This window comes from Rhamphochromis sp. 'chilingali' (genome assembly GCF_963969265.1).
Source record: "Rhamphochromis sp. 'chilingali' genome assembly, chromosome: 6".
Lineage (NCBI taxonomy): Eukaryota > Metazoa > Chordata > Actinopteri > Cichliformes > Cichlidae > Rhamphochromis > Rhamphochromis sp. 'chilingali'.
Genome location: NC_137933.1, coordinates 1,346,026 through 1,416,977, shown reverse-complemented (window position 1 = coordinate 1,416,977; position 70,952 = coordinate 1,346,026). Strand labels below are relative to the sequence as shown.

Genomic DNA, 70,952 nt, shown 5'->3' with positions numbered 1-70,952 from the left:
TTGCATGTTTTATCTGCTTTCTGACAATTCACAAGAGAAAACTTCAAAAAGTGTATTTTTGAAAAATATCACCATGTGGTCATTGTTCAGAATACGTTACTGCTTAGGTGAGGTCTCATTTTTACCCATGCTGCTCGTTTTTGAGCTAAGATTCCTTTTGTGTCACAACTATTTTCATTTACCTGCAATACCAGGTGGATTTATTTTGAACTGTAAGCAGTGTCCAGTTACTAAAGGTTAATCTATACCTTCATGTGGCCACCAAACATGTGGCCGAGACTGACCTCTAGGAAAACATCGGAAGCATCATGGATAAGCATAACCAGTGTTCCTACACGGATGTAGTTGGCACACCAGGAAAAGGATAAGAGGACCAGAGTGGCCAAGTGGTGGATGATTTGCTCCTTAAAGTCCTGATGGAGATAAGAAACACACAAAAACACACAAAGAAAACTCCAATCAACACAGGGAGTACTGTTTCATCACAAATCATGTTTGCATATTAAAAAAAGGTACATGTTGTTAAATGACAGAAGGACAAGAAAAGCAAAGAGAGAGAGAGAGAAATACAGAAAGTCATGACGCAGAAAACAGCGCTGACTCTGCCAAGTTAAAATAAATAAATAAATAAACATTTCTAACGTTATTTACACTTTTCATAATAGTGGAACAAGTTTCAGAATGCATCAATTATAATAATACCATTAAATATGTACATATATTTATTAGTTTCAGATGTAGCCATTCTTGTATTTTGCTTGTTTACATTATTGTATTTTGCACAACTCTGTTGCTTGTGAAGCTCGCACACAAGAATTTCACTCACATGTGCTGTACCAATGTACCTGCACATGTGATGTGACAATAAAAGTGATTTGATTTGATTTTGATTTGAAATATAAAAAATACCATAAAAGACAGGAAGAACTTTTTCCCCATTTCCTGCATTCTAATAGTTATCTTTGTACACTCCAACAGAATCTAATTAACAGGAGGCAAGGTTATTATCGTTAACGAAAACTAACGAAATAACAACTAGAACAAATCATTTTCGTTATCGGAAATAAAAATAAAAACAAGACTTTGCAAAAAAATGAAAACCAACTAAAACTGTAATGAGTGTTCACAAAACTAACTAAAATTAACTAAATTTATAGCGAAAATGTGTTTAGTTTTCATTGATGTGTGCGTGTCCTACAATAGTCAAGGGTGAAAATGAAGTGTAGTTTTCAGGGTTTTTTCTTGCTGTGTCACATTATGCCAGCAGGTGGCAGCACGTTAGTCGAATCCAATTTGGGATTACTTTGAATATGACTGTGTTTTGGATAAAGCAAGTGTCTTGTAGTGGAAAGAGACAAATTATGAGGGACATTTCTAAAGGGGAAAAAATCCCACAAACCTTAAAGTGCACTTGAAAAGCTCACACATATATACAATAAAAATTAATTAATTAATTAAAAAAAAAAAAAAAGCTTGCACAAGAAGGCTAACCTAGCTTACCTTGAGAAGGTAAGGGAGCACACTCAACCCTCATCCCCAGAAACAGAAGCTAACCCCGGGCAAGGCAACGTCATGCATCCCGAGACAACTCCACAAAAAACATTAATGCAGTGGTTGCAACAGCGAGCCGATGGCTGCTGGTTGGTCAATTTGCAGGAACATCACAAGCGAGAGGAAGCGTTGATGAATATGTTTATTGAGACGGGGACATCTACACAACTGTGTGAGTCAGTTGCCTTCAAAAAGTTTAGCAATTCACTTGAACCAAAATTACGAACACCTGGTGCTGCAAAAGTTAATAGTCTCATTGGGGCCAAGATTTATCTTTTATAGTTGCCTGCTATCAATGGTTGTTCATCTGGCCTTTTTTTTTTTTTAAGAACCCAGAGGTTCCCCATAGGTGGGAATGTGAGTTGTCTGTCTCTGCGTGTTAGCCCTGCGACCTGTCCAGGGTGCAGGGTATGGCAGCTGGAATAGCAACATACCCAAGGATGAGCAGAAGAGCATGACTGATATGATGAAACTGGGATTTTGTTACACTTAAATGTTGCAAACAACTAAAAAAAAACAAAAAAACAAAAACTAAACTAGCAAACAAATGGTAAAAACTAATTAAAACTGATATAAATTTGAAAATCTGAAGTCAAAACTAAATAAAAATAAAAACTAATGAAAATTGCAAAACTATTAAAACCCTGTCAGGAGGTTTCATGTATTAGAAAGAAAGGGAAACTTCTTCACATGCCTGATCACAATAGGTTAAACATGTTTTATTTTGTTTTGTTTTTTTATCTTTCTCTACAACAGGTAGCATTGATAAGACAACTCATATGTCTTCAGAAGGGCTATAGTGTGTACTGGAAAGAAAGGGACCAAGCACCGAGTCTTAAAGGTAATAAAATTAGATTGAATAGATGCTTGGACTGTTTTCTTTGCCATGTTGCTATGACTGATCAGTTAAAGTAGCTCTGCACCCAAAATGCCAAGATTATATCAGTCCATCAGTGTGGCTGGATATCTGTTCTCACCAAGCCTGCTGTTTCTATGAAGGATAGCATCTTATTTTCAGTTGAAGTGAACTCTTTAAAATGCAGACAGTAAGACACAGAAAGTAAGGTTTAATTGTTTGTTTAGCTTTCATGTATGCCCACTCTCTTCTGTAAGATTTTCCTTTCTCTCACGATCATTTCTTAGTACTACGTATGTTCATTTTGTACAGATAGCGATTCAAATAATTCCATCAGAATGTCAGTTAAACATCTGGAATATTGATTTGGTCAGTAAGGTAGTAAATGGGGTTGTTAATCAGTTTTAGCTTCTTCGGTTTCAAGAGGAGCAACAATGAGACAACCTCCAAAACAATTCAATTCAATAAAACTTTATTGATCCTGAAGGTTGACCCCGAAGGAAATGAGTAAGCAATGGTATTACAAGTGGAGGCTACTGACATTTTTCCCTCCACATCTGTTCGGATTGTTTTTTCACTGCTACTTCCTTTTGGCTAGGATAAGTATCACTACTGGTAGCATGATGCAATACCTGGACCCTACAGAGGTTGCACAGATATTTCAACTCATCCAGGATGGCTCATCAATATGTACCATTGGCAGAAGGTTTGCTGTATCTCCTAGCAAAGTCTCAAGAGAGGAGATACTAGGAGATAGGCTGTTACTCTAGGAGCCCTGGTAGAAGGTCTTCAACCATCAGGAGGTCCAGTATCTGCTCTTTTGTGCAGGGAGCATGAAGAGCATTGCCAGAGTCCAACAAAATGACCCCCAGCAGGCCACTTGTGTGTGTCTCTGACCAGACAATCAGAACCAAACTTCATGAGGGTGGCCTGAAGGCCCTGTGCTCACTGCCCAGCACCATGGTGCTCGATTGGCATTCACCATACAATACAAGAATTGGAAGGTCCTGCACTGGTGCCCAGTGTTTTTCACAGATTAGAGCAGGTTCATGTGACAGACATGAATGGGTCTGGAGAAGCAGTGGAGAACACTACCTGAGCTACCTGTAACATCGTTCAGTATGACTGGTTTGCTGGTGGATCAGCGATCGTGTGGGGAGGAATATCCATGGAGAGACAAACAGACCTCTACAGGCTAAACGGTAAATGGACTAGTTCTTATATAGCACTTTACTACTCTGTCTGAGCACACAAAATGTTTCATGCAACTTGCCTCATTTATCAATTGACACCTATTTATACAAGCACTTTTTTCTATGCTTTATTTCTCCACAGAAGTGCTTTCTATCTAACATTCACACACATTCATACTCATGTGGATGCATCGGAGAGCAACCTAGGGTTAGTATCTTGCCCAAGTATACTTGGCTTGGCAGACTGGAGCAGCCATCGATCAAACCACCAAACTTCCAAACCTCCCATACCTCCTGAACTAAGTCATGGTGCAGTAGGCCCTGGGTTCCTCCTTGTGCATGACAATGCCTGGCCTCAAATGGTGAGAGTATGCAGACAGTGCCTGAAGGATCGAGGAATTGATACCACTGACTGGCTCCCATGCTTGCCTGACCTAAGTCCAATAGAACACCTTTGAGGCATTATGTTTCAGTTTATCCAACACTGCCAGGTTGCACCTCATGGAGGAGCTGAGTGATACCCAGGTATGGGTGAGGTCTTCTGGTTAGGTCTGTCTTCTAGTGAAACAGGTGTTTGAAGAGGAGTGGGAAGAAATAACACTTATGTACTCCCACCCCCTTCAGATATTTATAGTTCAGTCATGTAGCTGAGCAGCTGCTTCCTGAGTATATGTAATACATTATATAACAATGATAATTTACCACACTAGAAATATCTATATTGAAAAGACCTCTTGTAGCTTAATGCTGCCCTCATCCCTGTACTGCATAAAAACCACATCTTTATACACTGATTTAAATTTGTGGACATTTGGACATTGCTTGTGCTTAACCTCACACACAGACACACAAAAACCTTTCCTAGTAGTTCTCACCACAACTCATAGCCCCACTGCAGAGAGAGAAGTGTAATATATAAAACTGTAACAATACAACTGAGCGTAAGGCAGACAAGACAAGAGATTATCAGAATAAAACAGGAAACAGAAAGTGAACTTGTGACACCAAGAAAAGATTGACTACAAAGGAGACGCTGATGGCAAGACACATGGATGAGATTAGGAATAACAAAAACCAGAAACTAGAAATAAACGCAGACCCAACAGAGAAAACTAAACTATACAGAGTTAGCACTTAAGTCATCTCTTAGATGCAGCAGAAAGAATCGCGAGTCCACAACAAACTCAAAGATCCAGAGACGCAGGAACACTGAGCACCACTTTGAGTTGCTGCAATTAAATGTTGGGAAATGGACGAGCCTGCCGCTGCCGCTTTTTCAATTTGATTCTCTGCTTTTGAATTCAGGTGTCTGTAGGCTAATCATTTTAATTTCAGTTTCAACAATATAGCATCCTTTCCAACAAATTACCCAGTCTATACGAGTACGAGTCTGCTGTCTTCATTTATTTTCTTGAGCAGTATGTATAATTGCATTTGTTGAGTATTGTATTGTTGAGATTCAAATATTAATATTAGCCTGAAGTTTCGAAAAAATAATATTACCTTTTTTAATACTAATACTCTTTCACATATTTAGAAATGGTTAAAATTATACATTACATATTATGTAAAGAAAAAAAGAAAGCAGATGAATGAACTGAATTGAAGTTTGTGGTCTCTAAGAACCACTACTTACCTTCCTCTTGACATCAAAAGCAACACTGAAGAGAAGACAGCCATAGAAACTCATTTCCAAGATATAATACCAGTACTGAGACTCTAGCATGGTCTGCAGACAGGGAGACAAAGAGACAGATTCAAGAAGACGGGACAAAATTATAATCAGTTATACAGACAAAAGGTTTGTCCCATAAGGTTCTGTTTTTTTCCCCTAGACCTTAAGGCTAAAAATAAGCTGCAGAGGAATCTATTGTTTACACCAATTTGCAGCTTTCCACGTAAATGCTAGTACAGGTTGATGCTTCTGTTAAACACTGAAAGAAAAGGAAATCTGAGTACTAGTAATTAAAGTCCCACATGGCAAGAAACATGGCAGGTTTACAATCCTTTCACAAAGTATAGCCCTGTTTTTTCAGTTTGTACTGATTGCAAAAATAAATAAATGTATCGTCTGCTTTGTCTGAATGTCTGCTGAACTTCACATCTGTAGTGGTGTACAGAAGAGAAATTACAAAAATGTGTGATGCCCAAAAATCTATGGACCTAACCGGATGTTAGATGGACATCTATAAGTAGCGTGGGATGGATGATTGGATAATTGGATCCATCATCCCATTGGATGATGGATCCAATTATCCATCATCCCATTGGATGATGGATAATTGTTAGAATTCTGAGTTCTTTTTTTCTGAGTTTGTTTTTTACTCTTTTTTTTTATTGCCCTTGCCTGTGTTTTCCGTATGTTTCCTCAGTGGTTTTGTGGTTTTCTGTGTTTTTGCTCTTGATGATTGATTGATGATTATGGCATGTGGTGTGGGAGAGTATGCAACAAACCTGCTTGGGAAAACCTGTCCATACTTCCCTAGTATCATAAAGCCATTCTTTCTGCAGAAAAAAAAGGTATTATATTTGTACAGGTAATGCAAAATAAAGAAGAGTGGTGAAATGTTAACTTATAAAGAGCTGTTCAGACAAAAGCCTAATGAGTAAAGAGACTTAATCATTTAACCATCACTGCCTTGAGTTGGAAAAATGTTGAAATGGTTATGTTACTTACATCATGCAGTGCTACCATTCCTCCAATAAATGCAGACAGGTAGAAAACAAATCGCCAGCTGTTGGGACACAATAAAGTTGCTGTTAATATCAGAATAATCACAAATACACACACTCACAAAAGCAGAGCGTAGTAACCTGGCCTCTGTGAATTTCTTCAGAACTCCAGGGCGGTCCTGTCTGCGTCTTCTTCTAAACCAGCGCTCCACTTGTCTCGTGGACAGACTGCTTTTCTTAGACAACCCATCAATGTCAACCTGGTATTAAATACACATGCAGACAGACACAAAAACACATGCATGTTTGTTTACATATGTGTATCGTGTAGGTGCTTAAATGTATATCTCTAGCCCGCTCGTTTCAGATACATAAATAATGTAGTTTTGTCAAAACTGCAGGAATCTCTCAGGCACATTTGCAAACAAACGCTGGAAAGTGTGGAGTCACACTTCAGGCTGTTGAAGGTAATTAAAGAGCAGAAATATATCCGCAAGCTTTGAGACATCCTTGACTTTCACTGCGAGAAACAGTAGCTTGCAGTCAGCAGAACTCCAGAAATGTATCGATGTAATTTGTCGTGATTTGGTAATCTGTTAATAATGTACATCACTTATGGAAAATGTGCATGTCCGCTGACTCAAACCAGTACAGTTTAAAACAAATATGTTATATTTGGACATTTGTTCATAATGAAGGTGGCACAGTGGTGGAGTGGTACACACTGCAGCAAGAAAGTCCATGGTTCAGATCCGGTCTGGTCTCATGTTCCCACTCTCTACAGGAACATGAGATTGCATCAAAAACATGCATCAAGAGGGAGGGGTGGTTGGTAGGTAGGTAGAGGGATACTTTATTGAACACAAACACATATACGGTCCCTCGCTATAACGCAGTTCACCTTTCACGGTCTCACTGTTTCGCATTGTGTTCTGCGTCCTGATCGGCTGTAGACAATTGTCAATCAATCTCGTGCCGTGTCTCCTGTGGCTGGATTTTGCACTGTCAGAGGCCCCTGTGGGTGCCTTTGGTTTCATTCTTTAATACTGGACTTATTTTTCTACTAAGGTTTGAACTTTGAGAGTTTAAACAAGAGAGAAAAGTGTGAAAATGTTCACGCCTGTCTGAGAAAAGTGTACAAAGTGTGTAGTGAGGGGTTTTACAGCCTTAAAACATCTATAATAGCTGTAGAAAATAAAGTTGGCTACTTTGCAGATTTTACCTATCGCGGAATATTTTTAGAACGTAACTCCTGCGATAAATGAGGGACGACTGTACCAAATACACTAACAGAAAGCAAACTGGCTACACCAAGTTACAAAAAAAAAAAGACAAGCATTTGTACAAGAGCTGTACAAACCTAGCCTCCTAACTAAAATACAGTAAATAGCTGTGGAGCAGTGATGAACTATCCCAAAATAAGTGAAATAAGTAAATAACTGTAGTGCAATGACAGTCTAACCACCAGAATTGTACGACCAGCAAAAATGAACAGTCCTTGAGTGTGTATGGGTGAGGTTGTGAAGGGGCCCATTAGTCCACCTTACCCCTGCGCCTGACTGCTTTGTTAGATGTATAGTCCTTGGAACAAAGGACTTCCTTAGCATGTCTGTAGAGTGACAAGAGTCTGCCAATGAACTAGCTTCTCTGCTTGTTGAAGATTAAGTGTTGGTCATTGTCCATGATGGACAGCAGCTTGTTCAGGGTCCTTTTCCCTGCCACCAATGTAAAGAGCCAGCTTTCTTCACAACTTGTCCAGCTTGTCTGTTGGCATCTCTCTTTCTCTTTTGGATGCTGCCTCACCAGGACACCAGCGCACAGAAGAGGACACTGGTGATGACTGACTGGTAAAATATAAACAAGAATTTGCTGCAGATGGTAAACAACCCCAATTTCCTCAGGAAGCTCAGCCAGCCCTTTTTTGTAGAGTATATCTATGTTCACTAACCAGTCCAGTGTGGTATCCAGACAGAGTCCCAGGTACCTGTAGGTACTGACAAATTCCAATTGATACAGGTAGTGCAGAATGCCTAGCCCTGCGGAAGTCTACCTTACGTCAGTTTACAAAGTCCAATCAAGCTCCTATACTCTCCCTCCTGTCCATCCATGATATGCCCAACTATAGCTGTGTTATTAGAAAACTTCTCCATGTGACATGTTGCAGAGTTGTAGCTGAAGTCAGCCATGTACAGGGCAAAAAGGACAGGAGAGAGCACTGAGAGAGCATTTTTAGGTCACCAATGCTGCTGACCACGGTCTCTGAGGTGCAGTCTCTCAGCCTCACAAACTGTGTGAGGTTCGCTATTGAGGACACCAGGAGTCCAGCCCCATCTGCAACAACTAGTCTCTCAGTAGTGGGGACTGTATAGTGTTAAATGTGCTGGAGAAAGGACTTCCAGGTCGCACAGTGGAGGTAGCTACGTAGAACTACTGCTTCTGGCTCGAAATACTAACAAGATAAAAAGCTAACTAGGATGGGGCTATGGTGAATGACAAACACGGCAAGGTGAAAACCAAGAGAAGGGTGATAACTATGACTGCAATGTATACTGAAGAAAGTGAAGCTAACGAAGATGGCGACATTTTGGCTAGTGCTGGGGCTAATGCTAGCAAAAAAGAATGAAATGGAGGAGAACGTCAATATTAACTCATCAATTTAAGGCGATACTTATGGAAATTAGGGAATCGGAAAAGAAAATGTGCAACAGTTTGAAGAAGTTAAGGCCAAAGTGTGCAAAACCAGCGCAAGACTCAAGGAAGCAGATAATCATATTTTGGACATGGAGGAGCAGATTCAAACAATGCAGGATGCTGTTACGGAGCTATTAAAACTACAATCCAAACTCAAGTGACAAATCACCGAAGGATAAAGTTGGGAATGAAGAGAAAAGCGCTCCCACTACTCGGTCCATTACTGCACGCTTTCTGAGTTATGAGACAAGACAAATGTGTAATATTTAGAACTATTGCCTTGGCTTAATCGAGATGCAAGGAGTAGTGGTTCATGTGCAGTGTGGAAGAATTGTGCGAGGAGGACTTCTAATCCTGGGCCCCACTCCGAAGTGTGTGGGTCAGCCCACACCTGACTTATTACATCAGGTCTTACAGACCTGAAAATCCTGTTTTATTTTCTTATTATCTGTTTGATTGTTATCTTGTTAACTGTGGTTCTGAGCAGTTTGGAGAAGCGGTATTGTTATGTTTATTTTGACAACAATGTTCCATCTTAAAAATGGCAAACACTGTTAATATCCTCTCCTTTAATGTAAATAGAATAGTCAGCCCACAAAAAGGTCCAACATACTGTTTAAGGTAAAGAAAGAAATGATTCGTGCAGCCCTCCTACAGCAGACGCGTTTGTCAGATAAAGAACACAAAAAACTAGAACAAGGTTTTTGTTACTATGCCTATTCATTATCACAGAGATCTGGGCACTGTAGAGATTTAGCAATTTTAATATCACAACAGATCTGTTTTGAATATTTATTTGATATAAGGGATAGGGAGATCCGATATGTATTGGTAAAATGGAAAACTGATGGTTTTCCACCCACTACCCCCAATATATACACAACTATAGGAATGACTGGGCTTTCGATAAGCTCATGTTTGAGCTGATCTGAAACTGAAGCAATGCTGATATGTGGAGGGGACATGAATATAAGGCTATCCAAATTAGAAATTTCTAAAGCACATATATAGTACAGCAAAAATGGAAAATAAGTTGCATTATTATAATATGTATTTATTGACATCTGGAGAGATGCTAATCCTTCTCGGCTCCCCACTCTACATACTCGAGAACTGATTAATTTACAATTATTACAATTATTTTTTCAGACCTAACAATACCAAAGGTAAACAACAACATTTTGATTGTCAGGACTAAAGGTGTGTGACTTGGTTTACCTGAGCAGGATTTCGACACTGAGTAGTGTAGTAGAACTCCAAGATAGAATTTTCCTCAGCTTTCAGACAGACTCTCTGCTTGATTCCAGCAGAAACTGCAAGTGGTGTTGCTATCCATCTGAAGTACCATAGACATAAGCAAAATGAAATTCAGCACATGATGGAAAATGACATTTTAAGGAGAACAGGTATATTGGGCCGTTACTTTGTCTGTAGCCATGGCTGCGCTTTGTTTGTTAGGCCTGTGGCTGCAACATTTGTTTGTTTGTTTTGTTCTTTTTGTTTTATGTGTGTGTGCAGTAGCGATTGTGCTGGATGGTTGTGCTGGGATCAAATCTATCAGAGCCACACTCCAAGTTAAAGCTGAATTTTTCCATAGCAACACAAAATGAACTATAGTAGCAATAACTATATCCAGCCACAGTATCACCTGTCACAACCAGGAAGACTGGTTACATTTGTGCTTACTCCCAGCAAACACTGTTGATGGTTCACGATGAACGATTAATGAAAAGCAAGTAAGTGAAGTGTTAACCCACCACCACCCACTCCTCTACTGGAGTAGGGTTAGGTGGTTTAGGTGCACAATTTGGAGCTTACCTTTCAAACAGGTATCTGATGAGTAAAAAGGCTAAGGCATAGGGGAGAGTCACATAAAGATTGGAGGCTTTGGCATAGACCCGGCCCTCTTTGTCTTCCAGGTCAGCCCATGTTAGGCCCACAGGCAACCATAGACTGTCTGACCAGAAGCATTCATACAGTGTGTCAAACATCCCTCCTCCCTAAGGGAGCCAAAAGGTTATACAAACAAAAGAGAGGCAAAGGTCATGATATTAGTAGTCATGTAGTACTATATACTATATATATATATATATATATATATATATATATATATATATATATATATATATACACACACACACACACACACACACACTTTCCTTTACCTTACATGGGCAGCAGTATGGTAAAATGTTACAGTTACTAAAGTCTACATACAGATCTGTTCAGAAAACAAATATTGACTTATTGATCCTTTCCCTGAGATTACTCCCACACTTTTTCAACAAGGCCTCTCTAAACACAGAAAGAAAGAGTGCTGAAACAGGCAAGGAGTGCCTCACTTGCAACTTGGCAACATATAATTACATTTGAAAGCACTTTTTTAATAAAGTCCAAATAAAGTGATGATAATCACATAATAAAATAATGTGAATTTCAAAGATAGTTCTGAAAAGGACTGTGTAATCTACTCTTCTCTACTGTAGAAGCTGAAAAGTTGATTTCAAGCCATCACCAAACGGTTTCATTTCATTCAACAGTGTTTCATAACATCTCCGTTTAGAGTTGGCTGCATTCACAGGGATCATTTTAAGAAAGCTTCAGTGCCAGCTTATTCTGATGCTGAAACTTTGTGCAACACAACCCTCTTTTAATGTTAGCCTGCACAAAACCTCTCAGCAGAAAGCCCAGCTTAACAGAGAGAGTTGATAACTAACATCATACCTGTTATATCCTACTGGGTTTTTCAGGTAAAGCAAATAAAGCTTGGCTATTGACCTTCCTTGGCAGGATACTCCTATGAAGATCAACCTTTCACAAAGAAAACGTTGTTGACTGTGTCAATGCCCACGAACCTACTGTAGATTCACTTGCATCACATTTATCTTTACAACAGTTCCCTGTAGCCATATTAGCACACTGTTAAGGAGGCTTCGCATTATAACCCCCAGTCAATAAGGGGACAATAGTTTTCATTACGGTTGTTACTTCCTCTATAAATACTTCAGCTGAAATCTACTGAGAATTGATTCGGTGTGCATGACATGTTCACCCTGCATGCTACAAACACATATCTCTAAATGTGCTGTTTTGTCATCAACGTAGAGTAGTTTTGAATACTTTAACACATTTATAAAGTTTATCTTTAATAAACACAGCACTAACAGAAAATGTAAGAATATGTATTAAATGTGCAGAAAAGTAAAAAGAGTATAATAATGTCAAAGTAAAACTAAATGAAACTTTTAAATCACCTGACTTTGTTCACCCATTAGCTCAGGCTTGGTCTGTTAGCTGTTTGTTTAGTGTTTCAAGTGACATTAGGGTTAGGAAATTTGCCTCTAGTCAAAGTATAATTTCACAGTCAAAGCCATTACCCTTCTTCATAGATGCTGGTTTTATAAATGTGATATGCTATACAGATCCTTTAAGTGACCTTAGACAAATATAGCTTCTTAAACAGCTTACCGCTATTTATTTTTTTTATTTCAAGGAGGCAAACCACATAACTCAGATTTACTGTGATCTTGCTGAGAACAGAGAATCGATTCGTTACAAACCACATCACTTACTGCAGAAAAGCCTGGATCAAATATCTCCTCCTGCCCACAGTTCTAGTTTAAACACAATAGATATCTAGCAAAAACTTGGAAATATTACTCATATTCAAAGGAAGACACGCAATTTGCTTGCTAGTCACATTTCAAGGTCACAGTAAAAGAAAAGCTTACCTTTTCACAGCCAGATAGAACAGGTAAGGGAACTTTTCCACATCAGCTGACTGCTTGTGTTTGCTGTGGAATATGAACACAGATAGGAAAGTCCTACGTTGCCCCCACCCCATCCCCAAACACACTCACACACCTTACCACCACCACCCCCACCATATGACAAGCAATCAGCCACTCTTGTCTTTGTTTGATATTCTTTAGGGTCACACCCACCCAGCGACAATTATCTGGGAAGGGCTTTCAGGAAGTGGAGGTAGGCTAGTGGATTGCCACAACACACAGGCTTTTTTTTTCTCTCTGCCCTCAAAGGATCTAATAACATTGTTTGTACTGTGCTCCTGATAAAATACAAAAGACAAGTTCTCTGACAGAACAAACCCTCCAGGAATAGAAACTGGAAAATGTAAAAATATCCCAGATACTGTATATAATAGACATATTTCTTTAAAAAGAAAGACTAAAGAAAGAAAGAATATTTGCTAAAGTTTACCTATGTTTTATTTTTAAACTTTAGGGTGTGTGTGTGTACAGACGGAACAAATAGCACCAGGACTCTGTACTAAGCTAAAACCAATAGAGAGCTTTGATAAGACTCTAAATTAATCATTAACATAACATAAAAATGAAAAGGTACCTAAAAGTTCCTATTAGGACCAAATACAATGAAACAAACACCTTTAAACATTAAGTTTGTGCAAAAACACCCAAATGTTCATGTTCTGTTAGGGAGGTCAGTACACACATACAGACATATTAACAGAGCAAGTTAGTCTTGTACAAGACTTCCACTGCAGCCTGAGGATGGTATATAAAACCTTTTTCCCAAACAAAGAGGTGTTTTGTAACCATAAGTTCTGGTTTTCAGCTACAGAGACATCACTGGTTTTTGAGGCAATTGTTGCTGAGATTTGGCGCTCTGTAAATAAAACTGAATTCAACTGACTTTATTCCAATTTACATATACAGAAGATAATATCCCCTGGCCATAAACCCACAGCTCATTTCCTGAGGATATTATTTGCTTTTTATTCATTTGTAGCCATCTCATGATCTCATTTTTCATTTTCCTACATAAACATTTAGGATAACAAAGGAAAATGTAAAAAAAAATTTTAACATTCAGATGACTCTTAAAAAACTGAGTCTCTTTTTACCCTAAGGATACACAATGCCACCAAAAATGTTATATAGTCAGGTTTTTCTACATGGTGGCCATTTAGAAGTCGGCCATCTTGGATACAACTTTTGTTTTTTCAATAGGAAGAGGGTCATGTGACACATCAAACTTATTGGTAATGTCACAAGAAAAACAATGGTGTGCTTGGTTTCAACATAACTTTATTCTTTCATGAGTTATTTACAAGTTTCTCTTTGTTCACAGCCATTAACTCATGAAAGAATAAAGTTACGTTGAAACCAAGCACACCATTGTTTTTCTTGTGACATTACCAATAAGTTTGATGTGTCACATGGTCCTCTTCCTATTGAAAAAACAAAAGTTGTATCCAAGATGGCCGACTTCTAAATGGCCACCGTGGTCACCACCCATCTTGAGGAGTTTGCCCCCTCACATATACTAATGTGCCACAAACAGGACTTTAATATCACCAACCATTCCCATGTTATTACGCTGTATCCATATAAATGGCCCACCCTGTATATTTATTTTCTTACTCTTCTTCTATTTATTGTTTGTTTACTTGCACTGCTGTAGCTGGAGCCTCGTCGTCTCGTCTCTCTATATACTGGACTGTATGTAGCGGAGATGACAATAAAGTTTACTTTGACTTCAGCAGCGAGCAGGCGCACCGAGGGCTCTCGCGCTCTCGCGCTCACTTTTCGTGTATAGAATTTCGAAAAAACATCGGTGCAAATTATAAGTCTGTATCATAATGTCTGGTGTTTTCGTGTTTGTTGTTTTGCCTTTATTTTGTTTTATTTTGCGAGTTGGTTATTAGATGCTGCTCCCCGCCGCCCCGCCCTCTCCTCCCTGTGCCGCAAGCAGCAGGCGCACCTCGCAAACGGAGGGCGCCCTTACTCCCAGCAAATGGGCAATAGAAAGCCGATCGGTGCCTGTACCATTCCCAATATGCGCCGGCTGATGTCGGGGCAGCATGAGTACGAGCAATTTTTTTTTTTTTTGCCGATGCCCGTGATGCCGCCCCCCACCACGATGCCGCCCCGGGCAACCGCCCGTGTCGCCCGTATCAAAAACCGCTACTGATCAGGGACAAACAGAGACTGCAGCGCGTTGTGCGCTCTGCTGAGAAGGTGATTGGCTGCAAACTCCCATCTCTGCAGGACCTGTACACCTCCAGGACACTGGGGCGTGCAGCTCAGATCACAGCTGACCCTTCTCACCCTGGACACAGTCTGTTTCTGTTAAGAAAAAAATATACCATCTCAAAAGAAACACAACTCAAACATGCACACAACAAGACAACACAGCCTGTTCCCCTACAGCACAGCAGATTTCAACATAAGCCACAGCACTATAACCCAGCTCAGTGTATTCATCAGCAGAAATATCTTATTTTAATAGTTTTTAAATAGAGTGTTTGACAGCTTCGCGTGTCATTTTTCTACAATGCCAATCCGATTACTCATATCATGTGAGGATGAAGACAGCACTGCTTGATAAGATTGTCAAGGTGTGCTGTGTTTTGGTGAATATGTGCCCCAGTGTGGTTGTCAAACCAGGGCCAAATGTAACTTGATCTTGTTGAATATTCATAAAACTGCTGTGTTGCATGTACAGTTCATTGTAAACAATTGTACTTTCTGTAAAGTGCTTTCAATAAAACAGAAAAGAAAAGTATGTTTTGTTTTGGGTTTTTTTATTCAAGATCTGTTCACATGTACTTAGCAAGAGTCACTACACAGCGTGAGGAAGGCGAAAAGCAAAGCCAGCGTATGAAGGTAATATTGAAGTAGGCTTAGTTTTGAAGTGGTGAAAGGCAAAGGCATGAGTGTAAGGTAATAAAGGGTAATAAGAGAGATGTAGAGCGGGCGGAGGACTTGGCTGGAGCAGGAAAAAGCAAAAAGGAAACGCCAGTGCACGTCTCCCCGCCCCCCAAGCGAGGGCCGTGGCACTGAGTTCGTGAGGGGCGCTCTGCAGCAGAGTCCTCCACCACATGTCATACGCCAAACGGCCGGCCAGAGAAGGCTTGAAAAAAAGGACATTTATCATTTCTTCTTCAGCCAGCTTTTTTTCTCATTGTTTTTACAAAGTACACATTAAGCTTCTTCTGCAATAACACACTAATTACACATGCAAACCTACCTACTTCTTTCTTCATTGGAAACAATTAGACTTTCTGTAAAGTGGTTTCAATAAAACAGAAAAGAAAAGTGTGTTTTGTTTTGTTTCTTGCCTACAACAAAATGGGACCCAACCACTTTAATCACCCAACTTAAACTCCCTCACGCTCTGTCTACTATAGGGCGGAGGAGCGTCGTGTCACGGCCCACGCCCCCTCCCGCCATGACACCAGGCCAAACAAAGCACACGGAAGTCTCAGCTATGCTTCCTACCAGCTGTGTTGTCGGTTGCAACCTTAGATCACACCATAGGGAAGGCAAGAAGCTGGAAAATCGCCTCTCTTTTCATCCTTTCCCCTCCTGGAGGCAACGGGAGTTATCTCATGTATCCGATATTACTAAACGAAGACGTCAGGCTTGAATTGCAGCGCTCACACGAGCGGATATCGACTTCTCTGCCATCCCCAATTTTTTTTTGTTGTTGCATTGCTCGCGGCATTTTCTTTCCGGTGAGTTCTAAATAAATTCATATCTCTCTTAATAGGCTTTAGTGTTATTTTGAATGCGCTGAGGTCATAGATCATTAGATAAAACATCCTAATGTGGGATGCTGCAGAACCACGTCATGTTGACGGAGTAGCTTATTATTATTTGGCATTATTGCAGGCAAACCAGCATATGAAATGGGTGTAACAAATCCAGACTGGGCTCCAACGCTGCCCATGGGGCACGGCGACATACCTGTGTCAAACTCGGACCTGCACGCAAGGCGAATGCAGCGAAAGTGAAAAAGAGCACCCATCGGAGGTAAACCCCCCCCAAACGTACCAAATTGCTCTCATTGTACGCTAATCTGCACATAACTTTCAGATGAATCACGCACCTGGAATACTGTTGTACATTTACCTTATGTGTATGCACTAATTTTATCTTACAGGCTTTCGTTATACAGCAGCAGAGTCTGAAGGTGTGCCCCGTGCAGAAGTAATAGATGAAGATCTGACAGAAGACCAACAACAAAATCACCATGTCGTGGAGGCTGTGGACAAGTGGAGGTTGAGGTACCAGCTGCAAATGTGGACAGTGGTCATCAGACAGACAGCGTCACGGAAGCTAAAGGGCAGACGAAGGATTGTGTGTGCAGTGAACAGGGCAGAGCAGAAATAAACCGGCTGCTGGAGGAGAACAGACTGCTTCGAGCACAGTTGCAAAAGACAGAGCTGAATGAAAATGTCTATTCTATTAACACATAGTGAGTGAGAAAGGTGACTGGAAAGGGAAAAACTCAATGCATCATGGGAATCCCCAGTAGCCTACGTCTATTGCAGCATAACTAAGGGAGGATTCAGGGTCACCTGGTCCAGCCCTAACTATATGCTTTATCAAAAAGGAAAGTTTGAAGCCTGATCTTATTAAACCCAAAGTACTTACTAGCTAACTGACTGGATGCCCATTAACCTTATAAATCCTGCTGTGTGTGTGTGTGTGTGTGTGTGTGTGTGTGTGTGTGTGTGTGTGTGTGTGTGTGTGTGTGTGTGTGTGTGTGTGTGTGTGTGTGTGTGTGTGTGCAGAGAGACAGCCAGGTTCATAATGGATATGTTTTTGTTGTTGTTTTAAAAAAGGAGCCACATTCAGGTTAAAGTGTAAGATGTTGGATCAGTGTTTCAATATTTATATCTTTTATTACATGTACATGTGGTTTGGTTATTTGCCTTTTGATTGAAAGTACACTAAGAGGACTTTTTTTATTAGTGATCTTAATAGTTTTTTTTTTTTTTAATCTAATTGAATACAATCTATTTGTTTATGATTGTCAGTCCAATGAGGGAGAGAGGAGAACATGAGGAGAAAGTACAAGGTCAGGAAGAACCAGGTAAGAAAACAGGCAGGAAATACTAACAGGCAAAACATAAACTGTTAAACTGAAAGGCACGGACGTTTTCATTAATGAGCATCTGACACGAAAAAACGCAGACATCGCGAGGAAGGCAAGGCAACTGAAGAAGAACGGTAAAATACAACATACATGGGTAACAAACTGTAAGATTTTCATTAAGCTAAACGGGACACCAGAAGAGGCAAAAGTACTGATAGTGAGGAACATGGAGGATCTGGACAAGTATAACTGACACTAATGTATCGAGGTAATATATAACTCTAATGACAATCAAATGATAAATACACCAACATCTCTAATTACACCAGGAAATGACATGGACACGTTGAAATTAATTCTTCAACAGAAAGTAATTGATCTAGATTGTGAATATAAGGAGCATAATATACTAGATCCAGAAATAGATTCTGAAAGTAACTTTCTCTCTTCTTTTGTTAAAAATTGTAATTATTTCACTCAGGAACAATATGAAAAAGAAATTAACCTAGACGGGAAGCTCTCATTAATTCACTTTAACAGCAGAAGTATGTACTCTAATTTTGATTTCATTAAGGACTATTTGCAACAATTTTCTCGCCCCTTTAGTGTTATAGCCATCACTGAAACTTGGTTCAATGTCGATAAAGGAATAGATTTTTGTTTGAATGGATATGATTTAAAATACATGAATAGATTAAATAAGGCGGGCGGCGGGGTTGCTATATATGTTCATAACTCTATAAAATATGTTGTAACAACTATGTCTATGGCTATTGATGGAATTTTGGAATGTTTGACTATTGAGATTATGAATGAAAAAAAGAGAAATGTTATAATAAGTTGCATATATCGGACACCCAGTTCAAGTATTGACACTTTTAATGAATGGATAGAAAAAACGTTTGCTTCGGTGAACCAAAAATTACTATTTATCTGTGGTGATTTTAACATTGATTTGCTAAACCCAACAAGGTTAAAAGCCATTGATGACTTTACTGACACGATGTACAGCTTATCACTATATCCAACAATAACAAAGCCAAGCAGAATAACATCACATAGCACCACTATTATTGACAACATTTTTACTAATGTCATGGATTTCCAAATTAATAGTGGCCTGCTTGTCTGTGATATAACTGACCACTTACCAGTTTTTACTTTGTGTGACTGTGATTTAAAAAAAATAGATACCAAGATCATGATAGCAAAGCGAACAATAAATGAAGAAGCAATTCATGCCTTCAATTTCGATTTAGCACAACAAGATTGGAGTTCGGTGTATGAAGAGTCAGATGTGGACAAGGCTTATGACAATTTCCTAGATATTTTTACTATGTGGTACAATAAACATTGTCCTGTAAACGAACACATGACAAAGAAAAAAAAGATAAAAAGTCCTTGGCTCACAAAAGGAATTATTAATGCTTGCAAAAAGAAAAACAATCTGTATAAACAGTTTATCAAAGTAAAAACAAAAGAAGTGGAACAAAGATATAAAGCATATAGAAATAAATTGACTGATATTATAAGAACGAGCAAACAACTTTATTATAGAAGGCAAGGCAAGTTTATTTGTATAGCACAATTCAACAACAAGGTGATTCAAAGTGCTTTACAGAGACAGAGAAGAAGATTATATGAAAATAAAAACAACATAAAAGGAACTTGGGATGTGTTAAACAACTTAATTAAACAAGGATCTTCTGGAACATCATATCCTGAATATTTTACTGATGCAAATGGTGAAAATCACAACATGAGTAATATTGTCGATGGGTTCAATAAATTCTTCATAAATGTTGGCCCTGAACTAGCAGCGGACATCCCGTGTCATAAAAATGAAAATATCAGTAATATAAAATCAAATCCCTTTTCACTGTTCCTCTCAGCTACAAATGAGCAAGAAGTAATAAATATCACATTAGAATGTAAAAGTAAGTCTTCAACGGATTATCATGACATAAATATGTCTGTAGTTAAACAGGTTATTCTGAATATTGCTAGTCCCTTAACATATATCTGTAATTTATCATTTCAGTCTGGTTGTTTTCCAAAAAAAATGAAAATTGCGAAAGTAATACCACTATATAAAAGTAATGACAAACATAGTTTTACCAATTATAGGCCTATTTCTCTACTGCCTCAATTCTCAAAAATTCTAGAAAAACTTTTTAATTCAAGATTACAAAAATTCCTTGAAAAACATCAAATAATAAATGTTGGTCAGTATGGTTTCAGAACACAAAGAACCACTTCAATGGCGATAATTTGGATGTTTTACCAGTCGGTGGTTGCTGGAGTACTTTTCTATGCTGTGGTGTGCTGGGGGAGCAGCACAGCAAAGAAGGACTCATGCAGGCTGGAGAAACTGATCAGGAGGGCTAGCTCTGTGGTCGGCATGAAGCTGGACACTCTGGTGACAGTGGCAGAGAAAAGGACATTAAAGAAACTGATGGACATTATGGACAATGCCAGACATCCTCTGCACACGGCCATTAACAACCAGAAGAGTCTGTTCAGTGACAGGTTGCTTCTCCCCAAGACAAGAACTAACAGACTTAAAAACTCCTTTGTCCCACACGCCATCAGACTGTTTAACTCCTCTCTGGAGGGGAGAGGGAGGGGAAACAGGAGGACAAAGGAGGGGGGAACAACTAAGCTGTAGTGCCTCTGCACCTCACTGTACAATACCTTTTGTGCAATACTTTTGTAAATAGTCAACAGTGCAATAGACCTCAATACTTGAAATGTGCAATTCACTTGTATTTTTATTTTTATTCCTATTTATTCTATTTATCCCCTTCGTATATTTTATTTATATTGTCTCTGTATTTATATATATATATATATGTGTGTGTGTGTGTGTATTATATATATATATATATATATATATATATATATATATATATATATATATATATATATATATATATATATATATATATATATATATATAATATTCTGTAACTCTGTAACTTCTGTTGGTGCTGTGCTGCGCACTGGACAAAAATAAATATGCAGTTGGTATTTTTGTTGATCTCAAAAAGGCCTTCGACACAATCAATCACTCAATTTTATTGGATAAATTGGAAAGATATGGTATTCGAGGGAAAGCTGGTAACTGGTTAAAAAGTTATCTAACGGGTCGGGAACAATATGTTAGCATAGGGCATTACCATTCAGAGAAACTTGGTATTACATGTGGTGTTCCCCAAGGGTCAGTGTTGGGACCAAAACTTTTCAATGTATACATAAATGATATTTTTGATGTTTCTCAAGTACTTAAACTCATACTGTTCGCAGATGACACCAACATATTTTTCAGTAGCGATGATTATACTGATCTTGTAATGACCGTAAACAGGGAGCTACAATTAATAAAAAAATGGATGGACATAAATAAATTATCATTAAATATAAATAAAACTAAAGCAATGTTTTTTGGTAATTTAAAATATAATGTAGAATTACCAATTATCATTGAAGGTGTACCAATTGATAATGTGAGTGAAAACAAATTTTTGGGAGTTATAATTGATAACAAAATTTCATGGAAACCCCACGTCAGACACATAAAAACCAAAATTTCCAGAAGCCTCGCAGTTTTGAACAAAGTGAAACAATTCCTTGATAAAGATGCACTTCGTACTCTGTACTGTACCCTGGTTCTTCCATATCTTACATATTGTGTGGAAGTGTGGGGAAACACATATAAAAATACAACTAATCCATTAGTCACAGTACAGAAACGAGCACTGCGTATTATTCACAAGGCTGGTTATCTAGATCATACTCACAAATTCTTTCTTCAGGCAAAGTTACTTAAATTCCAGGATCTGGTTAATTACAATACATCCATAATTTTGTATAAAGCTTTTACTAAACTTTTACCGGCAAATTTACAAACTAGATTTGAAATTCGAGAAAAGGTTTATAATGTGAGAGGCTTTGGAGAATTCAAATTACCCAGAACTCGAACAACCCGTAAAGGTTTTTGTGTGTCTGTATGTGGTGTGAGAATCTGGAACAGTCTGAGTTTACAATTGAAACAATGCAAAAATATTCATAGATTTAAATTTCTCTACAAACAGTTGGTCTGGTCACAGTATACTCAATGATGCTTTTAGTGTGCTCTGTAATGTCTGTTCTCTTACCACTGCTGGTATGGATTCAAAAAAAAAGGAAAAAAAAGAGTGTGCGCATGTATGTGCATATATGTACATGTGTGTGTAGATATATATGTATGTATATGTATGTGTGTTTGTTACTTGTAGTTATTACTGCCTGTTACCTGTGGTAATGTAATTTATAATTTATATATTCTGTATTCAGTTATGAAGGCTCTAATTGTTGTTTGTGAGCTGCCGTTTAGATGCTTGTATGCGCCCAGGGCTGTTGATGGGACTGTATGCAATAATGGGCGTAGCTGCGGGAAGTTTATTGTTTTGTTTTGTTTTTTGTTTTTTTGTTGATGAGTGAGTATAGGGGTGGGATTTAATAAGTTTTCTTCGTCCCACTCCTTTTTCAGGCAATTTTTGTTTTTTGTTTTGTGCATTTTATGTTCAATATAGGTATTTGTTGTGCCTGGAAATGAACAAATAAATGAATGAAATGAATGAATGAAACTGGCAAAGAAAAAGAACAACAAATTTTACTCGTACAATCTGGAAGTTGTGTTCTCCCTATATTAAAGCTGCTATACAGAGTCTGCAAAACAAACTGGGTTGTCAGCCCTGGCACTGCATTACCATATTGAACTTCAGTCAGAGGAAGTCACGGTTGCCAAAAACTTTTTGACCATGGGTCAAAGCAGACAGTGGCGTGTCCCCAGGCGGCCACCCCCCCAACCAGACTGGCCACCCCAGGTGCCACCCCAAAGGCAAAACAATAAAATTCAATCAAATATCAAATGTACGATTATGGTTTCACGGTGAAGCTCAGATATCCGAGTGTAAGTGAATGCAGCATCGGCTTCTGCGCTATCACGTTAGCAAAGGTAGGAGAGCCAAGCAGAAAGACGCACTGCAGGAAACTATTTTCGGTGAAAGAAAATGATGACAGAATAAATGTCCCGGTAAGTAATATTAAGTTTGTTGAGTTTAGTAAACTTCGGTGAAATTAGAATCCCAAGGAAAAAATAACACTTAAAGAATTATTGCAGCCGTGGAATATTTCAGACAGTATGCTACAGAGGGCAGCTAACATAAGAGTTATGAGTTATAAGATATAATCCAAGTCGTAACATTGCTGTATGGAGCTGCAGATTTGGTTGCAGGTTAACATAGCTGGTCTGGCCCTCGGGCATACCGGGCATATGCCCGGTGACTTATTTTTTATTTTTTTTTGTAATGGCATGAACAGTGAGAGGTGGTGGATTGGCCAGATGCAGGTCGATGTGTAAAAATAACTCAGTGGTTTGGTGGTGGCTATGACGGGGCTTCCACAGAGGCCAGCAGGTGGATGAGGGAAGGGGAGGCAGGAGGAGAGACCCGAAGCAGCCACCAGTCCGAGTGTCAGGTGAACTGAACTTCAGGTAAGAAGTTATGAGCTGCAGTCTATCTGGGTCAGATATAAACCAAGTTTAGGTGGAGTTTATTTTCGTTGTGCTGACTTTTTACCCTCAGTTACAATAACGCGTACTGCGTGCTAGCTAGCAGGACGGAGTTTTTATACAGTACAGCTGGGTGGGTGCTATGATGTTACTGATAGTGAACTTTATTGTATTCATAAGGTTAGTAGAGTTTCCAACGGCTCCTTAAAAAAATGGAATGGTCCCTCATTCAGAGAAAATATTACACGTTTCATATTGAGCTGTTTGTCCCGGGCTTTCGCTATAATGAAAAAAGACACAAAGCTGGAGTTATTCTGTGTTTACGCTGCACAGCTGCCTCTTCTTCTCTCATCCTCTCCCCTCTCTCTCCTGTTGCTACTTCAATCATGAAACTGATCAGTGATCAGCTGATCAGCTTTTCTCTCTTGTTTGTTTATCGCCCACTTTGCCAGCGGATGTCGCGCTAAACAACAGCAGCACGTTTGATCAGCTGTTGTTAGAATTTATTTAATATTAATTTCTAGTATCAGCTGATGTTTGCTGGAGCCACAGCTGTAAAGCTGCTGGTCATGATGTTGGTTTGGATATGTGGTGAGAGGGAAACATGAAGATGAAACCAGGAGATGTCCTTACTGAATCATCAGAGCTGAACAGGTGATGGAGAAACAGGTTTACCTTTTAGGTGACATGAATGAGTTGAAGTTATGAACTGTTTCTGAGAGACAAATAACACCAGGATCCTTTTTTTATGTAGCTGACAGCTGGTAACTGTGCAGGGGCGGGTCTAGAAAAGTGTTGCCAGGGGGGCAGGTAGGGCATTAACAGGGAGAGGGGGGCACAAAGAAATACTGTACTTTCTTATTCTCATTTAAAATGTCTCACTGTTATTAAATAATTATCTGAATCTTACAACCAAAGTTTTTATCTGACGTAAAATGTATAGAAATCATACATATACCAACAAGACTGTACATCACTGTCACAGCAGCATCTGTTTCCATTCAAAGGCTTTATGGCTTTAATACCTGGTGGGCCGGTCTCTAGTCAAAATGCTCGATTTTCTGTCCCAGTCCAGCCCTGCAGGTTAATACTGGCAGTGTCACCATGCCAGCTGACTGTATTTCATCATCAGCCAGTGTTGTTCTTTATCAATATTACCAAAGTTTACCCTAAGGCAGCATAGAAAGTATTTACTTGCTTTCAGGTTTTATTCAAATGTTAGTCTTTTCAGTTGTTTCCCCACTTTTTTTCCTGTTTCAAAATCAAACACCAGTTTGTGAGAAGATTATCTTCTTTTTTTTAACAGGCAACTGCAGCACAGATCATAATAAAATTGCTATTTGCTTGGGTATTACCTTCATGAATGACATATTAATAGGAAGCAAATTCTGCATCTTCAAGTTAGGATTTTAAGGGGGATAAGGGGCGGGGACACCAACTGATGTGCAACTTCTACTAAAGCTTTAGCATCATACTAATGATTCTTGATGCCAGCGAGGCTGACAAAGTGGTGTAACAATTTGGTTTTTTTTAAAGATAGAATTTCCTATTACTGACATCATTTAGAAACTAGGGTTTGACTCCTGTGTGAGACCGTAATTTTCTTTATTTATGTAACTTTTGTTTTCACTGGCAGTTTAGTGTTAGGTTAGGACAAAAAACAAATTAGGAAGGTTAAAGACAGAACATTACTAGATTGTGGTTTTAATTAAAATGTAGCCTGTGACAATGCTGAACACATGACAAGCTACTTTAAGGCATATCACCCAGTTTGTAATATTGCTAAACATTTCTGAAGGCAGACGAGTCATGCTGGCTGGGTCAGTGTCATTTTTGTTGTAATTGATGTCTGGTTTGTTCTGTTCCCTAGTGATGGGTAGGGATGGGTACCAGTATCCGGTGCCATAATGGCACCGGTTCTGACATAATCCTTGAAATAGTAATAACACAGTATCCTCAGCAAAGATGAATTAAACAAGTTTTATTTTAATGGAAGTTTACTTCAAGTCTTCAGATTTTTACTGTTTTTTATTTGATTACTTTAAAGTATATGATTACATTTGAGTAATTAAATAAAGACAGTTTTGATGGAGCTCCTGAGCCAGCCCAAGCTCTCTATGAAGACGAGGAAAAACTCCCCTGGGGGGGCCAGATTGACGGGAAGAAACCTCGGGAAAGCCCATTCAAAGAGAGATCCCCTTTCCTGGGATGGCTGGGGGGGTTACAGGAATTCCAAAACACTGAAATTTAAAGTGGGCCAATTAAAAAAATTATTTCCTGAAAAAAAGAAAGGTAATTCATACATCACACATAAATGATAACGTCTGAATTGTGTGTGTTTGTGTGTGTGTGATAGGCTTATCTCAGCCAAGTGTGATGCTGTAGGTCCTCCAGCGTCGGCCGCGTCTCCGGGACTTTGGTTAAACACGCGTCCAAGAAATCCCGGCAGTCTGGAAAGAAAGGAAAGAGAAAAAACATGAAGATGATAGTTCCAGTGGTCCAAGCCATCAGTCAGTCTTGAAGTGTGACGTTTTCTTACTTTTGGACAGATGTCTTTTGAATTTCAGGCGCTTTTTGAGGAAGCTCGTGGTGTCAAAGTCCCCCGCATGAAGCGCTTCGTACAGAACCACTCCCATTTGCCATACCGTGGTGGGTCCACACCTGTAGCAACTGCGCCCGTACCACTTGGGAGGGGAGTAAATTTCTGTACCTAATAAACAGACACAATTGCAATTTCTTCTAAAACAAGAAATTGCTCTGTGAAGAGCAAGAGCAGAATATGTTACCATAGAAGAGGCGGTACTGCGACCGCTCCTTAAAAAAGCAGCTGAGTCCAAAGTCGATGATACGAACACGCGGTACATCTGAGCCGGTCTCAATTAGAATGTTCTCACTCTTGATGTCCCGGTGAAAGATGTGTTTATCCTCCAGGTGCTTCGCAGCATCAACCAGCTGCTTCAGAATGACCTGGAAATAGAGCAGGGCGATATGACCAAAAATATTCATCACGATATACATTTGAAAAGTTGCGATAACGATATAACTGACGATATAACTGACACTAGACAAAATACTTTACAACTCCACAACTTTATTAGTGCAAAAAACCCCATCAATGTATTTTCACTTAAACAAGCAGCTGTTTTTTTATGTGCATTAAAGTTATATAAAAATGTAACAGTGCAAATTCCTCGCTGACAGTTTAACCAAAAGGCATTTCCAGTGGAAACTGGCCGACACATCCTCAGCATAACCATGTATAATATCCACAACACTTAAAAAGAGGTTATACACACACAATACGGTGATATCATGTTGAGGTGCAGTACGTATCACTCCGCGAGGCGCCTGCCTACGATAGCCGTAATGCTCCGACAATCCATCGAGCGGTGCGGCTTTGTAGCTTAGCAAAGTCGCCGTGCACATAAAACCGTTTCGAGGTCAGTAAACACAACCAGAGTTCATACATAAGGCGCACGGGATTATAAGGGGCTCTGTCGAGTTTCAGAAAATTCAAAGGATTGATTTTAAGTGCGCCGTATTTTCCATACAACACGGTAATAACGACGGCCTGCTAGCATGCGCTACCAAAAATTGTGCTTTGTTGTGTATCTGACGGACGAAAGCGAAACCAGTTCCACACCACTGAAGCTGCAGCATTTTTACAAACCAGTTCTGGTTCATCCGTTTCATTCAGCGATCCACTTTTGCTCTTCTCTTTCTGCGTCACCGCCATGTGCGTATGTAAACAAAGGCACTGCGCATGCGCGTTTTACCCATATTCTATCGCCATATTTCATTTTCCTATCGTTGCCCAAAATTACACCGGTATTACCGTGAACGGTGTGATATAGCCCAGCCCTACCTGGAAACGATGAAAAAGACAATAACCAATCAATGGGTTAATGTTTCTCTAATACTCTGTGCTTTGATTGAATGATGTACAGTCTAAGACTCTTCTAAGGCAAGTCAACTTGCCTTGGCCTTGTCCTCTGGCAAAAATCCTCCATTTTCTTCTATGTATTTATCCAGGTCCACAGCGGGGACAGGTCTCTCCATCACCAGGATCAGCTCTCTGCCAAAGTCAAACCACTCCAACAGAGACACTGGGGCTGATGTTTCCACTGATCCATCTGCTTCAGCTGCAAGCTTCAGCATGATGGCAACTTCCACCGACAGATTCTTCCCGTTGTCATCCTGAAATATTTTAACAAAGTGGATGATGAGGCACAGACGTTCCACGGGTGAACGCTGCATGCAATCCACTAATGTAAAAACAATGCAAGTCTTGCACATTTACCTTCACTTTGCAGTACACTTTCCCCTTTGGGATGTGTTTGATGGCCACCTAAAAGACACAGGGCATTGATGAGCATTTCCTCAGTATGACATAATTAAAGGTGTAAAACAGCACACGTCTCAGCTTACGATATTATCCCTTATCTGCATTACTGCCTGTCTCACTACCACCATCTGAACACTTACTGGTAAATGATCCTTTATGCGGTAGCCAGCAAACACTGCTCCGCATCCTCCTTCTCCAAGCCGGTGCTCCTCCACGTACCTCGCTTGGAAGTCTCCTAAACAGACAAACACAAATTGGGTTTTACTACAGCTGTCACACAAATTACTCTCTGCTGTACCCTAAATGTTCATTTTGCTCTTCACCTGAATATAAAAGCTAAGCTGCTTGCTACTTACGTTTCTGTTCAGCCACTGACTTTTTGGCAACAGTTTTGGTTTTGTCCTGGTCCACGTTCTTTTTCTTAGGTGGGTCCCTGGTGTCTCCCGCAGCTTTCCTTTTGCCAGCCTTTTTGTTTTTACTGCAGCTCTCTGAAATCTCTATGCTGCAGTCTGCAGATGTGGAAAACACCAAAAGCACGTCAGCTTATTAGATAATAGACACAAATATCTCCCAAACACTAATACCTTCAAACTAGCAACCAGATGTACACTTAATCTACCCCTCACTCAACTAATTAGCCTACCTTTACCAGTGTCCAACCAGGAAGATGCCTGCCCCTTGTCACCGCTCACATGGTCAAGAAGTTTACGCTTTTTTGCTGTATTGGTTGTCCCCGCTTCATCTTGTTGGACCTTTCGCTTGACTCCCCTGACCACATGAGCATCTGAGCTGGTGGAAGGACCAGCCTGCTCAGTGACCCTCCTTCTTTTTATGGGGGTCGTTTTTTCAGGACTGGCCTTTCTTTTAGCCATCCTGCTCTTACAATCTATAAACAACAACAACGACAACACATTAGTGAAAAAGAGCGCTCGACATCAGGACTAGAAGGATTTTGATGTCATTGAATTTTAAATTAGTATTGCTTACAATATTACAAAAAGCCCACAACAAAATACAAAACCCCCACAACAAAATACAAAAAGCCCACAACAAAATACAAAACCCCCACAACAAAATACAAAACCCCCACAACAAAATACAAAAAGCCCACAACAAATTACAAAAAGCCCACAACAAAATACAAAACCCCCACAACAAAATACAAAACCCCCACAACAAAATACAAAACCCCCACAACAAAATACAAAAAGCCCACAACAAATTACAAAAAGCCCACAACAAATTACAAAAAGCCCACAACAAAATACAAAACCCCCACAACAAAATACAAAACCCCCACAACAAAATACACAAAGCCCACAACAAAATACAAAACCCCCACAACAAATTACAAAAAGCCCCCAACAAAATACAAAAAGCCTACAACAAATTACAAAAAGCCCACAACAAAATACAAAACCCCCACAACAAATTACAAAAAGCCCCCAACAAAATACAAAAAGCCTACAACAAATTACAAAAAGCCCACAACAAAATACAAAACCCCCACAACAAAATACAAAACCCCCACAACAAATTACACAACGCCCACAACAAAATACAAAACCCCCACAACAAATTACAAAAAGCCCACAACAAAATACAAAACCCCCACAACAAATTACAAAAAGCCCACAACAAATTACAAAAAGCCCACAACAAAATACAAAACCCCCACAACAAATTACAAAAAGTCCACAACAAAATACAAAACCCCCACAACAAATTACAAAACCCCCACAACAAATTACAAAACCCCCACAACAAATTACAAAAAGTCCACAACAAAATACAAAACCCCCACAACAAAATACAAAAAGCCCACAACAAATTACAAAAAGCCCACAACAAAATACAAAACCCCCACAACAAATTACAAAAAGCCCACAACAAATTACAAAAAGCCCACAACAAATTACAAAAAGTCCCACAACAAATTACAAAAAGTCCACAACAAAATACAAAACCCCCACAACAAATTACAAAACCCCCACAACAAATTACAAAACCCCCACAACAAATTACAAAAAGTCCACAACAAAATACAAAACCCCCACAACAAAATACAAAAAGCCCACAACAAATTACAAAACCCCCACAACAAATTACAAAAAGCCCACAACAAAATACAAAACCCCCACAACAAATTACAAAAAGCCCACAACAAATTACAAAAAGCCCACAACAAATTACAAAACCCCCACAACAAATTACAAAAAGCCCACAACAAAATACAAAACCCCCACAACAAATTACAAAAAGTCCACAACAAAATACAAAACCCCCACAACAAATTACAAAAAGCCCACAACAAATTACAAAAAGTCCACAACAAAATACAAAAAGCCCACAACAAATTACAAAAAGCCCACAACAACATACAAAACCCCCACAACAAAATACACAACCCCCACAACAAATTACAAAAAGCCCCCAACAAAATACAAAAAGCCTACAACAAAATACAAAAAGCCCACAACAAATTACAAAAAGCCCACAACAAAATACAAAACCCCCACAACAAATTACAAAAAGTCCACAACAAATTACAAAACCCCCACAACAAATTACAAAACCCCCACAACAAATTACAAAAAGTCCACAACAAAATACAAAACCCCCACAACAAATTACAAAAAGCCTACAACAAAATACAAAACCCCCACAACAAAATACACAACCCCCACAACAAATTACAAAAAGCCCCCAACAAAATACAAAAAGCCTACAACAAAATACAAAACCCCCACAACAAAATACACAACCCCCACAACAAATTACAAAAAGCCCCCAACAAAATACAAAAAGCCCACAACAAAATACAAAAAGCCCACAACAAAATACAAAACCCCCACAACAAAATACACAACCCCCACAACAAAATACAAAAAGCCCACAACAAATTACAAAAAGCCCACAACAAAATACAAAACCCCCACAACACGCCCACCCCCGTGACATCACGCTCCAAAGCCCTATTAGGCTAATCGTTGTGTCACTTCCGGTATTTTAGACAATCCCTTTCCGTCAAGGATTTTTAATTTGTTGTGGGCTTTTTGTAATTTGTTGTGGTTTTTTTTTAATTTGTTGCGGTTTTTTAATTTGTTGCGATTTGCACTTCCCAGCCACCGTAGATCCAGTTTCACGAAACTTAGCAAGCAGTTTGCTGACTGTAGCATGGGAAATGGGTGGTCTCGTAGGGTGTCTTGCATTGAAATCTGCTGCAATGACCCGGTTACTGCGTTCACCAGATATCAACACAATTTCGATCCGCTCCTAACATGTTAACCTCTTCGACATATCAATGGCTGTGAACAAAGAGAAACTTGTAAACAACTCATGAAAGGATAACCAAGCACACCATTGGGCAGAGAGAGTGTTCGCCTGTGGCGCCAAACAGGCTAGGACCGCCACTGTCCCTGATAGTGGCTCCAGCGTACCACACGGTGATGGAGTTGAGGATGGACTCGATGATTGCAGTGTAGAATTGCATCATCGCCCGTGTTGGCAGGTTGAATTTCTTCAGCTCCCTCAGGAAGTACATCCTCTGCTATGGCATCATGGCCTTGCACTCATTTTTACAACTTTTTAATAGGAAAAAAAGATTAATTTTAATTAAAAAATGTTTTGACATTTGTGAAAATGGAATTTTTCCTGTATTCATTTTTTTACATTTGTTTTGGTTTTTATTGCCTTTTGAGTCAAAAGTCTCCAGAGGCAGATGCTTGGTTTCCTGGTATTTCAAGACATTAATGCAATGGAAAGGGATTTAAAAAAAGAAAGAAAGGAAACAGTGGAAAGTGAATCTCACATGAAGCGGAGGAGCTCAGAGTTCTCTCACTAGTCTAAATATCTTCAGAAGTGAGTGCAGATAGTAGTGGGAACATTTACTCAAGTACTTAAAATACATAAAGTCTGTGTTTCAGGTAGGTGTTTCCATGTTATACTAGATTCTGCTATTGTCATGGTTGGCTGTGTGGCAGGCGAGCAGAAGCGGTGGACGCAAAAATGCAGGAGTCTTGGAGACGGGAAGAAACTGAAAACGCAGCTTTATTGCTGGAAGAATGACTGACAAAATAAAACTTACAAAAGGAAAACAAGACTCTAAAGCGAGGTGCTGGAGGACTGGACATTACAAACACACAGCAGGTTGAAGGTACGACGCGACAGGGAGCCCAGGAAAACACAGGGCTTAAATACACAGGGGAGTAATTAGGGAATGGGCGGGAGGGAGGGAGACACAGCTGGGAGAAATCAGGCTAACGAGACAGGGGAGAGGTAAAACTGAACACACTGACATAAGACATGAACTTTCAAAGTAAAACAGGAAATAAGAAACAAATCACAAAACCGCAAACATGTTATGGCCCTGTCCATAATCTGTTTTGGTGGCTGTTGTTGTCTGTGCCTTTAAGTCTTTGCAGGTCCCGGAGTGGATGAGCTGACGGCTGCTGATTGGTCCCCTGGCCATGTGATCTTCATTCAAATCCCTCACCAGCAGTTGTCCCGGGGCAGCCACTGACAGCAGCAGCAGACCTGACCCTGGCCTCCAAAACCTGAGACTTTTGTGCCTGTGACTTTGTGCGACTTTTTTGGAGTTTTGTATATAGTGTGTACATTAGTTTTCATTGTAAATAGCCTTGTAAATAGCATTGCAACAGAAGGGGTGAGCTGCCTTATTGTTTTTCCTTGCACTGTTTTCTCCTGTTTATTTCAGTTAGGGAGTTAGGTGTAGCGCTTGTCTTTTGTTTGATATTTGATTTCACATAGGGTTGTAGATAACACCTCCTCCTGACTTAGCTTGTTTTGTTTGTTATTTTGGCCTTTGTTCACCCCGGAGCTTCATTTTTGCAGTGCAGAAAAATAAATCACGATTCACTAAGAAATTGGTTTCCCTTTGTGTATGGTTTTGGGGACCAGGGCGGGGCAATTCTTTCAAACTTGTGTTGCGTTCCTGTACCCCTAGACTGGGGCGTAACATAAAGTGGGGGCTCGTCCTTTTTTTTTTTTTTTTCTTTTGCCATTCTTTTTGCTCATTGTATTTTGTGGGTTGTCTGCAGTTTTTGGTTGGCAGTTTTCTTGTAGTGTTGGGGGTGATCTAGTCACAATGACTTTTGATGTGGATGATTTTGCACTACAACCCACCGTGGATAAGCTGGATCGATGCACAAAGGCGGATTTGTTGTTGGTGGCAGATTTGTTTAATGTTAGTGTGCCTTTACATGCTAAAAAGGCAGAAATTAAGCAGTGCCTGACAGCTCAGCTGGTGGATAAGGGGGTATTTGCGGAGTCGAAACCTCGGCCGGTTGAGGCGACTGGAGGTTTGGTGGTGGATGCGGGAGCAGAAGCTGCTGCAACCATCCCAAAAGCTCCCAGTGGACGGGTGTCGCCAGGGGCGGAGGCTCCTGCTGCCATTCAGATCCCAAACGTTAGCCCAGCCGGACAATCAACAGGATTGGTTACGGAGGATCTTGGGCTCGCCCTTCGCCTGAAAGAGGTGGAGCTTGCGACTAAGTCCAAAGAAGTTGAGCTTATGCATCTCCGCATAAGGGCTATGGAGCTGGATCCTTCCCGGCAGCGCAATGTTACCTCTACCCCAGTGAGTAAAGTTGTGAGTAAATCTTCTGATTCACTCTCCTCTGACCAATTTGATGCAAGCAGGCAAATTGCTTTAGTGCCACCTTTCAGAGAAAGTGAGGTTGACTCTTACTTTAATGCCTTTGAACGCATCGCAACCACTTTGAAATGGCCCAAGGATGTGTGGAGTTTGTTGCTGCAGTGTAAATTGGTGGGGAAAGCACAGGAAGTGTGTGCGAGCTTGTCTATTGATGACAGCCTGGATTATGAAATTGTGAAATCCACTATTTTAAGGGCTTATGAGCTAGTTCCAGAGGCATATCGCCAGAGGTTTCGGTCGTGTGAAAAATCTGCCAACCAAACACATGTAGAGTTTGCCAGGGAGAAGACTCTCTTGTTTGATAAGTGGTTAGCTGCAAGTAAAGTGAAGGACTTTGCTCAGCTAAGAGAATTGGTCCTGCTGGAGGAATTCAAAACGTGTCTTCCAGAGAATGTTGTTGTATATATCAATGAGCAAAAGGTGGATTCGTTGTCTAAAGCTGCTGTTCTCGCAGATGAGTTTGTGTTGACCCATCGCGTTGCGTTTTCAGCTGTGCGCCGTGAATGTGCCCCGTTGTCGAAACCTGCGAGGAGTTTGAGGGTTTCTCCTAAGCGTCAAACGCGCCCTGATCAGGTCCCCATGACTGTCCGAGAATGCTTTTATTGCCATGATACTGGCCATCTCATTGCCAGTTGTCCGTCGCTCCGTCGCAAAGAGCAAACTCACACATGGAAAAAGGCAAAAAGCATTGGTTTTGTTCAATCGGTTGCTACTCCTAATCCTATATACACTCTGCACAGTTATGTGTTAAAAATACAGTAGATCAGGTCCATCAGTCAGAAACGGAGCCTGGAGACGTCTGAGACAAAGCTTTTGTAGCTCTTTGTCGACGTTCCTCATAATATTTCTAAAAAAAGGGAAAAGTGAGAAAACAAACATCGTTAGGCCAACAGTGTGATTTTGTGTGCTGAATCGTGTATATGTATGTGCGTGCGTACCTGCAGGTTGTCGTAGTGTTTCTGGCTGCAGCAGTGGAGTTCCTTGGCGGTCTTCTCATTCAGGCAGAAAACAGAGCAGATGTTACAGAAAAATCCTGATTTAGGGACCACAAACTCCTGACCTGCAGAGAAGCAGAAACAGGAAGATTAGACAAGTATTAACAACACATTTGAATTTAGAGTGTGTGTGTCTGACCGATGGGGCTGTTAGGGTTGAACTGAGGCAGTCTGAAATCTGCTACAACACACGGAGACTGAGAGCGAGATCACTTTGCCTCAGCTCCGACAAGCTCCCTCCTGCGTTTAGCCACAACTGAAAATGAAAAGAGCGACACGTTAATCATCAACGAATCTGCTACAGGAGCCACTGGGTTTATAACATATTTAAACATTCAATTATAACTCAATAATAATTGAACAAATGATTTCGATTTACTTGAAAAGCTGAAACGTTCATCGGCCACTTTATTAGGTACACCTGTTTGACTGCTCATTAATGCGACTCTCTAATCAGCCAATCACATGGCAGCAACTTAGTGATTTAGGTATGTAGACATGGTCAGGTGACCTGCTGAAATTCAAACTGAGCATCAGAATGAAGAAGAAAAATAATTTAAGTCACTTAAACGTGGCATGTTTGCTGAGCTTAGCATTTCAAAAACTGCTGATGTGCTGGGATTTTCCCACAGAAGCATCTCTAGGGTTTACATAAAACCGTCTGAAACAGAAAATATCCAGTGAGTGGCAGTTCCCTGGAGGAAATGCATTTTTGAGTTTAGAGGAGAATGAAATAACTGCTTCACGCTGACCGGAAGGCCAGAGCAAGCCAAACAACCACTTATTACAATGCACAAGAGCATCTCTGAACGCACAGCACATCCAACACTGAAGCAGATGAGCTACAGCAGCAGAAGACCACACTGGGTTCGACTTCTCTAAGCTAAGAACGCAAAACTGAGGGTACAATTCACACAGGCTCAGCAACGCTGTAAAATAAAAACGCTGCCTGGTCTGTTGAATCTCAGTTTCTGCTGTGACATTAGGATGGTAGGGTCAGAAATCTTGGATCCATCCTGCCTTGTATCAAAATCTCAGGCTGGTGATGGTGTGGGACATAGTCATCGCACCAACGGAGCATTTCTTAAACACCACATATATAAAATATATTACTACCACCAGGCTGAATGTCTGTAGCACAGTGAGGAGCACAAATATGAGATCAGAGCCACAAAATATCACAACTTGTCTTTTTATATTCACTTTACTGTGTTTTGGCTGTCAGAGCGGTGTATTTTGCTGATTTAAAGCAGCTCTTTGTACCTTTAATGTCGGCCATGCTCCATCCATCATTCTCCTCTCCCTCCTGTGTCTCGTCATCAGGACACTTGGGCTCTGGCTGCTGTCCAGCAGGGGCGGCTGCAGCATCGGGCTGGGTCCCTGCTTCCTCCTCGGTCCTCTGGCTCTCCGCCTGGCAGTCACCTTTGGTCACTGCATCAGTCGATTCTGCGGTCTTCTTGGTTTTCATTTTGAGGTTGTCACCAGAGTCTTGCAGACGCTGTTTCAGGCTCTTCAAACTGAATTTGAAAGCAAAGATGCCAGTAGGTTACCACGAAAAGAGGTTTGTTGTCACAAAATGTTCATGTGAAATAAGAAATTCCATTTCAAATTCCTAATCTAGAGTTGCTTATATCTAAATCACATGCTGCTCTTTTTGCATCTTTGGGAACTGTTTACTACAGACGACCTTGAGGAGCGTATGGTATATTTGACTCTGCCACTAAAGCTGAAAAAGAAAGATACTCACGACTCAATACGTCCAGCTTTACTGCTATGAAGAGGAGAGAAAGAAGCACAAGGTCAGACAGACATGAAGACACTTTAAAGAAAATGAAGAAACACAGTGTAAAATAAATTTCCTCTTTTTCTCACTTCTGATCGTGGGACACACTTACCAAGCAGATAAATAGTCCTTGGTGACTTTGCTCTCCATCACCTGTGTTAATCCACCAGGTTCGGCCATCTCAATGCATATCTGAGAGAACAGAACGGATATTTGAGCAACACAGTGGTACTCAATGGGTGTGCTACAGGCACGATTTGTATTGTACAGGGCGATAAAGAATTTGTCCTGGCGAGTTTCTTTACTGCCCTGTACGATAGTACAAGGCAAAGAAAAAAAAATCTTGGAGTTTTAAACTTGCAAATGGGAAATAAGTGCAAACATATTTCTATACTTTTGCAAAGTTTTTGATTGAACAATAAGAGAAACACTAAAAGAATAACTTAGCGCTGCCTCAAACTGCAGGGATCTCCCCTGCTCGATGGGCCAGGACAAAAGGCTGAACAGGTCATAAGATTACTACTTGGTTGAGAACTTGGTGCATTTCAGGCAGTCCTTCTTCACCAGTGTTTGCAAAGGCATGTGTAATTCAGATTGCCTGCCGCAGGGACTGTCTGTACATGGAATATTTAAACTTGCTCAACTCGTGTTAAAAAACCACAAAGTCTCCTTCAGACTCATTTAAAATGTTTCTCAATATGAAAAGAACAGCAGACACCATGACAAGCCTTGCAGCCTTCTGTAAAACATAAAACAGTTGCACGTGCTTATGAAATCGTACCCTGTTGGCAAGCGGCAAGAATCTGACAAAAGCAGCAATGGACGCCACCACTTCTATGATCATCATGACAAGGTCCACATTCTACCAGTGTTGGATTTGTCAAAATCTGGAAGCAAGAAAACTCACTAATGAAGAAACATCAGTGGCTGTCCTAGCTTCATTCAGCAAGAGCCCACAGCGACTCGCCGCATGTCACTGGAGAGTGGCATTAGTGGAACATCCCTTGGGCGGATATTAGCTACTCACAAATGGCACCCTTACAAACTCCAGCATCTCAGCGAGGATGACCCAGATCGGCCACAGAATTTGCAGAATGGGCAAAACAAAAATTGGAACAGGACCCTCAGGTCACGCAGAAGATTTTGTTCAGTGATGAGGCAAACTTTTATGTGAATGGTGAAGTTAACAAACAAAACCACCGCTATTGGTCTGACACTAACCCTCATTGGATGGATCCCTCCAAGACTGTTGGAACAACAAAAGTGATGGTTTGGTGTGGTATATGGGGCACAACGATAGTGGGTCCATTCTTCATCAATGGAAACCTCAAGGCCACTGGATATTTGAAATTGCTACATGAGGATGTAGATGAACAGTTTCCTGGAAAGTGGATTGGTCGTCGTGGGCCAGTTGAATGGCCCCCAAAGTCTCCCGATCTGACCCCATTAGACTTTTATCTTTGGGGTCATCTGCAGGCAATTGTCTATGGTGTGAAGATACGAGATGTGCAGCACCTGAAACTACGGATACTGGATGCCTGTGCTGGCATTTCTCCTGTGGTGTTGCTATCAGTGTGTGAAGAGTGGGAGAAGAGGGTTGCATTGACAATCCAACACAATGGGCAGCACATTGAACACATCTTATAAGTGGCCAGAAACTTGTAAATAACTCATGAAAGAATAAAGTTACGTTGAAACCAAGCACACCATTGTTGTTCTTGTGACATTACCAATAAGTTTGATGTGTCACATGACCCTCTTCCTATTGAAGTTGTATCCAAGATGGCCGACTTCTAAATGGCCACCATGGTCACCACCCATCTTGAGGAGTTTGCCCCCTCACATATACTAATGTGCCACAAACAGGACTTTAATATCACCAACCATTCCCATGTTATTACAGTGTATCCATATAAATGGCCCACCCTGTATTTTCCAAGTCATCAGCATGCTGTGCTAGTTCCTCTACCCACTTCTTCAATGATTGGAGTTTGCCCAGGGTCACCGTCGTGACATCCGCCATAGCCAAGATCCGGGCGTCCGCTTCCTTTATGTGCGTCTCATGGTCCTCCAGTTGTTTCCCTTGTGCTTGTAAATAGCAGGGAGACCCGGCTCGAGTTTATCTTCAATGACTTCACAGTTACTTCCTGAATCACCTCACAAACTAATGGATGTGTTCCAATATTCAACTCTGCATCAGTTCCCATGCTAGTTCCCTCATTTGCCTCTCCGCTCTGCAAGTTGGGGTCCCCCACAGTGTTGGGTATTACAACTTTCCTTCACGGCATGTTGTCAGACTGTCCCAAAAAGTAGCTGCTAATGCTCATCCCAGGCTTACAGATAATGTCACTGTAGTAACTTGTAATAAATTGCATTTCTAAAGTTATGGGTGTAGAATCAGTGAACTGGTGTACTAGCACTCCCTAGTACAACCTCACTACAAGCTGCCATCTTGAAAACCAATGACCAATGGTCTTTTAAAACTACTTCAGCCTGAAATATAAATATCAAATATTATAGTTTTTGGATTTTACCCGTTAAAGAAGAAGAGTTTTGCCCTGTAAACACCATCAAAAATGAGCATCCCTACATAAGCCACTAAGTGTTTCCCATTCAAGGTTTTAGCATGGCCACAATTTGCTGCAGGATTTCATCCATCAGCAGCAGTGCAAACCTTTGGCTACTGGGAGGTAGTAGAGCATTGCAGTCTTTGTTGAAGACCAAAATATGGGGATAAGGAGTCCATCCTGTGACTGCTTCAACCATATTTTCACTCTCACCTTCAGATGAGTCAGAGTTGGACTCCAGCTGGTCTGTTTCTACGTCCGAGGCCTCCTCCATGTCAGCCCGGAGGAGTATGATGTGTCTTTTCCAGAGGCTCCTCTGTGCTGTAAAGTCTTGCCATCTTCTTGCAGAGTGCTCCTGCACTACTGCTCATACTTCTAACCATGGCTGCAGTGCAGTTGCATAAATTACCTGAGCTTTGGTTCTTGCTGCTGAGATAGCTTTGAAGCTCTGAAAGGTCACCTATCAGTAATTATTATTGAATTAGTTTATGACACACAGTGTGGCCTTCTAAGAAAAAAAGACTTGCACACACAAAATTATCTAACATCATTAGCAGCACACGTTCATCATTTCATTAGCAAGACACCCATTTGGTTGGACAAATATAAAAACAAAACATTAAAGGCAAGTTGTCAAAAATGAAATCTTAGCATAAAGGAATTCGTTAGTTGATTTGGGATCAAAAATTGTATTTTCACTTGTTTAAATGGGACATGTTTTGGCCGGAAGATAAATTGTGGCGGCTTTTGCATGGCTTAGCCATTTTAAGCTTATTTAAGGAAATGAGACAACAATTCTAAAATGAAAATAAAAAATTATATCTACTAGCAAATATGGGGTTTTATTCGTTCAGCGCAGCCAAAATAGCACAAAAATTAAAACTCGGAATGGCACAAAATGTGGTTCTCTTTGACAGCCATAATCGTAGAGCAAAACTGCTTTACAATAAAAAAAAATAGCAACTCTGGGAGTGAATGGTAAATGGACTTTAAGGCACTTTTCTATTCTATCTGTGCACTCAAAGCACTTTATAAAAGCTGGGACAATTCCTGAGTCAGATCATTCTGTATCCAACATTTAGACCCTGATGAATGCATCTGTGAACAACTTTGGTATCTTTCAAACAAACTGGATCAGCCAGGGACCAAAACACCAAAACTTCCTGAGGTACATCCACCCCGGTGTGACATTAAAATTGCCTTCTGAGAATGCACTTAAAAGTCCTCTGCTGACACCCTATGGTATAGCTTCAGAAACAATTTGACGTTTTTTACTTAATGACATGATAATAGTAAGACATGGTAATATTTTTTAAAGACTGAGCACTAAATGTAACACTGTCAATGAAATAGCATTTGTACTTAGAAATATAAAACAATTAGTGAAACACAAAATGTAAATACAGATAAAGGGATGAATATTTATAATATCGACAATAATATTTTTATATGTGCAATAGCAGGAACAGGAAGTGCACACCACATCAGCAAACAAACAAAATCACTGAAACTAGTCATCCTCATGATTTACTGCATTGTGACAGGTGTGATTTCTGGTAACAGCTCTCTACTTGCGCTAGGAGCTTTAAGAGTGAAGAAGGGTTATATGGGAAGAGCTTCTTTGTGTGCAGCCTCGTTACCACCTCTCTAAGCTGTGACAAACAATGGACTGCTCTGACTGATATTTCACCAGTAAGCTGCCATGACAGAGATGCCATGTTTGCATGTGATGTTTCTTCACTCTGCAACACTGGCTGTAATAATCCTTCCAGTCTTGGACTCAGTAAAGCTGTTGACTTATATTGTTTCCCATTCAAGGCACAGACAGATTCCACTGTATTCTCAGAATCAGACTCATCAGAAGTATCATACTCTACAAGGCGAAGCTCTGAAGCCATACCTAGCCTTCCAGCTGGTGGAATAACACAGGAACCAGATTCTACTTTATCTGGCTCTCCTTTACATTTCAATGTTGACCTATCGGCGCCTAACTTCTTCTGCTGTGAAAGACAACAGTCTGACATAGTGATACGTCCACATGCTGCAGCGAAGCCCTGCCAATCATCTCGGAGGCATTTCAAGTACTGCACAAAGTACTCCAGGAAGCAGGTTTCAGCTGAGATCAGAAAGTCTAGGAGGATGCTATAGTCAAAGGACATGCTCTGAAGCAGAAGCACAAAGTGACAGTGAGGGTTAAAGCCAGATGCACAGGCCGTCTCCAGCACTGCAAATTCATCCATCCCAGACATCAGTCTAAAAATGAGAGAAAAATCTAATTAGAACATATCACGTAAACACTAACAGCTTATTTGAATTTTTCTCTTCTGGTAAAGTGAAAGACAGTGAAGTATCAGTAAACAGTGACAGAAACACACACATGTATATTTTAAATCTGAATACTTTTACATGTGTAGAAGTTATCTTTAAGCATCTTTAAAGATGGTAAACTAACATCAGGACCTCTTTACCATTATAGTTTTTATATCATACCCAAATCTGGTATCTGTTTTACCTGTAATGAAGAAATATGTAGAGCAGAGCTTTAGCTGCCTCCATCATGTCATCATCCTGTTCTCCAAACAGCATGCTGATCCAGCAGCAGAGATGAGTGACCTCTCTCTGTTTGAACCTGTACTGTCTCAGGAAGCCCCACAGACTCTGCATGTATGCATGAACCTCTGTTGCAGTCTTCACTTCTGTGTTGAGAAGATAATCATACGCCTAAGCCACAGCAGAAAGCATATAAAGGCTTTTAAGATCATTGGTAAACTTCCTGGGTGAAACCTGGCCTGTTTAGAGAAAGCGATTAAAGGTAAAGACCCGACAATAATACAAAGAAAACTGCAGCAATCAAACAACCTCCTTTGAGTAAACATTTGGCAACAGTGGAATGGAAAAACGAAACTCTTTTCAAAAAAAAAAAAGTAAAAGTAAAGTGTAAAGTAAAGTGTGCGTGTTAGTCCCCCATGGGGAAATAGTTCCTCTGCATTTAACCCATTCACCCAGTGAAGCAGTGGGCAGCCACCAGTGCAGCGCCCGGGGAGCAGTGTGTAGGGACGGTACCTTGCTCAGGGGTACCTCAGGGTAGCCGTTCAGTGGAGTCGAACCCCCGACCTTCCGATCATGGGGCCACTACTCTACCTACTGAACTATCCCTGCCCATTGGAGGACATAAAGGACGAAACCACCGTCAGAAACTCCGCCAGGGAGGAGCAGCCATCTGCCGCATAACCAGGTGTGGGTGATGGCAGAGAGCCAGGACAAAAAACATTTTATTTATTGATATCTATTGTCCACCTGGCACTTCGAGCTTCTCTCCAATTTATCACACTCAGTTCAGATAAAATAATTACTGTGGGTGACTTAAACATAGATGCAGCTTCAACTCTGCATTTAATCTGTTATTGAACGGCTTCTCTCCAAATGTAAAAGGACCCACCCACCACTTCAATCACACTCTGGAGCTTGTTCTGACATATGGCATAGAAACTGAACATTTAACAGTTTTTCCTGAAAACCCTCTTTTGACTGATCATTTCTTAATAACTTTAGATTTACAATCATTGGCTACACAACATTTGAAATATCAAATGTCATTTTCAAAGCATTTGTCATCCCGATTTTTGTCTTTGATTTGACTGGTCAGGGGAGAGAACAGACACTGAGTGAAAACATTCAGCATCTCTTTCATTGTTTTTCCACTGAATGTGCTGCTGAGATTTCTGAGTGAGGAAAAAAACCCAGTACTATCACAGTTATCAAAAAGAAGAGCTTCAAATGATTTGTTTTTAATTTAATTGGTTTAAAGTTCAGCAACATCTTTAATTGTACTCATGCAAAAATGATAGATCATCAACCACGCTGGTATTTCTTTTTAATTCTCACCTGATCCTGCAGCTGTTTGGATGCAAAGCTCTATGGACTTGAGAATAATGAGGCTGACAGCTCTCAGCATCATGCAATCCCAGTTCTGAATCTGATCTCCCAGAATGTGCCTGGTTCCGCCAAAGAAAGCGCCAGACTGCATTTGAATACTCAGTAACCAATTGTCAGAAGCTGCTTTTAACACAGTCCGAGCTAGAATGCTCATATCAGAGCTCCAGTTTCCACACGTCCTCCCTGACGCCACATCGCCTGAAATCCAGTCCTCTCCAGCCTTCTGGAGGATTGCTCTCTTTAGAAGAAGCAGCACTCTCTTTTTAACATAATACTCTGAGGAGCAGCAGATGTTTAGGAGGGCCAACGAGTGAAGGTGGGTTACTCTCTGACTCTTCAAACGGACACCAGCTCCACATACCAAACTAGAAGAAGTCAGCACCTCAAGCAGGTCTAGCAGTAGACATAATGATGTTCCCCAGTGTGAGCTTCTGGTAAAATCCACTGAATGCTGTGACATGTGTTTCTTCTCTTCAGGGAGCAGTTTTGAACATAGAACACTTAGAGTGAGGTCAAAACCTACCAGAAGTGTCATGAGCTCTAATGGAAGGAAAAAAAAGGCATTCAAAATGTGAGAGTAGACAAAATCAACCGTCATCCTGTAAGCATCATATCTGCCCATATCTTACCCCAAGGAGTTAGCCTAGCTACAGAACAAATGATTTCAATAAACTCATCTTTCAGTAAATTCATTTAAATGTTCAAAATCTTAAAATGTTCTGGCTGCAGTTTCTACAATTTTCTGTATTTTTGTTACCATTATAGCTTAGATATCGCGGATTTTGGACTCCTTGAAAATGAAAATTACTAACACCGTTTACCTCGATGAGCTCCTTTAAGAAGTTTTTTGGAGACTTCAGTCAGTGACCACAAACAGGCATCTAATTCAGCACCAGGCCACGGGTTCTGAAATGCTTGTTCACATTTCCTCTGCCAGGCAGGACTGATAAGTCCCTAAGAAATTTAAGCATACAAGCACTCAAATTCAATTTTAAACTGTCAAATCACAACAACAGTCACTTCAAGGTGCTCAATACTGAAAGGTAAAGACACTAAAATTTTACAGAGAAACCCTAACAGATAACCTCCTATGAGTAAGGACTTGGCAACAGTGGGGAGGAAAAACTCCCTTTCAACCTTCATTTTAAAAGGGAGTTCCTTTCCACTGTTGTCCAACCCGTCAGAACCAGGTCGCGGCAGCCATCTGCCATGACCAGTCGGGCGGGGGACCAGATAAAAGACATGCTGTGAAAGAGCCGTTGATGGTGAGTAAAAAAGGGTAAGAGAAGGAGAAACGCTCAGTGCATCTTGAGAGGACCCCAGCAGCCTAAGTCTACTGCTAAGTCCTACTAAGTGTGGATTCAAGGTCACACGATTCAGCCATAGCTGTAAGCTTTCAGAAAAAGGAAAGTCCTCAGCCTAATCTTAAAAGTAGAAAGGGTCTCTGTCTCCCAAATCCAAGCTGGAAGCTGGGTCCACAGACAAGGTGCCTGATACCTGAAGGTTCTGCCTCCCATACTACTTTTAAATATCCCAGTAACCACAAGTAAAGCTGCAATCTGAGAGCAAAGTGCTCCATTGGGGTGATATGGTACTATACATCTTCCTGATGGCCACAATAAATGATGTGGCTCTTTGTTGTTTCACCCTGGATAGTGCTTCTGACACTTGGTCTCCTTCCCTCCGCTCAGCGTACAGTCTCAGAGGGCTAGATGCATAAGTAAGAAGCTTCATTGTCTTGATGTCAGTGGATTTGATCTCCTCCTTTGGGTGTAGGTGGCGATTGCCTTGATCTTGTTCTTCCCATTCACCTACTTCTCAGGACCTGCCTTACTCGCTGGGTTGTTGTAGCTTTCCTAGTAGCCTTTTCATGGTTCCCAATTGGCTATTTTCAGTGTGTTGCCTTCTGATAGACCTTAGAGGATTGCAGTAACTACCTTTCCTCTATTTTTTTACTATTAGGGTTCTGCTCATCTTGTGTAGCTCTATGAATTCCAGGTTCCATGTGTGAGGTTTTGAGTCATAGGCTTTCTTGTAAGTCCAGGTGGTGCACAGGCTGGCCAGTCTGGTCTTAGTCGTACAACCTACCAGTTGCTGAAGTTTTACCCTTTTACGTTATTTTAAACGTTGCTTTTTTCACCATTCTTAACATTACACACAATGAACAGTGTTGCATATTTTTTAATAGTATGTGATTTACAGTAGGTAGGCTAAAGCGCTTCGGTCATCTCAGAGACGGAAACAAAAAGTCGTTGCTGAAGACGAATCCCCAAAGAATGACTACTTACAGATTTGCAGATAAGGTAAAAAACACAGTTTGATGCCGTCTTTGCAGCCAGATGTGAGATAATGTGGTCCTCGGCTTGGAACCGCTTTACCTATGGAAAAGGTAATTAAATCAATTATTAAGATAACTTTACGTCTTTACTCCCTGAGCAGTGGTAGCACTTACAAGGTGCGTGATGAGATCCATGTCTTCAAGCAATACTTTTAGGACCTCCGCATAATAAAACCTAACGTCTGGATGCAGCCCCTGAGACGTCAGATTGGAAGAAACCCTCCCGAGGAAAGACATGCACATGCAAGTCAGCTCCGCACTGTTTTCACCGCAGTACTCTGAGGGGGAACCTTCTCTGCCTTTCCCGTGGACAGGTCCACAAAAGCCGGAATATATTACGCCCGCTACATCGGCAGCATTTTGGGGGGGATACGATCCCGCAAGAAAGCATCTGTACGCTTCTGTCAAACAGTTAAAAAGCCCTGTCATTACGGACAGGTCTTCGTCTTTACAACTCATATTGCCCTCCATTGCGCGGCTACTTCCGCGTGGATCTCCCACGTGATATACACGGAAGTACCCCTACAAAATACGTGAAGCATTACCAAAATAAAACAAAAAAGTCTAATAAATGAAAACACAACTTTATATTGTTGTTGTTGTTTTTACATTGTGGGGAATATATAATAGTGAATATAATACTAGCACTTTATTTACTACAATGACCATGGATTTATATAATGTGTCTAGTTTCAGAAAGTTCATTCTGTCAAACTGGACGTTTTCTGTAGGAGAAAGGTTTCTTCATCCAAACCACTCCTTTAATCTCAGCTGACTGCAGAATAATGATGGAAACTAGCTCCACTGACTAACAATGGGCCGTGAGGTTAGTTTTATGATCATTAATCTGCAAATTGATTAATCAGAATAGCATCATCATATATGCACGTTTCCTTGCCTTTCTGATTTATTTTAAATTAATTGCATCCTAAAATACAGTTTCATACGTCTGCTTTGCAAATGGTAGTTCTTGACGTGCTTGGGGCTGTGGAAATTATACTTATATTGTGAAAGTCTGCAGACGGAAGTGTTATTGTTTTTGCTGATGGAGTCACGCTGGTGAAGCTCTTCGCAGACACTCTTTGATTAAGTCTTAGTGTTGAACAGTTAGATTATTCTTGTCATTACCTACAAAGATATGGATAAAAGTTTGACACTAGCTTCTTTGTTTGGTATTGTATTTGTGCTGAAAGTAACGGAATAATGCAGCTTTGACAACTTCAATCGTTCCGTATACCTGAAAGCTGATTGGCTCAGTTACACGTCGGTTCAGCGTCTGACAAGTAAGTCTTTGTTTTATAGAGCTGCTGTTTTGTCAATAAAGGCGTAGAATTCCTTTTAATATCCACACGCGCTGTGTTTGGGGGTTTATTTCTACCCAATTATAATAGTGTAAAAAGTCAAATGAAGCCAAATAAAATTAAAAACGAGCGAATGAGTTTGTTAGCTTTCTGGCTAACTAGCTTCAGCTAACCTTCTAAGAACGTACAGCCGTAGACCATGGGTTATTCTAAAAGGATCTACTGTCGTTACACTTTCTGGGGTGGTGGAAACGAGCTATCTTCACCGCCGAGCTTTTGTAAGTTATATCTGTATACTTGTGCGTGCTTTGTATTATTGGTCATGTTAGCAAATAAAGCCACGGTGATGTCTATTGTTTATCACAAACGAGTTAAACTAACGAGCCAAACTTTTAAGGTAATGACAGATAGTTACGTTTTCATTCATTTGCAAAGTTTTCCCAGGTTGGCTAAAAAATAGTGTAATTAGTAAGTTTACCTTTGGGTAGTGTATATGCATATCATTATTTTTTTGTATTTAACTCTCTGGTTGTTACTATTGTTTGGCTGTTGTGGTTTTCAGCAATAAATGGGGTGTATCCATAATCAATTGACTCTGTCCGTTAGCGTTCACAATACTCTTCATTGCCTCTAATCTCTTTTTGATGACTGTGTTTGTGTGCCACAGGGAAACAAATTCTCAGTTCTTCACAGTGTGCACCAGTACATCTGCAAAGCAGCTCTGATATGACTAAAAGAAGCCTATCTCTTCAGCTGGTCCAAAGGTACATTTTAATATCTAAAACATTAGCTTTTGTTTCTTTTCTTTTAACATCAACATAATTTCTCCCAACAAGGAAACCAAAAAAACTTGCTAGACCTCTTCATCAAGTAATGGTTAAGCCTTTGTTAGCTGAAGCAAAAAAGTGACTGTCTCTGAAATTCCACTGTTGTGCCTGAACATACGTCAAACATGTACATTTTCAGATAACTTCATTTATAATTACATTTTTGGGGGGAATATATACAACTTTTATAGTTTTGCCTCTATATTATTTAAATTCCAAGTTTTCTGCTTTTTATTCAGTAAGACTGAATTAAAGAAAATTAATAAATTATAGTTTTTACTCCTAAGTTCTGAATGTCGTGGAGTAAAGATTTGTTTGCTGCTTTATACATTATTTGTGCAATTCTGAGATCAACCAAATTTTCAAACTGTTAATAATTTAATAAAAAAATGATTTGATGGTCTTTTGAAGTGTAGCTCAGGTGGTAGAGCACCTGCTAATCAGAAGGTTGGTAGTTCAATCCTCGTCTCTCCAGTCTGCGTGCCAAATATCCTTGGGCAAGATGCATCCGTCAGTGAATGCGTGTAAATGTTAGATAGGAAGCTTAGATAGAAACAGTACAGTATGCTTGTGTGAATGAGGCAAGTTTTGTAAAGCATTTTGAGTGCTCAGAGTAGAAAAGCACTATATAAGAACCAGTCCGTTTACCATCTATACTCCACCACTCTGGATTTTAAGTCAAATGTGTTCAAGTGCAGACTTTGAGCTTTAAGTCAGTGTTTTTTCAGAGTTTGGATTAACTGCTGAGAAATTTAGGGTGATGGAGGGGCTGGAGCCTATCCTAGCTGCAGTACAGTAAGAAGCGGCTTACACCCTTTTCTTGTAGTCCCCTGTTTTTAGCTGCTCAAAATTAACTGGACAGTTGACTCCAAAGCAGTTTCATTGCCAGATGGGGCTTGTTTCCTTGCTATGTCATCACAAATGAAGCAGATGCCTGAAGTTGACTCATAGAGCTGATTTTGTATTTGTAGTTTTGCATTTTTGAATAGAAGTCTCAGACAGATGGCAGTGCACACAAGGTACACCATCACTAGGCTGGGAAAAAAACCCACAATAAACCAGAGAGAGATGGTAAGAAATTTGGCAGTGGCCAGTGGCAGTGGTACATCCTTAAAAACAATTAGTGCACTAGCCAGCCAACACCGAAAGACCATAGCAGACAACTAATGTGCCAGAGTTATTTCTGTAACAACATTGTTCACAATATTTCATCAAAAACACTCTACATGTGTATCAGTGTCGACATCTAGAATTTGGAGACCCCATCAATGTACACTGTATCAATACACATCATCAGTGTTAATACAGAACAATTTGCAGACTACTCGTTACACTCAAGAACAAGAAGATCACATTCAACTTTGTCAGAATCAGCTGGAAAGAAGCTGTATTTTTAGACTCATAAAACAAAGATTAACTTTAACCAGAGCGATGGGGAAAGTATTGAGAAGCAGGAAAGCAGCTCAAGATCAGATGGGCTCCTTTCCCATTAGTACCTGCTCGGTTTGATTCGCCACGACTCGAATTGGATTAACTGGTTTTCCATTATAATAGAGTACCACCTAATGTGCGTTTTCATTGTCATAGCAACGCGTCCAAGTGTCCTGTGACGTAATTAATATGCAACACAAACACTACAACAAAGGTGGGTGTCGAGGCAAGAATACACCTCGTGCTCAGTCTGTCGCTTTTCGGCAGACTCTGGGACCACGGCATTGTTTTTTCAGGCAGAGCGGTGTAGAGATTTTTGAAGGGGCGGGTACTGAAAGTTAAAAAGGGGCACATGGGACCAGGGTGAATAACAACAACCCGCATTCTTCAAAAATCTAATATGGATTCACATCATTTTATATCACTGTTATCAGGCGGGGACAAGGCAAAGCAAAGGTAGCCTATTTCTTACCCGATGGGTACAATGTTGCTGTTGAGGTGTTGCTGCTGCTCCTGATAGTACTGGAGGGCAGGGCTGTGTTGATCTGACACTGTAGACTAGAGCAGGGCGATATGGCCAAAAATATTTATCACGATATATATTTGAAAATTTACGATAACGATATAACTGACGATATAATTGATGCAAGACAAAATACAACTGCCCGGGGCTGTTGATGGGTCTGTATGCAATGATGGGCGTAGCTGCGGGAAGTTTATTGTTTTTTTTTGTTGATGAGTGAGTATAGGGGTGGGATTTAATAAGTTTTCTTCGTCCCACTCCTTTTTCAGGCAAGTTTTGTTTTTTGTTTTGTGTATTTTATGTTCAATATAGGTATTTGTTGTGCCTGAAAATGAATAAATAAATGAAATGAATGAAATGAACATTACTAGCGCAAAAAGACAACCTTCCATTTATTTTCACTTAAACAAGAAGCTGGTTTTTATGTACATTAAAGCTTTATAAAAATTTAACAGTGCAAATGCAAATTCCTTGCTGAAAGTTTAACCAAAAGGCATTTCCAGTAGAAATGGGCTGACATATCCTGAGCATAACCATGTATAATATCCACTGAAGTTAAAAAGAGGTGCTTTGCAACATTAAACTGCAGTGTGCAGTACGTATAAGGTGCACGGGATTATAAGGCACATTAAGCGAAACAAAGCAGTCAGATAAATCAAACTTTATTAAACTCATTCTTCTTGCTTCCTCCACTTCTGTACCATTGATTCATTAGTGTTGAATTCTCTGGCAGCTGCTCTATTCCCATGTTGTTGCAGTATATTAATGACTAACCTGGTATTGTGGATGGATTATCTCAGTTGTTCTCCTGACTGAAGTTTGGTCCGTTTACAGCATCCTGCCATGCGATTGCATTTGTCTCTAACCATGAAGAACCTTCACGTTAACTTTTATAAGTGGAAAAGTGTTAGTGTTCGTCCTCCAGCTTCACTGTTTATGTTATGCTAACATAGCTGTGTCGCTAGCGATCACGTAGCACATCATTATATAGCAGCTAGCCCAACTTCAGTAACCCTACAAACGTCACTGCTGTTTAGTTTCCTGTCTTCATTTATGTTGGAAGTGATAGCAGAGCTGTACGTTTGATTTTTTTCAGAAATCTCTCAGTCAGAACATGCTATATCATGCTTAGGTAACTAGCGAAACTAGCGAGCTAACTTCCGCTAGCTTCCTGCTAACTTCTAACTCCGTTAAATGTAATAACTTTTGTTTTCATGGATGCCTGGAAGTTAAACTTTATAGTTACACCTGGTAAAGCAGCAATGCTGATCGTTTTATTAAAGATGAAAGAATTTAGACAGTTTTTAACTCTTAGTGATGCTGCAGTGTTGTTTGACCTGAAGCATACGGAGTTTAGGACCCAGATCACTCCCAGATTTAAGAGCATCTTAGTCCGACAATAACGACGGCTGCTTGTATGTTCTGCAAAAAAATGTGCTTTGTCGTGTACCTGACGGACAAACACCAAACCAGTTCCACATCACTGAAGTTGCACCATTTTTACAAACCAGTTCTGGTTCATCTGTTTCACTCAACAATCGGCCATGTGCGTATGAAAACAAAGGCACTGCGCATGCGCGTTTTACTCATATTCTATCGCGATATTTCATTTCCCTATCGTTGCCTAACATTATACCGGTATTACCGTGAACGGTATAATATGGCCCAGCCCTACTGTAGACATTTAAAAAGTCTGTAGGAGAGCTGGTAGCTGATTAAACAAGTGTTGTGAGATAATAATGAAATGCAAAGATTGGTGACAGTGCTTGGAACCATAAGGCAACAGATTACACAAGCTGTGGGAAATAAACCAGGCTCTGCCTCTGAATCACTCTTTGCCTCTCTTCCTCCTTGCATTGCCTCATCTCACCTATCCCTGTCCACTTGCTGTCCTTCTGAGAACAAGGCACAACTTGCAATTGCATTTAACTATCCACACTTAACAAATCCCATGATGCTTTGAGTATTTCTTCTTCATGTGTTAATAGACCTCTCTGCTTTGAGTCATACTTGTTATTAATCTCTTCCACAGCATGTCTTTTATCCTGTCTTCCTTCTATCTCCCTAACTGGTTACGGCAGATGCCCCGCCCCTCCCAGAGCCTGGTTCTGCCGGAGGGTTCTTCCTGTTAAAAAAAAAAGAGTTTTTCCTTCCGCACTCATGTGGTTGAAAAAAACATTTGATTCTGGAGGTTATTTAAACATATCATGAGATATAGATATTAGATTTTCCTCATCACTCAGCCCTCGATCAAATAATGAGCTTCCTCAATATTTGAGGAAGCTCATTATTAATGTTAACCCTTAAAAACTCCTGAACATCATTAGTACACCATTTCAGTATTATTTTGATTCCTATTCTTATGCTTAAAATGACTTAACATTTTGATTTTGATTTTTTTTTAAGATATTTTTTTAATGCACCACCTGTGTGTGCTTGATTTGTGTGTTTTGTCAGCCATTTATGTCCATTCAAGTCTGTCAGATCTACAATGAACTGCTTAAACTGTAGATCTTTGTTGCACTGAGGCGGTAGGCAGACTTCATTCACATACTTGAAAAATGGCAAAAAATCATATTTTTCATGGTTGGATATTAACAGGGTTCCAAGTTGAGCTTCAGCATGCAACAAGAAGAAATGGGAGTGAGGCCAAAAAAATTTTGATCATGCAATTTATTGAAAACAACACTTAAACTGACACAGGCTCTTAGGCCACTTCTATCACCAAGTAATGCGTTACTACTTTTTCAATTTTAGTGTTGTCTTTTCAGATTAAAAGCCACGGCCATAAGTCTGAACTTAATTTCAGTCATGCTTAATGTACCATCTGAATCTGAATATATTTACTGATTTTTATTTATTTATTTTAAACAGAGCTTAGGTACAGATGAAAATTACCATTCCGAAATGTGACAGGATGTTGAACCACCACTGCAGAAGGAACCCTGAGCTTCATGAAGAGCTGCAGATCCAGGCTGCAGTGGCAGCAGGGGATGTATACACTGTTAGGAGAATGCTGGAGCAAGGATACTCGCCAAAGATCCGCGATGCCAATGGCTGGACACTGCTTCACTTCTCAGCAGCCAAGGGAAAAGAGAGATGTGTTCGAGTTTTCCTGGAGCATGGAGGTCAGACCCCCAACCCCACGACCTGAAAATGTTTTTGCTGTTAATGCTACAGGGCATTGTGTTACTAAAAAGTGGGCATTTATTCAGCTATGTTAGGTGAAATTTGAAAAGAAGTCACTTCTATAGCATTCAGATAAATATCCCTTAAACACTTAAAAAATGTTTAAGTGTCCCAAATCCCAAAAGTTCATTCTTTTCATCTGGACTTATCGTTCTCAATGGGAGAAAAGTTTTTTCACTCACCCATGTCCAGATGAACAGAATCCACGTTTGGGATATTATTCATATGACTTAAGATTCATCCAGATACCATTTTGTCACCCCAGGATATGATTATTATCGTGCATCTTCTGTTAGAATCAGAAAAACCATGGACATACACTCTGGAGATGACGGGCTAGCGCATCCAAATCAGATGACTGATTTAAGATAACATAGCAGCAGTGAGTCTCATACACAGAGTCAAGGTGTGCCCCAATTCAGGCCCCGCATCCTTCAAAAAACTACCTGGTCTGCATAGGCCAGGTGCTTTAAAGGCCAGAAGTGCAAGGCTGTTAAATGGGTTGGGTTGCCTAGCAACCATGCTTTTTCAAATGTTAGAAGTTGGCTGGGAAGTGTATATTTTGTAATGGGTGATAGGTCATGTATAGAACTTAAAAAAAATAAAACAATTGGAAAAAACATGGCAGAAAATGCTGAAAAAGAAACCCACCACACTAATAAAATAATTAGAAAAGTGTCCAACAAAACATCAGTTTTCTGCACAACTCCACTGCACACGCTCACTCTCTCAACCTTTGCATTCCTGGGGCTGCTGTGATGCAGTGCTTCGGATTAATGTAATGACTCTTAATATCACTGAAAAGCGCAGAGTTGCTGCTTTCAAGAGCGGTTGCCATTTTTCAGATTGCCCACATCATTCAAGAGTTGCAGTAGTTTAAAGAAACGTTGCCACCAGTGTAGCCCTAACCTGTTAGGGTTAAAGGGTTAAACCTTTCTAGCGGTCCTTTACAAAGAGAGAACAGTCTTTATATTCTCTCCTGTTCTCCTCTCCATCTCTCATCTGGCACCAGCGAGCTCTTTTTCCTCTTACACTGCTGAATTTGTCCTGGTGTATCATCGGGGTGGAGAGAACAATCTCACCAGTTCTCCCTCAAAGTTGGTTCCTCACTCTGTCCTAACTCGTGCATAAAATGGACTGTTATAATTGGTCAGAATTAGCCTGTGAAAATAAATCTTACCTTTTTTATAAAGAAGGAGAACATTTATTTTCTTCATTTAATTATATATTTTTAAATTAATTAAAAATAAAACCTTGTTAGGAATTGTGCTGGGCTTGTCTGCATTACTGTTTGACTGAATATTGTTTAAGATGTGGCAATATCCAAATTGGCCAGCAGGGGTCACTGTGGAGATGGGTTTGATATTGTTTCAAAACCAGTACAATTCCAGCACAAATGCTTCAAATGTTTCAGTGTTTTACGAAGCTTCAGTTTGCCCATAACTAAACATTTAAATTGCTACATGAATAAGTCAGGTAAAACCCTGTTGCTACTTTTAAAAGTTGACTGTTTGGCCACTCCACTTAAGCCGTCTGCCATTATCTTTGAAAGATTTCCCATTGCCACCACCGCGCTATGACAGAATCAGCTTTTTGGGCAGTGAGGTATTGGTTCAGCTACTAGTTAGCTAACATACACTAATGTAAACCTATTAGCTGCAACCCAACCAACATGTTCTCAAAACTTTAACTTTGAACACTTATTTTCTAAATGCAACTTCACAGACTGTTAAATCTGTCAGTTTCTGAGAGCAGGGCTTCGTGTTTCATGTCCACTTAAAGTATAACAGTCTAGCAGGAATGCACTGTAAATACGAATTGATGAAAAATTCTTTCTAGCAGATTATTCTTGGACTGTACTATCTTGGCTTATCATAAATCCTATAATATGAAGCGTCTGCTGCATTTAACTCTTCTTTTCTTTTCACTCGTCTGTACAGCTGACCCCACAGTGAAGGACTTTATTGGTGGCTTCACCGCACTTCACTATGCAGCAATGCATGGCAGAGCACGCATTGCCCGACTGATGCTGGAGTCAGAGTTTCGAAGTGACATTATAAATGCAAAAAGTAACGATGGCTGGACGCCGCTGCATGTGGCCGCCCACTATGGTCGAGACTCATTCGTGCGGCTGCTGCTCGAGTTCAAGGCCGAGGTAGACCCTCTGAGCGACAAAGGAACCACGCCACTACAGCTTGCCATAATCCGCGAGCGCTCCAGCTGTGTACGGATCCTCCTTGACCACAGCGCCAACATTGACATTCAAAATGGCTTCCTGCTACGCTATGCTGTCATCAAAGGCAATCACTCATACTGCCGCATGTTCCTGCAGAGGGGAGCGGACACTAATCTTGGACGCCTTGAAGATGGCCAAACTCCCTTACATTTGTCAGCTCTAAGGGATGATGTGTTGTGTGCCCAGATGCTCTACACGTATGGAGCAGATACCAATACTAGGAATTACGAGGGCCAGACTCCGGTGGCTGTGTCTGTCAGCATGTCAGGGATTAGCCGGCCTTGTCTGGATTTCCTGCAGAAGGTCACAAGTGAGTAACACACTCTTTGTCATATAAGTCCGGTGGCATTGTGAAGAATATGCCAATGTTGTGTTTGTTGCATAAAGGAGGAAAAAGTAAATATTCTTAACTATGAAAGAAAATTAGGGGTGAAGGAAAGAAAATTGCTACAACATAGTATTGCAATATTCTGCCTGTTTCATTTTGTGCAACAAATATAGATATAGCATTCAGTATCAATATTTGGGATACCAAAATATTTCTTTATATCATTAAATAAAACAATGGGTTATCTCATGCAGCACCATCCTGAAGTTAGCTATGCAAACTTAGACTACCAGTCAAAAGTTTTAGAACACCCCAATTTTTCCAGTTATTGCAATTCAACTCATCCAGGTCCAATGAATAGCTTGCAATGGAACAAAAGTAAGTGGTGAACTGCCAGAGTTTTGGGTTGTTTGTTTGTTTTTCTTAAAGGAAAAAAAAGGTAAGGTTGAAAACCGACTCGACAGCGTACAAAACATGTCAGCATGTTTTACACGACTAGATATGCAGATTTTGTTACTCTGGGTTTTTTCTTCTGAAGGCCCAAAATGACTATAGTACTGTGGTGAAATGGCTCATCAGTGTTGTCTATACATTAATCAACTGGCTCATGGCACGTGCATTTAATCTCTGATTTATCTCCTTTTTATGGTTGTGCTCTAGTCTTGAGATCATTCTGGGCTCTGGAGTTGTGTGTTTGGGGTCAGTATATTTCAGCAACTTTGTAAAGTCTCTGCCTTTCCCTTTTTACATACGTTCAAGGGGGTGGGGGTTAGAGCTGGGCGATAGAACGATAACGATATGTATCGCGATATAACTTTTACTCGATAGAGAAATTAAGCTATCGCGATAGACCTCGCTGCTCTTGTCCTCTAAAAAAAAAAAAAAAAAAAAAAAAAAAAAAAAGATCAGCCAATCCAAATTAAGTAGCGCAGAGCCGAACCAATCACAGCCGCAGCGTCACATCGCGTGACTTGTAACGTACAGCACAAGTGCCAAGCCACACGTGTGTTTGTTTGGGAAGCAGCCAGCGGGTAATGGAGGAAATGAGTGTGCCGACTAGAAAAATCAACCGAGCGTGACCGAAGAGAAAACAGATGATGGTTCCAACGCCGGAGAGATTGTCGAACGGAAGAGCCATAGAAGTTCCGTAGTGTGAAGGTATTTCGGCTATTTCAAGTCTGACAAAAAACAGAGTAGCGTGCACTGTAAATTGTGCCGAAAGCAAGTCTGGAAATACAATAAACTGGTGCATGCGTCACACTGTGCGCCACGTTATTGTTTCGGTGAAATGAATTTCTACAATACTGTTAATTCTACTCTCTGCAGTGTTTAAATGCTTACATATACACACAGTTACTGTCCGTCCACACATACGACTCTGTTCTGCTTCTATGCCCCAGCTTTGTTTACTTTTTCCCACCGAGGCTTCTAGACTTCTGATTGGCCAACATTTCTGCACGGTTAGGAATCTAGCTCCACCTGCTGCTTTGGCATGTTCATAGCAGCGTTTTCCTTCATTTCTGCCTTTATGTGTGGACGGGATTATTTTTTAAAACGAAAACGGAAAATCTCCGTTTTCAAAAATACCCGTGTACGTGTGGACGTAGCCTCAGTCTCTGACTGGAAGCGCTAATTCGTCATTCGGCTTTTGTCAGACTAAAGTAACTGTTAAAACTGTTTGAAAAGCTCAGCTATACAACAAGGAGAGATTGAGAATTTCCTTTTAGTTCTCAGTTTATTTGATATTGACAAAAGTTAGTCAGTTTTGTCTGTTCTTCTGTAAAACAAACTAAGATTTATTTTTAGAATTAATATTTTGTTTCTAAGTGGAATTGACAATTTAGTCTGTTTCATTTGTTCTGTTTTGAAACTTAAACGCTTTAGCGGCTGCCTTTTGTGTAGTTTGCAATATTTGCCTTTATTTATCTGAAAAAGTCTCATGTTCCTTAAGTACATCTACCCTGTTGAACTTATTATGGGAAATAAATATTTAAATAAAAACAAGCTGCTGATTATTTCACATTTTACTTGTGAGCAACGGCACATTTAAATCTTACAAATATAGTTATTTGGCTTATATCGTGATAGATATCGTTATCGCCTGAAATGAAAAAAACATATCGTGATATGAAAAAATCTCATATCGCCCAGCTCTAGTGGGGGTTACAGGAAAGGAGACACAAATTGTACTTAAATAATTTTAAGTAACAAATAAGTGATATTCAGAACAGTTTCATGAATTTTAAGTGGGTAGTGCATAATTTTATGGTAATTTTCCAGGAAAACCAACAATGTTTCCCCATCAGCTGATGTGATCAGTGCCATTTTATGCAATTAAAAATGTTTTTCTTCCCAAGCGTATCCAGACAATTTACAACATAACAGCACGCTACATGCACATCATACCACAAACATAGCTAAGTTTCTTACCGAAGCATGATCAGGAATCAGTAATTGTCAAGTCTGGACCACGTTTTTTTTTTTTTTTTTTTATTCAGAACTGCCTTTAGATTCAGCAAGGTTCCCAAAACATTCCTCAGTCATTGTTTCACCATACTGACACAATAGCATTACACAGTTTCTGCAGACTTGTCCTCTGCAAATCCTTCTATTCCACCACACCACAGAGGGCTGTTGGACTTGGTGAAAGAACCAATTTGAGGTTATTTAATATTTGAAAACATCCAACACTAGGGCTGTTCGATATAACGATATAAAAACGTCTGTCGTTTCATTTTAAGCTATCGTTTGTTTCGTGGTGTCGCAAAATAAACTGTTTACGGCAATATTTTTTCATGGTTCTTATGTCACTGTAGTGGCTGTATTCATTCCTTAAAGTTCTCTCTTTCTCTTATATTTAATAAAACCACACTACTGACAGACATGTTTTTACATGCTGTCGTTAGCAACAATTATGGTAAAAACCATCACGTGGCTCCACTGTCCGCTGGTTTGTTTTCCACGTAAACCTTTCACAATAAAGCTTAAGAGCCCGTTGAGACTTTTCAAAATAAACTGAATCATGTGAATGAGTATGCAGAGTTTACAAATGAGAAGCAAAAAAGAGCCGTCAGGTGCTAAAAAAATAAACCTTAGACTCAAACGTTAGAACAGGCTTTCCCCCGCAGCACGCCGTGTAATAAATACTCACAAAGAAAACGGCGCCGTTACAACGTCTGTCTAAAAATGTGTCGTTTCATGCATCGGTTAAAACACTCGACTCCAGCTACATGACGCGCAGCTGGAAACACTTCATGCAAGACGAGCTGCCCGAGATTCACAGAATTTACAGCAAATGTTAAATGTTTGTGATTTATATCGTTATCGGACGATAGATGTCTTATATCGGGACATGAGGTTTTGGTCATATCGCACAGCCCTATCCAACACCAACAAGGTATTTTCACACCGAGAACTGCTAGCTTCTCTTTTTTAGGCCATTCTCTGTAAACCTGAGAGATGGTTGTGTGGCAGATGAACAACCATGCCATATCCAGTTATTTGAATGACCTTTCTTCCCTATTCTAACCCTTTGTTTGACTCAGTCGGCTGTTTTGACCGTGTGTGAGGGGTTTTTTTCTTTTGCAGAGTGTATTGATTTCCAGAAAAAGAAAATTTGATAATATTATTAATATTATGTTATGTGCACCTTCACCCTGATTGATTATCTAACTTTCCTCTCAATTTTATTGTTTTTATTTTATGCTTGGAATGCAGTAGGATGCAAACACTGCTGTGAGATAAAGTAGAATTAAAACTCGAAGTGTTGCACTAATGGGGGCATGTGAGCACTGTCACTGTATTAATTGTTAAATAACGAGACATCTACTCTTGCTAATAATTTTGCTCAGAGTTGATATTTCTTGCTCTGTTTCTGTCATGTTACTGGGAGTCAATGATAGTCATGTGTAGTCATTGTTTCTATTCTTCTTTCAGGACAACCTCGGACTCTACAAGATTTGTGTCGAATAAAAATCCGTCACTGTATTGGCCTTCAAAGCTTGAAATTCTTGGAGGATCTACCACTTGCAAAGGTTATGAAAGACTATTTAAAACACAAGTTTGACACTGTGTGAAGCAATAACACAAGAATAGGAGAGATGACAAATCTCTTAAGAGACTATGCAATCATCCTCATCTGAAAGGAAAGGTACAGAAACCAATTGTGAACTTGTCCACAGGGCTTTTTCTTCACCTAGTTCTCAGTGCATTAAAACATTTTCCCCACTTTTATTCAAACTTTTTACAATAAGAAAAGTTGCCCAAGAATGGAAATGGATACACCTCAAGTTTGTTTGTTTTTTGTGGTTTTGTAGAAAAGAGAAACCTCGTTTGACTGCAGAAAACATTCTTGCTGCACTTAGGATTTTTACTCTTCATTTTCTTTTTGTAAATGTGCATGATGCTATTCTCCATGGGTATACTCAAAGTGTATTGATTGTCATTTTGTTTCTCATTAAACCTTGTTTAAAACAAAGTGCTTCAATGATCATGATTATGATTTCAAAATGATAATGATTTCAAAAATGCTATGAATGCTAATTATAATTGTTAAAGAAGCAAACAACAAATTCTCCAGTGCGCTCCCTGATTTGTTTTACTGCACAATATTGAGCCTGAATCCAAAAGGCACTGCATTTACATTTCTGAATCGCTCCTTACAACAGGCCTGTCTCAGCTGTATTCCTCACATTGATGAAAGGTGTGTTTGAAAGGAGTAAGAAAAGATATGGAGCTTTAGGTGGGCAGGAAATACAGATTCTGTGTTATAGCTAACAGCATCGTGTCAGTAGCCACCTGTAGAATACTACTATACAAACATGAAAACAAGTTGTAAATTATTCCAAACAATTAAACAAACTTTCATACCAGCTAGTTTTTTGTTTGCTTGTCCAACCAGATTGAGGTTCATTTTAAAATAAATTGAAAGGTTTCAAGCTTCTACTGGATGCTGTGACAAAAGCAGCAAGAATATGTTTTTATTACATTTAGTGCAGCATTGCTTTTTTGTCATGGACAACAATAGACTATGCAGACATATTTTGACTTTATTATGACACAACAATATACCCAGTATAGACTTTTGCAACCGAGGTTAACGCTTGAAACTCTGTCACTTAAAAGGTGGGCTCTCAGTTTCTGTGCCATATGTAGTTATTGAGCGTGTTTCAAATGTGACATTCATAGCATTACTGGTTTGATCAATCTGTTCTAGTGACAACATCCTGTCATTCCAGCATAAGTCACAATTACATAACTGTTAATCATGGCTAGATTCAGACATCGTGTGTCTGGTAGAACAAGGTTACATTAAGATATTTGATGGCTTGTCAGAATTGGCAGTGTAACCACCTTTTCAAGTTGAGTTCTCTGCTGTTGTCATGTCTTTGTGTTGTCTGTATTTTATTCAGCAAATACAAAACTATCCTGCCCCACTCATTGCACACGAGCACTGAGAAAGGATGATCTCTGTTCTACATCGGGCAAAGTAAATATGCACAGACCAGCGTCTCAATCAGTGTAAATTAGAAGCAGGATTTATAAGACAAATGCTGTCTTTGTGATAAAACTCACAAGAGGCCTACAAAGTCATAATCTGTTACTGTGACAGCATCCAGTTTTCTTTGTTACGTATTGACACCAATATGTAAAATTGAAATTGCCTAATTTAAAAAGAGCCGTGAGGCTGCTTATTTAAGCATGAGGTCAATCTTTCACATGTTAATGGGGAAAAGTTTTCATGGAAGCAAGAATAATAAAGTCCTGAATTAGTAACATGGATATACAATCACTAGAAGCTAAGATCAGTGTAAATATGTGACATGAACAAGAGATATTTTTTGGAGAATTTATTTAAACAATGATCTCTAAATGTATTTAAAGTTTGGAAAGTATTGTGATCTGTTTGTTGTGACTCATGTTTCTTTTGTGCAAATACATGAAACGTTTGGAATCAGTGTGTTTGATTTCTATTGCAGAAATGCTTTCTTAAAATTAAAAAACTTGCAGTTAAGTGTTCTGGGAGAGATACTGTGAATCTTTTTTTTTACTTATTACAAAATAAAATGCAGGATTTGGCGTTGAAACAGTGCAGCTAAGATTTTTCCTTTGTCTTGCATGGTGGAATTCTGTTTCCCAAAATGTTACATTTACAAATCAAGTCATCTGCAATGACGTCAGTATTATTTTCATATTTAAATTTTGCATGTTTGTCTTTTAGGAAAAAATGCTGATTTTGAAACACCAGCTTTCTACAGGGGCTGGTCATAAAATTAGAATATCATCAAAAAGTTGATTTATTTCACCAATTCCATTCAAAAAGTGAAAGTTGTATAACGTGTACATTCGGTCCGCACAGGCTGACATATTTCAAGTGTTTATTTCTTTGTATTTTGATGATTATAACTGACAACTAATGAAAACTGCAAATTCAGTATCTCAGAAAATTAGAATATTGTGAAAAGGTTCAATATTGAATCAGCTAATTAACTCAAAACACTTGCAAAGGCCTTTAAATTGTCTCTCATTCTAGTTCTATAGCCTACACAATCATGGGGAAGACTGCTGTCCTGACTGTAGTCCAAAAGAAGGCAATTGACACCTTGCACACAGATGGCAAGACACAAAAGGTCGTTGCAAAATTGGCTGGCTGTTCACAGAGCTCTGTGTCCAAGCACATTAACAGAGACGTGAAGGGAAAGAAAAGATTTGGTAGAAAAAAGTGTGCAAGCAATAGGGATAACAGCACCCTGGAGAGGATTGTGAAAAAAACCCATTCAAAAATGTGGGGGAGATTCACAAAGAGTGGGCAGCAGCTGGGGTCAGTGCTTCAAGAACCACTACGCACAGACGTATGCAAGGCGTGGGCAACCTGGGCTCACATGACAACTGAGCAGCGCCACAGACTGATCAGATCCATGCCACGCTGCATTGCTGCAGTAATTAAGGCAAAAGGAGCCCAACTAAGTACTGAGTGCTGTACATGCTCATGCTTTTCATGTTCATACTTGACAGTTGGCCAGGATGTATTGGTCTTAAATAATATTCTAATTTTCTGAGATACTGAATTTGCAGTTTGTGGTTTTCATTAGTTGTCAGTTATAATCATCAAAGTTGAAAGAAATAAACACTTGAAACATATCAGTCTGTGTGGACTGAATGTACACATTATACAACTTTCACTTTTTGAATGGAATTGGTAAAATAAACTAACTTTTTGATGATATTCTAATTTTATGACCAGCACCTGTATTTTAGGCTGCAAGTTGAAATGGATAGCTTTACCTGAATTTAAGTGGTATTTTATGTCTACCAACAGGCATCGAGTGGTTTCCACAGTAAAATACATTTTTTATGCATAACTTGGACCACAACTTGAAAGATATTGTGCATGTAATGGGTTGCAAAGTCTCTCTTTGAAGACTCAGCAAGTGCATTTCCTTTCTCAGACATTTGCAAAACTGACAGTTTTAAGAATTGTAACCTTATATTGATCATGTTATTGACTGATCACACTTTTCTGCCTTTGTTGCTGCACAACTACATTTGCAGTGGATTGAAAAGGTATTCAGAGTCATTCCTTTTTAGTAACACTCTTTACAGTTTCTCATTGAATTAAAAGACAGCATCATGCTATAGAGGTATCTCTGAGTTGCAGATGAAAACAGCAGGAAAGATGAAGTCAAAACAAGACACATTTCTAGAGAGACGTGACCTGAGCCTGACGTGATCATTGAATACATAAATCACTGATATAGGCAGAAATCATAGGGTAAACTTCCTACATCATCATTAGATTATCTTGCCCAAAATAAACAAACATACCCTCTGAAGATAACTTCAGTTAGTCTGGTTTGTACAAGTACTGTGCCTTCAAGAGTGTATTTTGGTGCACTTTGGTAGATAAGACAAAATAAAATAACTTTATTGTCATTGCACAGTCATACCTAGTACAATAGTACAACAAAATTGGAAACTGTCCTGCATCAGCACAACACAGTAACTCAATAGATAAAAAGAATGAGTGTATGTTTATTGCACATTGTTATCATTAAACAAAAAAATTAAAGAAAAGAAAAAAAGCCCAGGGAGGTCAGCTGTTAGCATTGATTAGGGCTATTGCCCTGTTGTAAAAGCTGTCCTTGAGTCTGTGCGCAACCTCAGCAGTCTGAATCTCCTGCCAGACGGAAGCAGCTTAAACGCCCGGTGTCCTGGGTGTGTGCCGTCCTGCAGGATGTTGTGTGCCGTCCTGCAGGATGTTGTGTGCCGTCCTGCAGGATGTTGTGTGCCGTCCTGCAGGATGTTGTGTGCCCTCTTGAGACAGCAGTTTTCCTTCCTGATGTCATCAAGTGCTGAGTACATTAGGAATTCTATTAAAGTCCTATATTACCTGAATTAAGAGACTTATGTAAGGCTGTTTTTATTTATGCATTTGGCAAAAAGTGTTGTAATATGATGGCCAAAAAAAAAAAAAAGCTATTTTTTTCAATTTTGCTTGATCAATGCCCAACAGACACTTTATTAGTTAAGTTTTTCTAGTAATGGGTTTGACCCTTTTTTTTTTTTTTTTAAACCTTCGTTAACTCGTTCAGTCTGGGGCCCGTTCTTCGTACCTCGCCAAGTAAGTTAGCTGGATATGATTGTTGATGATTTCGCGTGATCCTGGATCGTTCGGTTCCCCGAAGCTCATAGCAACAGAGCCGTAAGCGTAAACCTGCTCGGGAGCAGGTTTACTTTATGTAAACAGGATTAGATCGCAGCCACGCAGGTATGTCCGCTTCATTTATACGAAAGCAACAGCGATATTCCACCACTGTTTTACCATAAATACATATTATCAATGTAACTAAAGATAATGCAGTACTTGATCCTTTTATTGATTTCATACAGATACATACAGGTCATTTCCTAAAAAAAGGGAAATGTACTATTGGGCGATCGTGGCTCAAGAGTTGGGAGTTCGCCTTGTAATCAGAAGGTTGCTGGTTCGAGCCCCGGCTTGGACAGTCTCGGTCGTTGTGTCCTTGGGCAAGACACTTCACCTGTTGCCTACTGGTGGTGATCAGAGGGCCTGGTGGCGCCAGTGTCCGGCAGCCTTGCCTCTGTCAGTGCGCCCCAGGGTGGCTGTGGCTACAATGTGGACTCCGGTCTATTCGCACCAGAACCTCTCGCCATAAGAACAGTTTCTTCCCCTCTGCTGTCGGACACATGAACAATAAACGTACGACTGTCCCCGCCACTAACTCATGACCCTACGCTGTGTTCACTGCATGATTCCATGTTTTGGCACTGATCACCACCTGCACTCATGCATATATCTTTCTACGTAGCACTTTTATTTTTTCATGTCTATTTAAGTGCTATTTATGACAGCATGTTTGCACTGAAGCACCGCAGCAATTTCCTAATGTTGTAAACCTGCTCAACATTTGGCAATAAAACCCTTTCTGATTCTGATTCTGATGTAGCTGCCATCACCAGTGTGTGAATGTCTGTGTGAATGACTGGATATGTAAAGCGCTTTGGGGTCCTTAGGGACTAGTAAAGTGCTATAAATACAGGCCATTTACCATATTAATCATTCTATTTCATGTATTTGATTATTTCAGATGTAATTCACAGTTCAGAGTAGTAATTGTAAATTACTTCGTGTAATCAAGATGAGAGACCACGGCTATAAAAGCGAAGGTGGATTTGGGAAGTCTGTCGCAGCCATGTCCTGTCCATATACGCGAGCAGCCCATTGCGGAAGGTGCAAGATTGATAAGGAGAGTCCTCAGAATTCAGCGTATATTGCGGGAGAGACAGGATCCTTTAGCTCAGCGCGACAGAGATATCGATTTTCCCGTGAGGGTATTATTTACTTAACCAACTTGTTGACGAGGGGGTGCAGGACCACCACCTGTCTTTTTTTGCTCTGCCCTTTTCTTGGTTGCTGTTATAAACAAACAGATTATTTCAGGGTCTATTTTCAAGAGACTAAAAGCAATATAAGTGATAAATATTACCATTCTGTAGCATATTCTTATATTTCACTTTTACTTGTTCCCATGTTCTAGTGGGTCCTGTTGTGGCTCTAATGTGAAAGAGGATATAATGTAATATAATATAATAAATCTACCCTACCACCTACTGGTGTTGGCCAGAGGGGCCGATGGCGCGATATGGCAGCCTGGCTTCTGTCAGTCTGCCCCAGGGCAGCTGTGGCTACAACTGTAGCTGCCTCCACCAGTGTGTGAATGTGAGAGTGAATGAATAGTGGCATTGTAAAGCGCTTTGGGTGCCTTGAAAAGCGCTATATAAATCCAATCCATCATTATTATTATTATTATTAAATTACTTACGAGTTTGATTTGTCAGCAACTTCCTGCCAGCCCTCTCTCCTTGCTTTTGCAGCCTTTGCAGTGTTCCCTTGCGTTTTAATTAAACTCTGAAACTCCTGAAATCCCTCAATCAACAGTTCTTGCTCTGCTGCCGAAAAATACCGAGCGCGCTCCTTTGACATTTTCGCCGACCAATCAGAGGGTTCCCGATCAATGTTTCTACTATCGATGCGTAGCCCCTGTTAAGCCACCCAGTGATCTCACATTACTTCATCCAGCTGTACTAATCGTCAACAACAGGTGTGTTCGGAGAACCAGGATAGCGAGCTCAAAGTTAGCGCGATGATTTGATCTTGGATGTAGTAAGCGAGGTACGAAGAACGGACCCCTGTTCTCTTACTGCTTATCCACTCACCCCAACTGGTGGCTGTTACTAGACTTCAAGCTCAAAAGTCCAGTGAAACCTCAGAAGTTTTCAGTGCTTTGCCATTTTTAATGAGGAAAGGGAAGCTGCATCTGGAAAGCCTCAGAAAAGTAGCAGACAAAGGAGACAGGAAAAGTTCCAGCATACTATAGTACTCCCAGAAGTGCACTCTAAGCCGGACTTCCCTTTCGGGCTTCAAATTCTTGGCAATATAGTAGAGTTGCTAAAAGCTGATCCTAGTTTAACTTCCTGTTTTCAGCAAGCAATAGACAAGGACCAAGTAGAGGAGACAGGCATTAACAGAAGTGAGTATGTCTTGCAAAATGGCATACTTTACCATCAGGTGTGTCATGTGTGGGATGTGTGCAGGCAGGAGTGCTGGTATGGAGGACCCAAAGTGCAGACATTCGGAGGCAAACGTGAATACAAACTCAGCTTCACTGCTGGATAGCAAGGCAGAACAGAAAACTAAACAAACTGAGAATACAAACTGGCTGGCAAATGGACAGAACACACAGCGTAGGATGATGGAGATCAAGACACAGACAAAAGAAAACACAGGGCTTAAATACACAGAAGGAGCGATCAAGAAATGGGAAACAGGAGGGAAACATGACTGGGACAAATCAGGGCTAACGAGACAAGGGAAGCAAAACCAGATACATTAACATGAGACACGGACTTTCAAAGTAAAACAGGAAACATAACACAGAGACGCGGGGACAAGGGGAAACAGCAGACAGGGGAGAAAGCAACTGTGGAACACAGAACAGAAACCAGAAGGCAGAACTCTGACAAAGAAAGCAAAAGACTAGAAATGATAAATTAAGGCAAAATCAAAGTACAATAATAGTGAGAACTCAAAACTCTGGGTCAACAACCCAGATCTCCTAACAAGGTGGGCGCACTTCTGAAGCTGGTGATTCCCCAAGGAGCTGGAGAAACAATGCTTAACTTCGGACACTATATTCCCTGGGCTGGCCAGAGAAAGAAGAGGTTGGTGAGCAGTACTTGCTTTCTGCAGATGCGGCAGACTTTGACCTCAGGTTCTGTTGGGCAGGGCGGTGCTGCCATGGGCCCCCGTTCGGATGGGCCTGGGCCCCCTGACCTTGGTGGATTCCAGAGGGCAGGGGTGTCTACTGGAGTCAGCAGGGGAACTGGCCCCTGCCTTTCTTCCCTCCCCATCCCCACCATAATGTAGGGCCTTGGGGTGCAGGTGTGTCACTAGGATGCATTCCCCTTCTGTCCTCTTCTGGCTGCCTGTGCCTCAATTTTATTCCACAACCTAGACATCCACATTACTCACACTCTCATAACACATACATATAGGGCTTTGGAGTTGACGTCACGCTGCAGTGCATTGTAGGATCGCGGCGCCATGTCAGAAGGCCACGAATCAAAACAAACACACTGTATTGGAAATAGGACTGCCAGAACCATGCTTATAATAGGTGCAAAAGGGCTGTATCACGACCGATTGCACTCAGACGCCAAGAGACGGTAACTGGAAAAAATAGTGTGCATCGGTAATGTGGACCCGTTTGAAATAAGGCAGTGGAGTGGAAACCCAGACGACCCAACGCTGTTGTCCTATCCCGATATCTTCGCGTACCTTGTCTGTGGAGTCAGCGCATACACGGCGAATCATTTTCGGAATTATAAATCCCTGGAGGCGCACATCTAATTCACAAACGGTTGGGTACAAGATTTGGCCGTTTTTAAGCCTCCACGTTGTGAGTACGTTGACCATATCACCAAGATACAGCCAGAGGTTACACATAACATTGACTTCTCCTCAGCAGCTGCCCCCAAAATTGCTCTAGATGAAAACATAAACACACCGTCCGCAAAAAAGGCAAATTCCACTTGCTACTCTGGAGGAGTTGATAAGCTACTCCATAAACAGAACATAGTTCTGCTGCATCACACATTAGGGTGTTTGTTCTAATTTTCTATGACCTCGGCGCATTGAAAATAAAACTAAAAGCCTATAAAGAGCAATATGAATTTCTTTAGAACTTACCGGAATGAAAATGTGGGGAGCACACCAACAAAAAACTGGGGATGGCAGAGAACTCGATATCAGCTCGTCTCACCGCTGCTATCCAGGCCTGCCGTCTTTGTTTGGTAACATCAGATACCTGAGCCCCCCGTTGCTTCCAGGAGGGGAAACAGTAAAAAGAGAGCCCTTTTTCCAGCTTATTCCCTTCCTGATCGTGTGATCTAACATTGCAACCGACAACACAGCAAGTACACCTGTTGTCCTCTGGCAGGAAGCACCATGACCTCCCATGTTTTAAATACACTTTAGAACAGCACGCAGCAACACTACATATGAGCGGGTGGAGGGAGGTTTGGGGTCTTCACTCACCCCCCTTCTCTGTTAGCCATCGGAGCAGAGGGGCTGGGATGAGGAGCTCACTGTCCGATTGGCATCTGGAGTGAAGGGCCTCCCTGCTACTGTGGAGCCAGGGGTGGTCTGCTTGTGTCCACCCCAGGGAAAAGGGTAACATCTCCTGGGTCTAGGTGCGGTTTCCCCCTCTAGGGGTGAGGGTACCTGGACCTGGGGTATAGAGTATATTTGGGGAGTGTGATTGTGTGTACAGTGTCAATTTGTGTCAGTCTCCATGTTGGATGAGTGCCGAGTGTTTGTATATGTGAGCATGAGGGTGGGAATGCACGTTTGTGTCTGTGTGTGCCTGTTCGTCTGTGTCTATATGTCAGGTCGGGTCTAAGACTCCACCCCTCTGGGAACATCTCACGCCCTCCAAGGCATGAAGGCCTATCTCCCCTCACCACACTCCCTGCCGGTGGCTGGCGCCTGTGGTTCGGTCGGGCCACTTCCGGAGGGTGGGGGGCCCTCAGGTCTCTGGGCCTGGAGCTTGGTCTGCTCTGGCGCAGAGCCCACGGGCAAGTCACTGCAGCCCCCTCTGGCTTTTGCTCCATGGCTGCCGGGTAACCCCTCGTCTGGGCTCTCCTCAGCTCTTCTCAGAAGGGTGCCATGGTTGCCCCTCCGATGGTCCTCCTTGGGTTCTCGCAGTCTGGGGGCCTCTGGATGTCTGGGGCCTGGATCTCCTCCATGCTTGCTTCATGCCCTAGGGGTCGGGGCTGTGGCTCCCCACACCCCCTAGCAGATCACTACATGGAGAAACCTTTTGAACACAAGCGTGCTGATCCACACAGGTGTGCATACAAGTGTACATACGGGTGTTCACAGACACAAACTGCACCTTTCTTGGCTGCTACCTCAAAGCACATTGCGTGCCCTGTCGCTCTTGCGTGCTGTACAATAACATTCAGTATTCAATATTTAGTATTTACTGTTATTTACACTTACTGCGATGGTGTTGTGTTTATTATGTTGCTCTCCTTTTGCTTGTTTACTCTTTTTTTATCTCTTAACCAGTGATCCAGGGGATTTTTTTTGTTAAGCATTTGTCTCACTGCATAAGAAATGAACACTACAAAGACGTGAAGGAGATAGTATGTGTGGATTTAACCCAAGGCCCTGCTGTCTTGGCTAATTACAGACTAACCTTCCTTTTTATCTCAAAAACTATTGGAATAGTATTTGTAAAACAGCTAACTTATGTGCAGAGAAATGGTTCATTTGAAGAGTTTCAGTCAGGTTTTGGAGCACATAGGCACATACAGAAATAGCTTTAGTGAAGGTTTTTAATGATCTTGGCCTCTAACAGTGGACTCAGTCTGACCGATCTCTCAGTCAGAACATGGTATATTACATTTAGATGGAAACTAGCGAGCTAACGTTCTGCTGACTTCTAATTCTGTTAAATTTAATAAATTCTGTTTTCATGGATGCCGGGATGTTTAACTTAATTGTTACACCAGGTAAAGCAGCAATGCTCATTATTTTATTAAAGATGAAAGAATTTAGGCAGTTTTAACTCTCAGTGATGCTGCAGTGTTCGTTTGACTTTGGGACCTGAAACGGACGGAGTTTTGGACTCAGATTACTCCGCAAGGCTTCTGACTACTGTAGTCATAATGCTCCGACAATCCATCATGTGGTGTGGCTTCGTAGCTTACCGAAGTTGTACTTAAACATTTATTGGCAGTTTTTTGAGCCATGTACCACATAAAATCGGTTCGAGGTCAGTAAGCACAACAAGAATTCATACATAAGGCACACCAGATTATAAGAAATTAAGAAAATTAAAGCATTTTAAGTATGCCTTATACTGTGGAAAATAAGGGTCTGTTTTAGGCTGTGAACAAAGATTGCTTTAAAAATAGAAGTGTTAATCACTTATTTTCATTAATCAACAAAATGCAGTGAATGAACAAAAGAGAAATCTAAATCATCAATATTTGGTGTGATCAGCCTTTGCCTTTAAAATAACATAAATCCTTCTAGGTAGTTTTTGAAGGAACTCAGCTGGTAGGTTGTTGCAAACATCTTGGAGAACTAATCACTCATCTGTGGATGTAGGCTTCCTCACATCCTTCTGTCTCTTCATGTAATCCCAGACACACTTGATGATGTGTCGAGTGTTAACGAGCTAACCGAGCTAACTGCGCTAACGCGCTGATGCCGTGCAGCCCCACGCACAGGACGATCCGTGCTAACTTGTGAACGGAGATTTGCCGCGTTAATGCAGTTAACGTTAACGTTGTTTCATTACTAATGATAAAGAAGAAAACACACAACAAAATAGCTGCATGGCCCTTAGCTATGTTCAATAAAGCAAAGACTCTATTTCTGTTTTATATACTGGCGGGGTGTGGTTTGGGGCTCTGTTGCATAAGAGGGGTGGTGCAGTGGGTTGAGCACCATAGAGGCTGGCAGGGCAGGTAGGCTGGTACTGATTGAGTAACTTAAACAGTACCAGCTGTTTAACCACACCTCGCCACAATGTATAAAAACAGAAAGAAAGTCATTGCTGTACTGAACATAGTCATAAATAACTAACAAGAAATGCAATTTCTCATTCATTTTCTGTTCTCAGTGTTATACACTGTTGTAGATTGGGAACCACTTTACATGCTTTACATCTGGCTGGTGCTCACTAATATGTTCCTGTTTCTTTGGTCCAGAGCAATGTATATTCAGCTTCAAGAGCCAACAGGAGGCCATAGAGAGAGCAACTCACACACAGTATGGCCTAGTGTCAGCAGTCTTTACAAAAAGTGTGGACAAAGCTTTATCTGTGTCTGCAGCACTGGAGACTGGCACTGTCTGGTAAGTCCCTTAAAGTCCCTGTTTATGGTCCTAACAGCAGAGGGATGTTCAAGTTAAAGTTTGTGTAAATGAACATGAACACTGGTTAACTATAATGTTAATCTTTGCTTATTTCTACTCAAACTGAAAACCAAATAATTA

At 40.4% G+C, this 70,952-nt stretch overlaps 5 protein-coding genes across 11 annotated transcripts in view; 1 reads left to right on the top strand and 4 right to left on the bottom strand.

Annotated features, from left to right (window-relative positions):
- cers3a (ceramide synthase 3a) overlaps window positions 1–12,799 on the bottom strand; it is a 16,507-nt gene extending 3,708 nt beyond the window's left edge. Inside the window, exons 1-9 of one of the 3 annotated variants that reach the window (XM_080884563.1) lie at window positions 12,696–12,746; window positions 11,689–11,775; window positions 10,783–10,964; window positions 10,183–10,300; window positions 6,415–6,533; window positions 6,278–6,335; window positions 6,055–6,105; window positions 5,237–5,329; window positions 285–413 (exon numbers count right to left, since the gene is read on the bottom strand). In XM_080884563.1, coding sequence (XP_080740689.1) covers window positions 285–413; window positions 5,237–5,329; window positions 6,055–6,105; window positions 6,278–6,335; window positions 6,415–6,533; window positions 10,183–10,300; window positions 10,783–10,955 — 741 coding nt within the window. In that variant the 5' untranslated portion in view covers window positions 10,956–10,964; window positions 11,689–11,775; window positions 12,696–12,746. The other 2 variants (XM_080884562.1, XM_080884564.1) reach the window with 2 other exon arrangements.
- A 12,808-nt stretch (window positions 12,800–25,607) lies between these two features.
- LOC308398455 (serine/threonine-protein kinase pim-1-like) lies at window positions 25,608–28,603 on the bottom strand (the record flags this gene model as incomplete). The annotated part of the gene is made up of 8 exons (XM_080885113.1): window positions 25,608–25,836; window positions 25,926–26,096; window positions 26,173–26,353; window positions 27,365–27,583; window positions 27,687–27,734; window positions 27,872–27,966; window positions 28,088–28,240; window positions 28,375–28,603. 8 exons carry the CDS (start codon window positions 28,601–28,603, stop codon window positions 25,745–25,747), a joined length of 1,188 nt encoding a protein of 395 aa, XP_080741239.1. The 3' UTR covers window positions 25,608–25,744.
- Window positions 28,604–34,116: 5,513 nt separating this feature from the next.
- LOC308399018 (uncharacterized protein) lies at window positions 34,117–39,436 on the bottom strand. 4 transcript variants are annotated; one of them, XR_013972058.1, is made up of 7 exons: window positions 36,968–37,143; window positions 36,299–36,378; window positions 36,151–36,174; window positions 35,667–35,920; window positions 34,543–34,659; window positions 34,347–34,468; window positions 34,240–34,255 (listed from the first exon to the last, which is right to left on the bottom strand). XR_013972058.1 is itself a non-coding variant. In XM_080885946.1 (6 exons), exons 2-6 carry the CDS (start codon window positions 36,364–36,366, stop codon window positions 34,181–34,183), a joined length of 543 nt encoding a protein of 180 aa, XP_080742072.1. In that variant the 5' UTR covers window positions 36,367–36,378; window positions 38,967–39,436; the 3' UTR covers window positions 34,117–34,180. The 4 variants fall into 4 exon arrangements, 2 of the variants coding, with proteins under 2 accessions (XP_080742072.1, XP_080742071.1); XM_080885946.1 differs by lacking the exons at window positions 34,543–34,659; window positions 36,968–37,143 and adding an exon at window positions 38,967–39,436 and having other exon boundaries at window positions 34,117–34,255; XM_080885945.1 differs by lacking the exon at window positions 34,543–34,659 and having other exon boundaries at window positions 34,117–34,255.
- Window positions 39,437–40,160: 724 nt separating this feature from the next.
- On the bottom strand, window positions 40,161–45,512 carry lins1 (lines homolog 1). The gene is made up of 6 exons (XM_080885944.1): window positions 45,142–45,512; window positions 44,978–45,067; window positions 43,511–43,643; window positions 42,639–43,229; window positions 41,266–41,449; window positions 40,161–41,006 (listed from the first exon to the last, which is right to left on the bottom strand). Exons 1-6 carry the CDS (start codon window positions 45,496–45,498, stop codon window positions 40,274–40,276), a joined length of 2,088 nt encoding a protein of 695 aa, XP_080742070.1. The 5' UTR covers window positions 45,499–45,512; the 3' UTR covers window positions 40,161–40,273.
- A 556-nt stretch (window positions 45,513–46,068) lies between these two features.
- On the top strand, window positions 46,069–60,935 carry asb7 (ankyrin repeat and SOCS box containing 7). Of its 2 annotated transcripts, XM_080885724.1 has the most exons (5): window positions 46,069–46,310; window positions 46,996–47,092; window positions 51,984–52,237; window positions 54,239–54,844; window positions 58,799–60,935. In XM_080885724.1, the coding sequence occupies exons 3-5, from the start codon at window positions 51,997–51,999 to the stop codon at window positions 58,936–58,938; spliced, it is 987 nt and encodes a 328-aa protein (XP_080741850.1). In that variant the 5' UTR covers window positions 46,069–46,310; window positions 46,996–47,092; window positions 51,984–51,996; the 3' UTR covers window positions 58,939–60,935. The 2 variants fall into 2 exon arrangements, with proteins under 2 accessions (XP_080741850.1, XP_080741851.1); XM_080885725.1 differs by lacking the exon at window positions 46,996–47,092.
- Window positions 60,936–70,952: the final 10,017 nt, after the last annotated feature.

What these genes read in the sequence shown, in the direction of transcription:
- LOC308399018 (XM_080885945.1), bottom strand. Translation starts at nt 37,033, where the DNA reads ATGATGATCATAGAAGTGGTGGCGTCCATTGCTGCTTTTGTCAGATTC. An exon ending in AAAGCTGGACGTATTGAGTC is followed by an intron (nt 35,921 to 36,150) that starts GTGAGTATCTTT and finishes TTTCAAATTCAG; the next exon opens with TTTGAAGAGCCTGAAACAGC. An exon ending in GAGCATGGCCGACATTAAAG is followed by an intron (nt 34,469 to 35,666) that starts GTACAAAGAGCT and finishes GCTTCTCTGCAG; the next exon opens with GTCAGGAGTTTGTGGTCCCT.
- lins1 (XM_080885944.1), bottom strand. Translation starts at nt 45,498, where the DNA reads ATGGAGGGCAATATGAGTTGTAAAGACGAAGACCTGTCCGTAATGACA. An exon ending in TTTACCTTATCTGCAAATCT is followed by an intron (nt 43,644 to 44,977) that starts GTAAGTAGTCAT and finishes TAAATTTCTTAG; the next exon opens with GGACTTATCAGTCCTGCCTG. An exon ending in TACATATTTCTTCATTACAG is followed by an intron (nt 41,007 to 41,265) that starts GTAAAACAGATA and finishes TCTCATTTTTAG; the next exon opens with ACTGATGTCTGGGATGGATG.
- asb7 (XM_080885725.1), top strand. Translation starts at nt 51,997, where the DNA reads ATGAAAATTACCATTCCGAAATGTGACAGGATGTTGAACCACCACTGC. An exon ending in AGTTTTCCTGGAGCATGGAG is followed by an intron (nt 52,238 to 54,238) that starts GTCAGACCCCCA and finishes TCGTCTGTACAG; the next exon opens with CTGACCCCACAGTGAAGGAC. An exon ending in TTTCCTGCAGAAGGTCACAA is followed by an intron (nt 54,845 to 58,798) that starts GTGAGTAACACA and finishes TTCTTCTTTCAG; the next exon opens with GACAACCTCGGACTCTACAA.